This window comes from Plectropomus leopardus, chromosome 15 (genome assembly GCF_008729295.1).
Source record: "Plectropomus leopardus isolate mb chromosome 15, YSFRI_Pleo_2.0, whole genome shotgun sequence".
Classification (NCBI taxonomy): Eukaryota; Metazoa; Chordata; class Actinopteri; order Perciformes; family Serranidae; genus Plectropomus; species Plectropomus leopardus.
In genome coordinates this window covers 29,306,547-29,368,935 of record NC_056477.1, presented here as the reverse complement: position 1 = coordinate 29,368,935, position 62,389 = coordinate 29,306,547, and the positions used below count along the sequence as shown (strand labels likewise).

Genomic DNA, 62,389 nt, shown 5'->3' with positions numbered 1-62,389 from the left:
CTGAAACATGCATATGTTCTATGGTCTCTGACACTTGACAATAGGCATTTTGCAGCAATGTTTTTTTTTCACATCCAGATGGATGTGGAAAAAAAAACAAACACTGATGAACAGAGAAAAAACGTGATATGAAATGTTTGTCATTCTTTGTGAACAAAATAAGTCACAAGTAATGTGCATTTTTCTTCACCTTTCCTACATTATTTTATTTAAATAATTTATTCTCTCTTTATTTAGGATATAACTGATCAAAATGGGAATTTGATAATGGAAATGGACTTGAACCATGATGTTTCTCCTCTTTTCTTCTTCATGTTTATTACTTAATGTATTTTATTAATATAGTTTTTAAAAATGTATCTATCCTTGAGTGCCTTCACCTTTTTACATGCTTGCTAGTCTTTTGGCTTGTACTTTTATTTATTCTATCCTTATTATATATAACCGTTATTTACCTTGAAGCACTTGATTTTGTTGTGATTTATCATCGCTAAAACAGGCTTGAAGTAAGTAAATTTTCTGACTGCCAAATTATAAATAAAATAGATAAATGAAAATAATAAAAGAGAGAGAAAGAAACACAGTTAAATGAATGTGGTTTATGTGAGCAAATAACCAAACAAGGGTATGAACATATGGTTTATTACACAGACTTGAAAGGGCGACCAAATGACCAAATCTAACCTAAAGAAATAAAAGAAACCAAAATACATTCACTGACCTCCTTTACTAAAGCAAACAGCAGAAAAAACAATTTTACAGAATCAGCAGTGCTTCCCTACGAGCTCCAGCACCAAAAAGGAGGACACAGTCAACTGGATGGAGGCGTTAGAGGGGCTGGATGGGGTCGTGGTCTGGACTCTGTGCAGCTCAGTCTGGTTCTGCTACAGAAAACTGGGTTAACATTTCTATATGTAGCTGGCTGTGTGCACATGAAACAAGGACTGAACACAAACTGTTGTCACTGAGATGGAAGTAAAACTGCTGTCTATAAAATCACTGTGCTCCCTTCATTTGAACTGACCGGCCTCAACTAAACCATAAGAAACAGGCCATCATCTCTCCTCCATCACAATTTTTAACGGACACTGTGCATTCAGAGAAGCTCTCAGGGGATCCATTAAATTCAGATTCACCCATCAAGTGAAGAGAGATTCATCATTCTGGAAAACGATGCTTCCTCCTCACCAGCAGAGATCTTAAAGCATCTTCAAACTTGATTTCAAATATTCACCCTTTGAAACTTGAGCAAGTTGAATTCATTTCTTTTTAAAAACATGGGGAGAAGGCAACGAGCAACTTCACAAGACACAGCCCAAAAATTTGCACCAAAAAAAGGAGTAAAAAAGTTCCCTGACACACACACAACAAGAAAATCACCAAAAATGGGTTGAAAATAATATTATTACATATATTTTTGTTATATTTTTTGTAGCATTTTAACATAGTTTTCTGGACATTTTGGGGGAAGGGGCTGTCATTTTTCTAATGAAACTCATTTTTAAGTAATTTTCTTGTCACCCTTTTGGTCTTTCTTTCAATTTTTTGGGACATTTCTTGCCAAGTTCGTCATTACCTTTTCCACCATGTTTTTGAAAAAGAAATCATACCAATTTGTTGAGGTTTCAAAGGGTCAGACAGAAGGCAGAAGGTAGATTTACTAGTCATTTTTTAAACAAAGTTTAAACAAAGTTTAAAACAACAAAATAACATTTGTCCTTGATCCTGCTATGTCTTTAAAGTTAAAGAAAGAAGGAGTTGATTAAAATCAGCAGCTGCTTTGAAATTCAGATAGCTTATGAAAGGCATCTGAACGCAGCAAAATAAAACTGGTTTCAGAGGGTTAAGTATTTCTTTATAACATTAAATGTTCACGATTAAAAAAACAATTCAACATTCAAAGTTAAATGTAAAAACATACTTCATTTTATAACACTCAAACCTTCACTCACTTCACCTGCATTTGGCCTGTTAGTCATTACTAGTTACTGTGCAGCCGAGCAGCTGAAGAAATCCCTGAGAATAAGTTAGAGCAGACTTCAAGCTGAGTGTGTGTTGAAGTCTTGGTCTGCTCTTTTAACCCTTTGAAACCTGAGGAATTTGGTTTGATTTCTCCCAACAACACGGGAAGAAGGTGATGAGCTACAAAAGAAGAAATGACTGAAAAATTAGCAAGAAATTGGTAAACGGCAAGATAAAATAAAATAAAACAAAAAACAAAGAAAAGAAAGATGCTGGATTTTAGCCTACTCTTTGGGGAAAGTTAAGAAACAGACAAGCAAAGAAAAAATAAATAAAATTATAATCACAAAAAAAAGAAAAAAAAAATGACGTGGGAAAAGTGATTAAAAAAATATAATCATTTTGTAACATAATTTTAAATATATAATTCTGATGATTGTAAATATAGTTTTTCCCTGGCTCATTTTTTTCTTTTCTCAAGAAAAAAATCTTTTTTAAAATTATTTTCTAAATGTGCTCATTTCTTGCAATTTGTGAAACATTTTTTTACCAAGTTGCTCATTTTCGTTTTTCCATGTTTTCTAAGAAAAGTGGCGTCTCTCCAGGTTTCAAAGGGTTAAATCTTCACCTGTTAAATCTTGCTGCTTGTATTGGTTTGGGCTTGCTCAGTGGTTTTGTCATATACTTTACAAACATGTGAATTGAACCTTGACAGCGTGTTATTTCCTGTGATGCTCCACTATAACAAAGCTGTTTGCCAGCTGCTCCTCCTGTCCTCTGCCTGTCTCTGCTGTCACAGTGTCCTCTCCGTCCTGCTGCTGCGTGCTGCCTCCTCCCTCACAGCTCGAGCAGTCTGCTGCACTGACGCTCAGCGCCGAGTGCGGACACACAGACGGCTGCCTCTGCTCTCTCATCCCCCCAGCATCAGAGTGAGAGGGTCTGGAGCGTCTGCTGGCGGCACGGCTCGGTGCTGGAGCCCACTCCATCAACGGCCTCCTGAGGCTCTGCTCCTCTGCCTCCCCCTCTGTGCTCGTCTTTCTCCCTTTCTTCCTCCTCTCTCTGCTTTCCTCTCCTTTCTTGTTTTCTTCTTGTCTCTTTGCTTCTTCTCTGGTGTCCTGCACATTGAGCTGGCCCATCCTCTCTGCCAGCTCCCTCAGGTCCTGCGCCTCCTCCATGGAGCTCAGAGAAGGAAGCTTTGGGATGACTTGTCTCTTATTTTGTAGGTCTGTAAAAATTTAAGTTTCACATCCAAACTGCAGGTGAATTTTCAGCTGAGCAACGAGTAACAAAACCTTAGCTTTCAAAAGCAAAGATTATCAGCAAATGTCTCTTTAACAAAGTGCACAGAGAGGATCTTTTTCTAGAAAGTTAAAAAGTCAGATAATTAATATCATTTAAATGAAAATACAGTGTATACTATAGTTGCTATCCTTTGAATATATCTAGTTCTCTCTTTTTTATCCATTAACAGTTTCATTATTTTAAAATGAACATGGTGATAGAAGATTGTAACCCCTTTGAAACCTGGAGCAAATCACATTTCTTGTATTTAAACCTTTGAATATTGAGTAAATTGGGGCAATTTCTTTCAAAACATTTGGAAAAAGGAAATTAGCAACTTGGTGAGAAGTGTTCCATAAACTGCAAGAAATTGGCAAATTAAAAAAAAATATATAATTATTATTATTATGATTACATATTTAAAATTATGTTACAGAAGTATTATAGATTTGTAAAAACTTCCCAAGTAATTTCATGCTGTTGTTTTCTAACTCTCTTTTTTTTCTTTTCTTTATTCTTTTGGGGAGATGGGGGGATTTAAGCCTTTAATTGATTTAATTGAAGGACACTGATGTACATGTTTTGATATACAATTGAAATTTCAATTAAAAAAATATTGTTTAAAAAAAGCAAAATTTTAAACGCAGGTCTTTTACTTGTAACAGGGTATTATACAGTGTGGCATTAGTATTGCCACACACTATTAGTACTTTTATTAAGGTAAAGAAACTGTGTAAGTCTTCCACCATGGGATTTTGGTCCAAACTGAGTGTTATAGTGGTAGCGGCTTGAATGCATAGTGCACTTCATCAGTAGATCAGTGTGTATTCAGCTTTGTTTAACACTATATGTGTGTGTGTGCGCGTGTGTGTGTGCGTGTGTGTGTGCGTGTGCATGTGTTACCTTCTGCAGCCTGGTGGTGTGTGTGGACAGGAGGCTCTGCCTGCTTCAGGCTGGTTTCTCCTTGGGATCCAGCTCTCAGTGTGATGTGCAGAGAGATGGCCTGAGGGCCGCTGAGCTCATCATCCCCTCTGCCTCCATCAGTGGTGCTGATGCTGGTGTCTCCTGGAGTGGACGTCTCACCACTGGTTCTGTCATGACAACCACTGTCTCTGCCATGACAACCACTGTCTCTGCTGTCGTCTCCAAACACTTCGTCAGCTTTGCCGCCATCGTTCTTACAGCGTGCAGCTGTAGCAGCAGCTCTGGCGCCTTTCACAGAATGTCTTTTTGGGAGCTCAGCAGCTTTACTGTCCTCACTGTAGTTATTGTCGCTAGTAGTTTGAACATCAGTGCTGCCTCTGCTCCTGCTGCTGCTCGCTCGCTGAGGTTTGTCCGGCAGCAGAGGACGGCCCCTGAAGGCCAGGTCAGGGTAGGTCATCTGCATCTCCATGATGGACGGGTCTACGCTGAGGACATGGCGGCGGCGAGGCTTGGGCTGAGGTTTCACTGCACTCTCACACCTGCTGTCCAAACACTGAGGTACCTGCAGAAACAAACAGAGCGAGGTCAGTGTGGAGTGCAGCTGGTTAGGTTTGTTTGGTCATAGCAGGACAGTTTCATTGCTGATGTTAAAATGAACCCACACTGATTATTATTTCTCTGCTCTCACTGCTTCACTGTCAGCTCCTTTCTTTCTTTTTCTCCTCCTTCTCCACTAGTTAAGCAGCCCTCGACACTCTTGCTGCTTTCATGTGATCCTTGCAAAAGTTCATACTTACCATATTTACGAGTTATGAGCACATGAACGGCCTTCCAAAATTGTTATTACCAGTAGTAAATTGTGAAATTTCGATGGTGCCCGAGTGACGTTTGCGTGATGTTTCAGGGCAGCAGAAATGTTGGAAAGCATGTAAACAGTGTCAACAGCAGATTTTTGTTGCAATCACCTCTTCAACATCTTAAGCCCTTATTCACTGAGACAACAGGAACATAAAGACAGCTGGCTAAGCAAATATTGGCTAATTATAATGTTGTTTCAGCTGTTTATAGACAGATTAAAACATCAACTTCCTGATGCACAGTCTACGTGCTTTCGTTCTGCTGCTGAAGCACAAAGCAGCTCTGTGCTACTTGCTTTTGGTAAAACATAGGCACGAAAAAAATCCTTTTTACTTCTAGTATCCATGTCTGTTGCTTTTTTTTGACCAGAGCACTTCAGTGCTTGTATATACGACTGCACAACTGGGAAGTATGATATTTCCGAACAGCATCTGTCCTACCTCTTTTCTATCTGCCTCTTCCTTCTTCTCCTCCTCCTCCTCCTCCTCCTCCTCCTCCTCCTCTTCTTTAGGTTCTACTGTTGTCTTCTTCTCTGTGGTCTCGTCCAGTTTTGCAGGCCCCGCTCTCCTCTGGAGCACCTTCAGCCACTCCTGCAGAGTGACATCACAGCTGTCACATGACAGTATTCAACAACACAAGTTACTGTGACCTTTGACCAGGTCCTATGGCTGCCACTGATCAGCATATACTTGTTGGGTGGAGAGCAGGGAGACACTATCAGTATGGCATGTTTGTATATTGTGGTAACTAGTGATCAATCATTTGGCAGGTTTCCATGAGAGATTTGCACAAACTCTAACTTTCAAAATGTTGCTAAAATACAACTGTGAGATGACTGCATTTCCACTGAGCAATTTTCTGTGACTTCTCCTCTGGTGATAACATTCAAGTAACCATGGTGATGGATGTTTAAAACGTCTGCAGCTTTATTTCTATTGCAGCCACCAAACTAGCCGTCATTATTTCCAATCCAAGGGCACGTAGGAATGTCATATGTGCGATTATGGATAGTCCTTCCCCCTACTTCTAGATGATCTGCTCAACTTTTGAAAAGTTATGTGATGCAATAACAGCTCTTTTAGCTCCTGCTGCATCATGAGGGAGCCAGTTCCTACTGACAAGCTCATAGCCATAGCATCATGTGATTTGTAAAAGTGAATGAATCGCCCGAAATACAACCTCAAGCGATCGTAAAAACTTTTTTTGTTTTTTCTGAAATTGACTTGTTTCAATTAGACAAATTTTTTGGCAATTTAAATTTGCGCAGTTTAAGGGTAATTGGAAACCCACCTCCTGTTTGAAGCAAAAAGTCATTCAACATTGCTGGCCACATGTATCATGTTTTTCTTCATTCTTTTCCTTTTCTGAGAGTCAAATTCTGTCAAAGTTGTACTTGGGTTGTGCTCATTAAAACCTGGAGCTATATCTTTGATTTTCTTTGATTGTAAGATTCTGATTTTGTTATTAGCATCATTTCTCATTATACATGTTATGTTCTCTTTAAAAGACACTTCATGTTGGATTCAAAAATGTGTCAGACAGCAATGCAAGGCCCTCAAATCAGACGCCAGAACACAGAAACACGTCAGCGGCGCCAGTTTCCATCAGGATTGTTTCACTTTCCAACAAACAAAAAACATATGCCATCAAAAATCACCTGAAAGCTTCTTTAATCATGGAGAAACTCCCACAGGGGCCACCGTGTTATTTACTGTAGTATAATCAGCTGCAGTTATTATGCTTATGTAAGAATGCTTATTGTGGTTGGATGATTTGTGATCTGACCTGTGCTCCCAGCTGCTCCTTCTCCAGGAGCTCCAGGAGGTGGTAACACTCCACTCTGGCCAGCAGCAGCTCAAAGCCCAGCAGCATGGCTCTGTGCGGGTCAGCCTCCTCACTCAGTCTGTACTCACTGACACACATCAGACGGTTCAGAGGACAGCCGCGGATAACACCACACACACGCACGCACGCACAAACACACACACACCTTACTATTGACATTTCAAAATCATCACAACTTACTGCTTAAGAAAAATAGACATGGTTTTTTTTTTGCTGTGACTTATGATTATGAAGTAAATGTTGATTGCATAATGTAATGGCTATAGAGTAATGACGCCATCAGCTTTTAAATTGGCTCCAAATAAAAATCACAATCAGAAATATTTTATTGATTTCCGGGGGGAAATTGTTTTGTCAGCAGAGAGAATTATAGCAAGTAGAAATAAGTACTAGCATAAGTATATAAAAATATAAAGATGAAAAACAGATAAATTGGAATAGAAAAATAGAAACAGAAATGGTAAACAATTAGCGCTAGTATGTAAATATTTAAATTACAATATGGATAATGAGCTGAGTGTGTTGATATACCTCACTCAGTCTGTACTCACTGACACACATCAGACGGTTCAGAGGACAGCCGCGGATAACACCACACACACGCACGCACGCACAAACACACACACACCTTACTATTGACATTTCAAAATCATCACAACTTACTGCTTAAGAAAAATAGACATGGTTTTTTTTTTGCTGTGACTTATGATTATGAAGTAAATGTTGATTGCATAATGTAATGGCTATAGAGTAATGACGCCATCAGCTTTTAAATTGGCTCCAAATAAAAATCACAATCAGAAATATTTTATTGATTTCCGGGGGGAAATTGTTTTGTCAGCAGAGAGAATTATAGCAAGTAGAAATAAGTACTAGCATAAGTATATAAAAATATAAAGATGAAAAACAGATAAATTGGAATAGAAAAATATAGAAACAGAAATGGTAAACAATTAGCGCTAGTATGTAAATATTTAAATTACAATATGGATAATGAGCTGAGTGTGTTGATATATATTGATATATATATATATATATATATAATATGTCAATAAAGTGTGTGTGTTTGTGTGTCCACTGTATTTTTTGTATGTCAACATTTCCAAATAAAGAAAATTTAAAAAATAAAAAAAAAGGAGTGGAGTCAACGTGAAAGTTGACAGAAATGTGAAAACTCAACTTTTCTCAAACAAATTTAAGAGAACATAGGACACTTGTAAAAGTGACTTATTCTATCTTATGTGCCACTTTATTGACATATTTTGATTAGATGTTTAAAGTCTCACTCACTGGACTAACCTCAGGCCTTTTCTCTGAGTGGATGTACAGACATGGTGACACCTCAGCAGCTGTAAGAACCTTCCTGTCTACAGCATTTATTGTGGCTCTTGTTGTGGTTCTCCTTGTTCCCTACCTGTGAGGAGTGTCAGTGTGGGGCAGGTAGCCGATAGAGGCCAGGACGGACTGGATGGTGGAACTGCTGAGAACTGGCAGGAGACAGTAAACAAACGGACCTGTGAAAGCCTGAAGGAGACACAGAGAAACAGAAATACTTATTGGCAATTTAAGAGCATTTTGCAATAAAGCACACTGAGATCTAAATCTTAAACAATCGATTTCACCCTGGTGCACAGGATAGCACTACTGTAATGAAGAGTGAGCTGTTTGATGTATGAAAAAAGAGGTTTTGATGTAACCCTTGCAGTGTTTTAAGTGGCAAGTTTTCTTTTAATTCTCAGAATGTTCTTTCTAAAGTTAGGGTATTCTCTGTGAACATCATAAAAATGTTTGGTTTTTTTTTGTTAATGCATTAACATATTACAGGAATGTTTCATAAAAAATGTTCTGTAATCTCCCAGCTTAATAACAACCTGAAAACATTATCTGAAAGCTGCTTTGAAAATGTTCCTTTCTTTGTTTTCATGTAACAGTGTGGGAACATTCTATGATCTGTCACAGTTCAACATCACCAAACATTCCAAAAATGTTGCAATTAAAACATTACGTCTTAGTCAGCTTTTAACGTTACAGGGACATTATCTGAAATGATAAACACCCTTAAAACATTCTTTGAACACTTAAATTAAAATGTTTTCTTTAAAACATTATTACAACTTGTAGGTAACGTTAGCCGATGTTGTGGGAATGTTCCCTGCTGAATGTTCTGAATGTTCCCTGGGTGGAGGTTGAGGGGGGGCCTAGCAGCTCATTTCTGCTCTAGGCCCCCTAACGAGTTAATCCGGCCCTGCATGATTCCAGACTACTTTGTGGGGAAAAGAAAGAAAGAAAAAGAGAAAGAAAGAAAGAAAGAAAGAAAGAAAGAAGAGGAGTAACAAAAAAGTCACCTTGAGAGTCTTGATCTCCTTCCTCCAGGGCTGGATGAACAGATTGAGGCAGACGGTCTCCAGCAGCTCGGTGGCTTTGATGAGAGCAGTCAGGCGTTTCCTGCGGTCAGAACTCGGGGCTTCACAGAGGTGAGTAACAGCCTGGTAGAACGGGAACACCGTGAAAGTCCCGGCGGGTTCCGGTTCTCTCAGCAGGTACTGAGCCGCTTTCCTCAGCAGACAGTCATCCCGACACGGCCGGACCTCCGGACACAGCTCCCGGTAACACTTGACATAGTCCTTATACAGGTCCTGCCGGGACACCGGGGCCTGTTGTTCAGTCCTGCTGTCGTCCTTCATGACTGAGACACACACACTGACACACACTGACACACACACACTGCTGTCTGCTCTCTACAATGAGGAAGTACAGCTGTCAAACAACCTGAGGAGGAAGTGAAAGTGAGAACAGCGTTTTTATGCTCGTCCCTCCACAGCCTGTTCCTAAATGTGACAGCTACTTCAGACACTTCTCTTAATTAAACAGCAGATAGTTATTCACTTTTTTAAGTGAACCAGACTTAAAACACAACTTACACGAATAAAATATATGAATAGACTAAAAGAAAAATTTATAAAGTTTTATAAACTTTTTTTTTTAATTTCCAGGCACATCAGAACGAAACTAAAATTGCTCAAGGGCTTATCGTAAATTACATCATGCTGTAAAACTACGATGTCTCATGACATATTGGCATTAATGGCTTGATTGTAGACTAAAGTTTAGCCTACTGATATTTCAGTTTGTTGTATAAAGGCTACAGACTCTTATAGAATGTCAGGAATAGGCTGCTGTATACAAGGTTAAAAACACAAAAGTTTAAAATATGTTTCTATGTTAGAAATCCTGTTGGTAGCTATATTCCCCATCTAAGTGTTCTAGGCTACCTTAGAGTATTGTGAAAGGGTGTGTTTTATTGTGAAAACCCTCAGCCGGATGTGTTGAACTACATGTAATTTAACCGCAGCAGCTTGATTGCTGGTAGTTCAACTACATTTAAAACTGTCAAGATTTTGGAAAATTATGACACTTTTTTACATGCATTGCCTTACTGATCTCACTGTGTATTTGTGTGTGTGTGTACCTGTTTATTTTTCTTGTTATATAGATTGTTTTGTTTGGTTTCTTGCTTTTTATTTATTTACCTATTTATTTTCTCATCTGTATACTGCATTTTCAGTTGAATCTTTCAGATATATTGGGTTTTTTAAAACTGTTATTAAAAGTTATTATCAACTTTAAGTTAGTTATTAAATAACTTTTTGACCAGAATAAATGATTATAATCAGTTACAGTTACTGAGAAAAATATTTAAATAAATTACAGCAAGTAATGAAAATCTTGGTGATTACTAAGGGGTTAAATATTAAAATATATATATTTTCAGTAAAAAAATCTTTAAATGTTGAATCTAATCCAATCTAAATTTATTTATAGAGCACAACAGAGCTGACCAAAGTGCTGTACAGCGATAAATTAAAAAATAGTGATAAAAATAATAAATATAAAATAGCACAAAAGACACAAAAAAAAAACCCCAAGAAAACCCAAGCTATTTAAAAAGGCAATAAACCACAAGGTAAAAAAAACTACAGAAACTGACAACTGTCATACATGTCTAAGAAAGCCAAGGAGAATATATGATTTTTTAAATGAGATTTAAAAACAGCCAAGGTGGGGGCTAGTCTCATCTAGTGGGCAGCTCATTCCAGAGTTTGGGGGCCACAACAGTAAAGGCTCTGTCTCCCCTGTGTTCCAGTCTTGTTTTAGGGATGAATAAAACATTCATTCTGTAGCTGTAGCTGTAGCTGTAGATAAGAATATGCTGAAAATCAACATTAGTATCATAGAATAGACTTTAATATGGCAAAATATAAAAACAAAAGAACATAAAACAAAGGTTCCTTCAGTCAAAGACTTCAGTCAGAGACATATTTTATCCATGCATGGTCTTTATCCAGTCAGTTTATACACATATACTCTGTATGTGTAACAGGTGGAATGATGGTTGGTACTGAAGTTCCCATGGTTAACAACTGTAATCTGCACTGACCACATCCTGCGATCCGACTCACTGAGGTTAAAAATCCAAACACATCACTGTAAGTATCTGTAACAGCATAATTTAAGTTCTGAGGATAAACTTCAAGTGCTTTACATGTTGAAATTAAAATAGAACTAATAAATAACAATAGAAAACAATAGGAAAGTGGACACAATGTAGAATGAATCAGTTCAGTCTCACAGTCTCTAAAAATTAGGGTATATTAATGAAAAGCTGAGGGGTCAGTGGAGAATTTGACTTGATCTGGAGGTTTGTCTCTGAAGCGTTTGCAGCCTGTAGGTGAGGATACTTTTAATTGAATTTGTTTTTTGCTAATGAAGCTTTGTCATTAAAAGCTACTAAATATGAGCATTAGCCCTTGTGAACAAATAATGGCTGAAATGTAGCTGAATGCAAATTTGCCTCTAAGAGAGAAATAAGTTGTTACATTTTCAAAACTTAAAATCTGAATCTCGAGTTCAAGTGTTGGTGTATGTTTGGGTATCAGAGGTTGCTGGCTGCCAGGATCTTGTCACGGTTTTCTTCGTACTGGTGCAGCATCTTCTGGAGGTCATGGTCAGCAGGAATCACCTGCCACACACACACACACACACACACGATAAAGAATTCCAAGTCAGCAGATTGCTCCAGGAGACAAAGTAGAATTTGTTGTACGCCTCCTTCCACCAGTCAAATTGCAGTTACAGTTTGTACATCATGTCACAGTGAAGTTGCCCTTTGACCTTGTGGATATAAATGCCATCACTTTATTATTTTCTCCTCTTAGGCATTTATGTGAAATTCTGTCATTATTAGTGTACGAATTCTTCAGTTATATCTAAAAACATGTTCTGTGAGGTCAAAGTGGCCTTGACCTTTGACTCCAAATTCTAATATGTTCATTGTTGAGTCCAAGTGGATGCTTGTGCCAAACTTGAGACAAATTCCCAATGGCTGCCTTGCAATATTGCATTCAAGAGAATAACATAGCCAAAAGGTAACAGTGGCCTTGACCTTCGACAAACAAATTCTTATCAGTTCGTTGTTGAGCCCAAGGGGGCGTTTGTGCCAAATTTAAAGAAATTCCCTACAGGTGTTCTTAAGATATCCTGTTAATGAGAATGACACAGACAAGGCCACAGTGACCTTTGACCATCAACCACCAAACTCTTAGCAGTTCATAGCTGAGTCCAAGTGGTGGTTTGTGCTGAATTTGAGAATATTCCCTAAAGGCCTCAATGATTCCAAGATCATAGCGACCTTTGACCATCGACCACAAATATCCAAACAGTTCATCTTTGAGTCCAAGTTGACATTTGTGCCAAATTTGGGGAAAAAAAACATCCTTAAGATGTTCTTCAGATATCACATTCACAAGAATGAGACACATGAGGACACAGTGACCTTGACCTTGACCTTTGGCCACCAAAATCTAATCAATTTATCACGAAGTCCAACTGGACATTTTTTCCAAACTTAAAGAAATTCCCTTCAGGAGTTGTTAAGATATGACGTTAATGAGAAAGACACAGACAAGGTCAAAGTGACCTTTGACTACAAAATTCTTGCTAGATCATTGTTAAGTCCAAGTGGTGGCTTGTGCCAAATTTGAGAGTATTACCCAAAGGCCTTCTTGAGATATCATGTTTGAGAGAGAAAGAATATATATATATATATATATGTATATATAATCAGTTCATCTTTGAGTCCAAATAAATGTTTTTGCCAAATTTGATTTAAAAAATTCCTCAAGGTGTTCTTGAGATACCCTGTTCACGAGAATAAAACCGATGAGATCACAGTGACCTCGACCTTTGACCACCAAAATCTAATCATTTTATGACTGAAGTCAAGAGGATGTTTGTGCCAAATTAAAATAAATAAATTGGCTCATGACCTTCTTGAGATATCAAGTTTACAAGAATTGAGCGCACAGACAGATAACCAAAAAAACATAAGGCCTCTGGCCTCAGCTATCACCAACGCAAAGGCATAAAAAATACAAATTTGAAGATCGCTTTGACACCAGGACACACAGTCACATCTCATAACACGAGGGATAAAGTAATAAACCAAAGCAAAGAGTTGCCAGGATATGAATGGTCACGCACCAGAACAGGAGCAGGAAGTTGGAACGAGTTCTGCTTGATGAGCCAGTCCTCATGCAGCTGGTGGATGGACTCCAGGTACTCCTGGTGGACAGATGACACAATGGATACACATTCACAAAATGTCCATCTTCAAAACTCAAGAAAACCTTTCAATTTGGTTGTTTTTCTGTATATGAAATGACATCCTCACCAAGGGAATGACTTTTTCCTCCTCTCTGCACCTCTGCTTTAACCTCTCGTGGCAGGTCTGAGGAGACGTCTGCAGGTAGACTGGAGAACAAACATCAATGAGCTGCTTAAACGAATTTAGATGATACAGAGGAAGTTCATTATGCCTTATGAGTGAATGGTGGGAAAGACTATTTTGTGATACTGATGAGGGGGTGGCTGAAGTTCTTCAAACCTTTTCATGTTTAACAAAATAACATACAAAAAAAAAAGAAAAAACTTACAGGTGACAAGGAAATGACCTGAAAGTTAGCTTTAAAATAGAGAGAGTCATTAGAAAATTCTAACATAATTTTTTCCATTGTTTTTTTTAATAATTTTAATTTTATATTTAAAATTAGGTTACAGGAATTATTATTATAATTATAACTTTTTTCTAGTGATTTCCTAATTTTGTTTTTTTACTTTTCTTTCTTTTTTTGGGTAGTCTTCTTGTAGATTTTGAATTAACTATTTTGGCAAATATTTGGGTAATTGCTTGTTCAGTTACTCACTGCCTATTTTCCATTTTTTTGTGAAAAATCAAGCCAATTTGCTCAGATTTCAAAGGGTTAAATCGGTTTCTATCATTGTCTGTCTGCTATTAGTCTAAGTATGAAGGCAAGATAAAAAAACCCTACACCTGCATTCATAGTTTGATATTATAATGTGAGGTGTGTTTTTAAAGCCGTACTCTCTAACGGAAGACAAGAGTGTGCAATGAGATGTTTCACCTCGGTCACAGAGCACCGTCAACCAGACAGGTGGAACAAGACAAACCCGATCTGCATTTTTTTAGAACAAAGTAGGACAACACCACCACCACACATGATTATCATCAATAAAAAGAATACAGCTTTCAGTTTCAGAGGAGCAGCTGCTGCAGAGGCAAGTAAAAGCAAACTTTTAGAACCAGACTGAACCACTGAGAGTATGGTTTCCATGAGAGCACAGTTGGTTTCATCTAAAGTAGGTTAAAAAAAAAAAGGACAACACTATAATTTAGTCAATTTTATTTATAAAGGCCATTATCACAAAGCACGGTTTGCCTCAGAGGGCTTTGCAGCATACGACATCCCTCATCCATCCAGACCCATTGGCAGATGATGATGAGGGATCCCTCTTCCAGGACGGACAGACGTTCAAAGATGTCATAGTAATAAATCACTGCTTTTCTCAGAAAAGGAGCGTTCTATTACTGTTGAATTAACAAATGGTTAAGTTTCACTTTCACTACGCCTAGCATTCTGCTGCTCCGTCTGTGCCCAGAGTATGCTCTGTGCTCCCAGAGTGTGGTGCTCTGAATAACTAAATGGTCTATATATATTCTAATTTTGCTCCAAATTAACAGTCAAGCCACAAAAATAGAAAATCAGTATGTGGAGGTTAATGCTTTTATTGTGGTAGTCTGCCACAAATAAATGTACGTGTGGGAAACCCTGCTTCATCCTTAAGTCCAAGTGGACATTTGTGCCCAATTTAAAGAAATTCCCTCTATCAGTCCCTGAGATATCTTGTTCATGGGAATGAGATGAATGAGAGGTCACACTGACCTTCGACCATCAAAATCTAATCACTTCCAGTTTGAGTCCAAGTGGATGTTAGAGAAAAATTTGACTGAAATTGTTAAAGTGATTCAAATTTTAGCTGTATTTCCTTGTTTTTTATGAAGTTGTTGCAACTTAAATGACAAGTGGAATTTCCTTGTTCTTTCTAAGTTTTATCAACTTAAGTAAACCAAGTTGTTATTTCTTATTTATATTAACGATTTGTCCAATGTATCAAATCAACTATCCAAAATTTTATTTGCTGATGATACTAGTTTGTTTTTTTTCCCACAGAAGTCTTAATATGATTGTGAAAGTTGTCAATGAAGAATTAGATAAAATCTCTAAATGGTTCAAAATTAACAAATTGTCGCTAAACATTAAGAAAACAAATTTTATTCTGTTTAGTAACAATCACAAGAAACTTGATGAGAATATTACAGTGTTGATTGATAATGTCTCAATAACTAATGTTAATTCGACTCGTTTTCTTGGTGTACTAATTCATAAAAACCTATCTTGGAAACCTCATATTTCACTTATCTCAACTAAAATTGCAAAAAATATTGGGATAATTGGAAAAATTCGTTATCTTTTAAATACAAAAGTTTCCCTCAACCTTTATTATTCTATGATTTATCCCTTTATCAGTTACTGCAACATTGCCTGGGCCAGTACTCACCAAACAAAATTGCAACCTATTTTTAAGTTACAGAAACGAGCAGTGAGGATCATTGCCCTTTCAGCCCCAAGAAGTCATTCATTACTCATATTTCGTAAATTCGGCATTCTCAATATTTATCAGATTAATAGTTTCCAAATAATTCAATTTGTGTATGGTTCTTTAAATAAAACACTTCCCACTTTCTTTCACAATTTCTTTTCTTTAAACAATCAATTTCACAATTATTTAACCCGAAAGGCGTCCCAGCTCCGGCCACCACCATCACGAACTACATCATCCCAATTTAAGATCTCCTACAGAGGATCCAAGTTATGGAATTCACTTCCTCCCCACCTTGTCAAACCTTCTGATGAATCATTTAAAAAATCTGTAAAGAATTTCTTGCTGTATCAATAATACCCACCTGATCTGTGTGTGTGTGTGTGTCAGTGTGTGAACCTCAGAGTGATTTTATATTTTCATGCATATGACAATGTCCAATTTAATGTTGATCTAGGGTGGTCCTCTTGTCAAGCCCCTTGAGGGTTTTTAGGACCTCCTTGCATATTTCCCATTTTTATGATAATTGTAATGTTGACTTTTAACATGTGCTAAATAATAAACAAACAAACAAACAAGTTAGTCTGACTTGACTTGATCATCACAAAGAGGATTTCACCAGTAATGAAGTTAGTACTTCTGTGAGTTCTCTTTTCTTTTTAAGAAAATGCAAATATGATTGACTACTTTGCAACCAATACAATACATTTATAAGGCACCGTAAACTTGGTTTTACTTAAGTTGATAAAACAAAGAAAGACTGATTTAATTAAACTTGTCATTCAACTACATTTTAAATAAAGTTAACAATTAGATAGTAAACATAAATTAAGACTAATAGTTATATCTATATATCTATTTTAAAAGTAAAATCAACTTGTCAGATATTTGTGTTTTTTATTGCGTTCACCAGAATGGGACAGATGGACCTAAGTATGGATGGGCAACCTGAAAAAAAAAAAAAAAAAAGCTGCCAGCCATGGCTATTGCCAGTGCGGAGGCATAAAAATCTTTCAGTGTAATAAATCTTTATTAACTGTATTTCTACTTTGTGTATTCTCACCTATGAGATCAACAGGAAGCGAAATGTTAGTTGTGATCCAATCAAACCACTCGCTGAGAACAGTGTAGTCCACCTCCGGCATTTTCCCACTGGAAAAAAAAGAAATCAACCAGCAGGACATTTTCCGTGTCAGTGTGGGCAATATAAACCATCTTAGTTTGCCAACCTTCACAGAATTGTACATACTGTTTGTGATTCGTTTAATATTTCTGCTGTATTAGGTCATTTTGGGAAATGCTAGTACCTTTATTTGTCAGGTAATACTTTCACTGTACAGCTAAGAAAACAGACGTACATTCAAGTTACGTTCTCTATAAACAATGTCTGAGGTTCAAGAAAATGTAACATATAAAATTACATATTATTAATTCAAATATATAAATTAGTAATCAACGATAGAAGATTTTATCCAGATTGGTCTATTCCAGGTGAAGACTCTAAAAACACAGGTACCTTCTAAAGAGATTCTCCACAAAGATGTACTTGGAGCTGAAGATGGACCTCTCCATCATGGCGACAGGAGCTGACTGAAACCAACAAGAGACCGTGAGCACATACATCTAAAGTACATATTTTCTGATTAAATCATATGTTTGCATCACCAGTCCCCCTATAAGCTCATCTCCAGTAAGTCAGGTGAGTATCTAGCCAGCCGCACACTTACTGTGGCTGACAGGTGTCTATCCAGCATGGTGAGCTGAACGTAGGTCTGCAGCGTGATGCCCCAGCGCTCAGGATCCTGGTACATCAGAGCCTGCAGAGACAAAACATTCAAAAAGTGAAAATGCTAAAAGAAAATGTTGGTGTGTGAACCTTCTATAAAAGAAATGCCTGTGGTTTAAAAGAAATTCTTTTATGTACAGTTTTTTCTTGAGGGCATAAAATTTGAATGAAATTAAACAATCAAACGACTAAATGATAACAACACTGTCATGTCCAGTCCTGTACAGTACCAGAGGGTTGTGTCCACGGACATTTCTCCATTTAGAGACTGGTTCTGTGAGGACCTGGAACAAAAAAAAAGAGAGAATACTTTTATTGACATGTCCAGTCTTGTCCAATCATGACTCAACAGTAACACTGCTGTCAACGTGCCTCGCTGGAAAAATGGAATGCAGAATTGATTTTTTTATCTGAATGTGAAACTGAGTGCACACTGGGCCTCTCCGTTATCTGACTGCAGTGATTCAAAAGGATGGAGTGGGACTTCAAGTGTTTAGGCAGAGCAGAGATGCACACAGGGTGTAATAGGATAAAATAAAAACGTTCCTATCTTTTATTCTAAAGCTTTTGATCCAAAGTCCAACCCTCATCCTAATGCCCCTGTCTAATGGCAGTTATGTTACAACTCAAGCCACTTTGTGTAACAACTAGAGAGGTATTTTCTAGTGGAAGAACCTACACTCAAATAAGCACCTTGTACAGTTTTGTTATATAAGGACTTTGTTTCCTGGTACCTCTATATTGCTAGTTTTGGCAAAATACTCCAAACATGTCGTCTTCCCGCTGGCGATGTTCCCCTCAACGCAGATCTGAAAACAGCCACAGAGAGACATTAATAATATGAGAGAAGAAGCTTGTGTTTTAGTATGTGAAAAAGCATGATGATTAGCATTTAATTCATGTAAATGAGGTAATAATAGAAAAGCACACTGCAGAGAGACTGCAGCCAGCATTATGAGTGTAGCTTATCTCCACGTATGTACTGAACTGTGCACAGATCAGACGGTGCAGACTCACCACTGCTTTCTTGTCCCCTCCATTCTGCCCAAGCCTCCCTTGGAAGGAAGATAACATGGTGAGACAAGACTACATTTCCCACAAATCCCAGTGCTGGTCGGGATGCTTTTGGGAGATATTTGCCTTGAGGACTTTCTGCCAGAAAGGAATTTCTGGATTATGGTTAGAAAAATATATTAGTTTGGGTTCAGATGAATAGATTTCTGCCAGAAAGGGGCCTTTGAGGCAAAGTTCTCCCGTGTGCAGCTGGGATGCCAATTTTTTTTTTTCTTGGATGGCAAATGTATGACCCGCCTCACTCTCCCTCTGATTGGCCAGTCCTCTTCTCTACCATTGTTGGATTGGTTAGGTTTAGGCAAATTGGGTGAGATTAGTTAGGGTAAGAGTATCATGGTAAGCCAGTCAGAGGCACAGTAATGCAGAGAAGGAGGGGGTCATGCCTTCTCCATCCTCATGTGTTTGGCATAATGCATTTAACATACTATGTATTGGGACATGCTAAATCTTTTTCTAGCACACTGAATCGTATGGTTGTTATTAGGCTCGGGTGGTGGTATCAAAGTATTACAGTATACCAGGGTTTTTAGAAATCCCAAGAGTATGATTTTCAATAGAATCGCAAAGACAGACACTCCTTTCTCTATGAAACTATTTGTATGTAGTGCACAGCACGCACCACCAGAGCTCAGTCTCCAGTCTCTATTGGTAGAACAGGCAGCTGGTGGCAGTGGTGGGAATTTATTTATTCAGAGGGTATACGATTATATTTCTCAGTTTAACAGGGAAAATATGTGATAGAATTTGAACCTTTTTGGTTTTGGTTCCTTTATCTGTGTTTATAAGCCTTATGGATATGCTACACCTACTGGTAGGTTCAGACGGCCATTATCAGTACATTCAATGGACATTATCAGCAAATTAGGTTTCACCTTCCCTTTCCCTAAGTTTAGGTGCCAAAATGAAATGGTTAATTTTAGAGAAAGATTGTGGTTTGGTGTTAGTGTTGGTTTCATGTGGGACTTGAATCCTCTTTTCCTGTAAGTCCTATGTTTTGACTATGACTCTGAGGTTAAAATACTTTAATATGACTGAGTGTCCGCATACAATCTCATGAACCACCCAGAGGGTATGACCCATTTACTTGACAAGATATGGATGTAAAAAATAATAATAAAAAAAAGCCTAAACTTTAATGCTGAAGTCACTGTCATTACACCCCAAAAGGCTGGAACAGCCTGCCTCAGGATCTTTAAAGACCCATTTTTTAGGATACATTTTCTCTTACTTCATGTTTGTTTCTTCAAACTGCAAAGCACTTTAAATTACATTCGATTTGTTTGAATCTACGTGCTATATCAATAAAATTTGACTGATCGCTTGATTTCACGCCTCCTTTGCTGACGCAACTTTACAGAAAACACAATGACAAGAAAATCCTAGCTACAAGAATGAACTGACAAGAGCTCAGAACAAAGACTATTTATAGGGCGAAAAACTGATTTAACGACCTTAAAATAAAACCCTCAGGCTGAATGTCGTGATCATTTCAACAGCAACAGGATGCTCGCGTGAGATCATCTGATGTCATCGCTGACTGACCTGTGGTGCGGTGCCGCGCGCTGCTGCGTGCTCTGCTCTGGATCAGCCTGACGCTCCCAGCTGCTGACTGTGTCCCTCTGTTAGATCCAACACCGCGAGAAAAACACGGCGAGACGGCATCCTGAGCACACACGAGTCTCACACACTTGAACAAAAACGTCCAACGACTACCTGATAGCGTTACCATCTTACAACAACATGCACAACACATACACTTCCGCCGCTGTTCTTCTTCTTCGATGTTTAAAGGCAAACCGCGATTTGGTGAATGACCGCCACCAGCTGGTATGGAAGATCAGGAGGGCCAAGTATTGAAATCTCTCAATGCTGAGCAAAGCCGTCTGATTTCTTTCGAAAAATGGGAAAGGCAAAGAGCAAGTTGTCAAAAAAAGTCTTGCGATTTGAAAGAAAACGATAATTTAGAGATTTATATTTTAAAAGGCCAGGGAAACATTTCTAAAACCAAACATAGCCTATTTTTCAGATCACCTCCTTGTTTGTTTGTTGCTAATTTTCTGGTTACTGTCTTGTACTTTTTCCAATTTCTTGCTAGTTTTTCAGTCATCTCTTGGTAAGTTGCCCATTGCCCTTTTTCCAGGTCTTTCAGAGAAATCATGCCTATGTGCCCAGGTTTCAAGGGGTTCTTTTTCTGATAATGTCAAATCCACTCTGCCATCAAGAAAAATCCAAGTGGGATTTTGCTGGAAGTTGTACTGTTGCAGTAAAGTTTAATTTTGCTCCTTCACATCCTGTGACTTTGTGTTCCTGATCATTCAAAGCTTTTTGTTTCCCTCCTATTCACAACAAAAAATTTCCCCAAAAGGCTGTCTTTGAAATCTTTAAAAATCTTTTTATTTCCACAACAACTGGAGTCCCAAAACCAAATCCCGCAGAGGGCACCCAGAAGTTTAGGTGGCCCTGTAGCTGAAGTGATGCAAGTGCATGAAGATCTGGACGTGCAGTAGATGCTTCACAGAAAGCAGGTGACGGATCCTCAGGTTGTGGCTCATGAAGTTATGTAACAGCGTGACTTTTCTTGTCTCTTGTCTGTCTGTACCCGTGCCCATGTTTGCTCTAACCAAACACTGAACAGTGTTAGTGCAGTGTTATCCGTTTGCTGTGGCCTGCTGCCTGGAGGTCAGGGCTGGCTACAGTCAGTTATGGCCTCAGGACTTGATTCATCATCATTGACTAAACCTGAATTACATCTCAAATAGGTTTAAGATGCATGTTAAATTTAGCATTGTTTGAGTGTAAATAAGAAACAACCAACCAACATAACTGTTAGAGTTAGCATTATATTCAAAGAAAGGAGAGGAGGTGATGTGGATAAAGTACCTGAAAGCCATATTTGAGTAGTAGTAAAGATATGTTACCAGAAAATGACTTTGGTAGAAGGTAAAGTCACCTATTAGAATATTATCTCAGTAAAAGTATCTGTTTACTGTACTTAAATATTAAATGTAATTTTATGATATGAAATGTATTCCAGTATTAAAAGTAAAAGTAAAAGTGAATGCTGGTTATGAAAAAGCAATGTGGTCAGAATTTTGAGAATGATGACGTTTATGTCTTCGTAAATGACACCACCTTTAAAGTGAAGCCAATGATACACTACAAAAATGAATTGTTTTTTTTTTAACAACTTGAAGGATTAAAAGAATAAAATCAAGTTTTTCTTCCTCCCCCTTTCTTTCTCTCCTTATTTTGTTGTAAGTTACTAAGATGCTTTAGGGGAGATGCAGTGGAGTAAATGTGGAAGTAAACCCTAAAACCTGCTTAACCCTAAAACCTAAAATCGTCTTGATTCCCACTGAAAACATGAGAGAAAGGCAATGTCCAACTAAAAAAGGAATGAACCCAAAATTAGTAAGAAATTAGTAAAAACAAACCCTAAAGATTAGCTAGAAACAGGTTAAAGAACAAAAATAAACTAGGAAATGACTTGAATAAGTACCCCATTTTGTGAAGATTCTTTTTTCTCTTTCTTTTGCTCTCTATTTTTTTTTTTAATTAATTTTCACGTTGTTTTCTTGTTGCTTTTTTATTTATTTACCAATTTCTTACAGTTAGCTAATCGCCTTTATCAACCTACATTTCTGCATGTAGAGAATTTAACCTAATTGCTCGGGTATCAAAAGGTAAAATACTTGTAAAAGGCGTCTGAAAGCAGCACAAGAAAAAAATGATGTCGCTTCAGGTTTCAAAGGGTTAAAAGACAAAAAACCCTAAAGTACCGATACTCCACAAACTCAAGTAGTATTATGTAAAGAAGTATGAATAGTTGTGTTTTTATTTTCTCTGTTGTCTGATAAAAAAATATTCGTTCGAATAAATGAAAAATACATTTTTCTTCCTCATATTTCACTTTGATGCTTAAGTCCCGGGGCTGTCTAACTCCGCCCAACAGCTGGAGCATGCGCACTGCGGACCACACGAGTGCGGTATATGGGGCGGTAGCCTCGTGCGTCTTAATCTCGTGTGAGTGGGTGGAGGAAGGTGGCTGAGCAGAGGAACAGACAGAGCCGCGAGGACTGACTCGGACACACACACACACACACACACAGTTAGAATGGCAGCAGGCCAAGAGACTAAACTCCAGCTGGTTCAGAGACACATCCGAGCTTTCCCGGACTTCCCCAAGAAAGGCATCCTGTTCAGGTAAGACAGCCGGCTGAGTTCTGTTTGAAGCTTTTCCACAAGCTCCCTGACCTCCAGTTATTATCGCTGTAAATTTAAGGCTTCACACACAGCAGGTGAGAGAAGGAGCCTCGAGCTTTGGACCTGGCACTCGTCTGAGCACACGTGCAAGTCACCTATCGCCATGGAAACGGACAACTGATATTAGTGCGCGAGCATAAGGGCTTTGATCAGATCTCTTTAAATTGGTGGATTATGTAAAGTCATGTCAAATTAGCCTCCAAATCTCAGAGAGCACAGATATGTGGAGCATATTCTGATTGTGCGCAAAGTTTTCAACATGAGTGGAAGTCTCGCTGAAACACATAAACATGTAAAATAGATTCATGAGTCATTTTTATTGTTTTGACGGTAATGGCGGGGTTTTCCCTCAGACAGAAGACACAAATTAGGACAGGAAAGTAAATCATGCCCGGAGGTGTTGACTTAGCAGAGAAAACATTAAAAAAGAACGTGATGTACAGGAGAATAAATATTTGAAGTTATTCTATAGAATACCTGAGAGCGTTTCAGGGTTATATTTTTCGTATTTAAAAAAATCTGAAAAGAACTCAAATATGCAAAGATTCATTACATTTCATTGATTCATTAATAATGCGTCTTAATCTGTAATCTGTAAAATCTGTAAAATTATGCAATATTTGGTTTTGTTTTTATCTTTTTTATGTAGGCTATTATTATTGTTATTAAATAGGGCAGGTATCTGCATTAGCCATTTTCGGTTTCTAAGGGACTGTTCTTTATTTATCAGAGGAGGGGTGTGGCTGGGGTGTGACTTTTATTTTAATATTTTTTTGTTTGTTATGAGCTAAAAATATTTTTCCTCAGTTTTATTTTCCTCAAGTCTTTCTGAGTAACTTAGGATAATGCATGGTCCTCCCTCCGCCATAAATTAGATAGATTAGATAGATTCTAAAAATGTACCCTTTGATGTGTGAAAGTGAAAATAAAAAAATAAATAAAAAAGGGCCTATTAATTCTTTTACTCTTCTTGTGCTTGCTGGTTAGTTAGGGATAACTTTACTTTAACTTTATTTTTGACCAAATTCTAAATGAGAAAGAAAAGTGAAAGTGATTTTGATGTAATATCATTATTTTAAGTTCAGATTTAAAAAAAAAAAATTCTGACAGAAGTGTTTGGCCCACATATTGAGTACAGGGACAAGTGGACATTTGAAAATCCAATGATTATTTTCATTTTTATCTTTATTTCAATTTATATCGATTATAAATGGAGTAATTTTGTTAATTTTTAAATAAAACGTGCCTTCTGCAGGATTGGAAGGCATGTTTTCTAAAAAAAAAACATGAACAACAAAAACAAAACAACAAAAAACAGCTTTAAAATACATACAAAATATAGTATTAAATTTGCATGCCCCTCTCTTCAGCCAAAATAAAAAAACACAACTCTCACACCAGTTTTTAAAAAGCTACATGACATGTCTCCTCCTTTTTAGCACCACCCCCCTCCCCTCTCATTAATAACAAACAGTCCCTAACCTCTCCTGTACAGTGTTCAAACTTTTAAATTCATACTGTATTGTCTCTACACATGAATGTGCAAATAAACTAAACTGAACTGTAGTTTGAATCTTCACCTGCCGCATTAATTTTATTAAGGACATTACCACCATAAATCGGAGTATTGAAATTCACATAATGCAGGGAGTGAAGTGTTAACGCTCAAATTGTCCTGGGGGAAAACCCCCTGACCCCCCACTGAGTAGCCTAAGGGCCCCCAGTGTTAAAAGGGAAACTATGCTCCTGTGTACATGCTTGTTCTTGCCAAATAGAGGACAGTCTTTGTTTACCTGTTTGCTGCGCTGCCTGTAAGCCATTGCTGGCTTCAGTCAGTTACAGCCTGAGGGGAGATACAGTAATAAACTACAGCTTCGCTCTCATATAAACCATCGAAAAGTCACTGCAGCAGGTTAATAGCAAGACATTTTAAAACTTTTTTTTTAAACCAAAAAAGATTAATTCAGGACTAACTGAAAGAAATATTTTTGGATAAATCCATAATTAAACCAGTTACAGCTCCACCTCAGTTTAACATTGTGAATTATTACATAAAATTTTAGTCACTAGCCTAATCGGGTGTGCTGACTGAATTATACGTCAATGCATTAATATATCCAACAGAAGTTCATGACTCGTCTTGTAAATGCACCATATAAATACAAATACAAGCATATATAAAGGTGTTTATCTCTTTTAACTGCATGCTGATGTAATGTGTGTGTGCTGCAGGGATATCTGTCCCATCCTGAAGGATCCAGCTGCTCTGACAGCAGTCATCGACCTGTTTGAGGAGCATGTGAGGAAGAATCACCCGCAGGTTGATCTGATCGTGGGTAAGAAACCACTGCAAAGCACCTTTTCATAAAAAAACAATATTCTTTACCCGATGAGCCTCAAAGCAACAGATAATATATATAAATAAGTATTTTCTTATGGTTTTATCTTTTTTTTGTTTTGTCATGATAGTTTGTTATTACGATATATTTCTATTTAGCCTGCCTTTTTCATCATCTGGGTCACGTCATGGTTTCCTATTGGCCGTAATGAAAGCCCTGATGAAGACTGGCAGTGGTTGAAACATTTTGGTTTTTTAATGATTTAGCCACTATAATAAAGGCTTTTTTTATGGAATTCCTGCTTGTTTTTCACATTTTTGGAGTGCCTGGATTTCCTCATAGTAGCTGTTCTGAGTATCTTGGCAGGTATTTATATGTCTGTCTAATGCTAATATAATTATATTACATATACAGTATAAGGTAATAAATAATATATTATTAATTACTATACTAATTCTAATAATGTAATGGCAGTTTTTGTTTATTAAATGCACTATTTTTCAAACTGAAATGGTTTCACAGCATTCATATGGCATTCATTATACAAGCCCTACAGACTGACACATGATGTTTTCATATTCTGTCCACTGTGTGTCCTTCCTTAATGTGTCCTTCTGTATTTTGCTGGTAATCCATATTTTCTGTGTGTGTGCAGGTTTAGATGCTCGTGGTTTCCTGTTCGGGCCTCTGCTCGCCCAGCGGCTGGGTGTTGGCTTCGTCCTGGTCAGAAAGAAAGGCAAACTGCCTGGAACCACGGTGTCTGTAGCATATGATTTGGAGTATGGCAAGGTAACGCACACACATAAACTAAGGATTTAGTTTAAAGCAGTGTTTTGCTCTGTGTTTGTCGGTCTTTACAGTGCTGATAGGATGGTAGTTGGGGAACACTTATTAATGAATAGATTAATTATTAATTGATAGAAGCATAATCTGTTCACACTTTCATTTAACAGCATTAAAAAAAATACAGTTTAATGCGTACATAAAACTTTTTTCAGTTGTAGGACAGCAGTTTAACATGCAGACTCAAGCTGAGTAGAGCTCTGATTAAAGCATGTGTGCTCCTCAGCTGTTTTCCAGCAGGGTGTGGGAGTAGCTCACCCTGGTCAGTAGGCACGTTTTCATTAACCCTCTCATTGTGCAAAATGAAATTGTGAATATAAAATATGCAGAATGGAAATAGTTCAATTTTGAAAAAACTCATTTATCACAAAAATTAATTGCACTCGCATGAGGTGGTATTTCAGGAGATTTGAAAAAGCCATCTTTTGCAAAACAATGGAAAGCCTTTTTAGTCTTTTTTAGGTCACATAATGCTATGACTATGTGCTTGTCAGTAGGAACTTGTTCCCTCATGATGCAGCAGGAGCTACAAGAGCTTTTATTGCACCACATAACTCTTAAAATCATCTGGAAGTTTTAAATCCATAATTCCTCTGTGAAATCGTGGACTAGAACCTCCCAGAAATCCCTCATAAATGGCCGCTCCCATGTAGAAGGGGCGTGCCTTTTCTTTATGGCTCCATAACACACCTTCATGACCTTGGACTGGAAATACTGACGGCTAGTGTGGTGGCTGCAATAGAAATAAAGCTGCCACCATGGTTACTGGAATGTTATCACCAGAGGAGAAGTATACTCGGTAGAAATGCAGTCATCTCGAAATTGTGCTTTATCAATATTTTGATTAATATTTTGCTCAAATCTGTAATTAAAACCTGCCTACTGTTTATCAGAGCTTTCTGCAAGTATGACATAACACCAGATGCAACATGTGTCCATGGTAACAGTTCTGCCGTCCCCACACTGGGCCCATTCATGACAGCTCACATTATCACTATCACAGCTGGTTCCAGCCTGCTGGGCTTTAGATGACCTCATAAAAGTTAGAGCTACAGACAGCTGTTCCATCTGTAACATACATTACACTGACTGAATATTGTTATTGTTGTGTGGCCGGTTATTCTGATAAAGTAGCTTGTGATAAATTCTACTTTGGAATACCACCTTGTAGGACCCAGTGACTGTATATAAAGATGTACAACACATCTCCACTGTACAAAAATGAAGCCAAAATATTCCAGATATGGCTGCTGCTATCTTGCGCTGATCAGTCATTTGGAGCCAGTCTGCACAGTAACAATCTTCACAATGTTGAGTCCCACCCCCCCAATACACCAGCCCGACCCAGTCGTGAGCAGTGCCATTGATTGTGAGCACACTGATTGGCACACACAGTTGTCATTTACGTTGTATAACGTGTATTACGTTGTATTTGGCACTTTTGAGTTTCATTTTTTATCCCCAGAGGTTGCAACTTGTTCTGGCTGTTAGCTTCAGGCTGTCGTCATCCTGGAATTTGAATCTTTGCTCCAGTTGACAACCATGTGCATTTTTGGGCACATTTTTCTCCAGAATCTCTCTGCATTTCTCTTACTTTTTATTGTTACCTGAATCCTGAGCAGTTTCAGTTTCGTGTCTAATCAACAGTAGTTTTTTAAGAGTTTTCCTTGTGTCCTTGCAGGCAGAGGCAGAGATCCAGGAGGACGCTGTGTCTCCAGGACAGAAAGTTCTACTCATCGATGACCTTCTGGCTACTGGAGGTAATATCTGCTCTAGAGTCATCATGTTCACTGGAGTCAGTCTGACGAGGGATTATTTACACAAAAAAGAAACAAATATTAGACAAAATGTCAGATATATTTCCTTCCTGACACTTAGCATTCTGCTTTAACCCTTTGAAACCTGGATTGACATCAGTTTTCTTGTGCTGTGTTGAGACGCCTTTTACAAGCTAAATGACCCTTTGAAATCTGAGCATATTGGTTTGACACAAAAAACATAAGGAAAAAAGGCAATGACCTACTTGGCAAGAAATGTCCCACAAATTGCAAGAAATTTGTACCATTTTTTTTAAGAGGGGAGGAGTATTAAGAAAATCCAGAAAAAATAGGGAAAAAAATATACTTAGAATTATAATAATTTTATATTTAAAATGTTGTTACAGCAAAAATAAAAATATCTAAAATATATACATTTATATATTTAGGCATTTTTTCTTGGCCATTTTCTTGTTTGTTTGTCTTTTTTTCTGTATATTTTCAGTTAATTTTGCTCTAACTCTAACATGCTCTAACTATTTTTTTGTTAATTTCTGGGCCATGTCTTGTGTAGTAGCGTGTTGTTTTCACCCCATGTTTTTGAAAAAAAAAAAAAAAAAAAAATTCTCAGGTTTCAAAGGGTTAATTAATGAGAGGTTACTGCTAACAGAATGGATTTACATTGGCTCTCTGCTAACAAGACAGCATCTACTGCCAGCCTGTTGCCTCTGCTGGCCATGTAAGAATCATGTTGTGTTTTGAAGTGATATTCAGATTTGTGTGTGTGTGTGTGTTTTGCAGGGACACTGTATGCAGCCTGTGAGCTGATGAAAAAGCAGCAGGCTGAGATTCTGGGCTGCATGGTGGTCATCGAGCTCAGTGAGCTTAACGGCATCGACAAACTGAAACCCCTCAGCGTGTTCTCTCTGGTTCAGTACTGAGCAGCGCTGCAGCCGCTTCGCTGCAAACAAGTCACGCACTGATTTCACAAACACTCAGGTGCATCCCGTCTCTCATTTTAATCATCAACTGACATGCAGTTTCAGTCAGAACTAAAATACAGTGTTTTTAATTTATTCATAAATCTGTTAATGCAGTGTTGCAAGGGCTAGAGCCTTACCCAGCATGCTTTGGGCTAATGACAGAGAGACAGCTGTGTTTCTGCGAATCTCAGAATGTCTCAAAATGTTTATAATATTCTCTTCTTCTCACCTAATGCATGCTGGGATCAGTCCCTGCATCAGTGTAAGCCTAAACTGGATGGTTGGATGGATGGATGTTCAAAAGGCAAAACATTTTGTCTGTTGCAGACTGAATGATTAAGTGTCTACTTTTTCCGTTTTTTTTTCATGTAGTTTTACATCTTTCAATTGCCGTTTTTAGCTTCATCTGTATGTTAACCCTTTGAAACTGTGGCAAATCAGCCTGATTGCTTTCAAAAACATGCGAAGAAGGCAATGAGCAAGTTAAGAAAAATGACAGAGAAAATAGCAAGAAACTTGTTTTTTAAATGAAAGTACAAGAAAATAACCTGAAATTATTAAAATAATAACAACAACAAAACAAAGCAAAACAAACACGGAAAGTAAAAAACGGAACAAAGATGATAATTATTGTGTAAAAAAAATAAAACTAAATATATAATTCGGAAATAATCAGAAATAAAATTATCTGGATTTTTTTCCCACTTGCTTTTTAAAAAATAAATTTCTGAATCTACTGAATTTTTTGGGAGATTCATTACCTTTTTCCCCACAATTTTTGAAAGCAAGTAAAGCAACTTGCTCAGGGTTGAAAGGGTTAAATACTTGTGAAATGCATCTAAATGCAGCAAGAGGAAAATGATGTCAGTGCAGGTTTCAGATGTGGCAAGGTGGTGTTCTGCAACTTGAAGGGTGCTAACTGGCAGCCAGCCTGGTATGTTAAGCTTGTGGCTGCAGAACAACCAAATAACATGAATATTTAACCATGAGCTGTTTTCTGTAGCTTAACCATTGGTACTCTTTTTGTGTATTCAAATGGTTTTAAAGTCTTTATGTGTGCTCAAAGTGTGACTGATGGGCTGTAAGAGGTATCCAATCATGGCTGCCTTTTTTAGGGAAAACTCTTGATATGACTCCACTATCTGCTGTTTCAAACATAATATTTATCCCACCACCCGTGACACATTTTAATGCAGAGGAAAGCCACTAAAACAAGTGACAAATAAACAGTTTTTTCTAATCACTAACATCAATTTGTTCTATCAGTGAGCATAGTGTCTGTCTGTTGTGGACCAGACCATTAACATAATTTATGTATTATGAATGTGCAGTATGTGTATGCAGTCAGTGAACACTTTACTTACCTGATAGCAACATCATGGATCTATCTCCTTATTTACAAGTGCTTGAAAACAACATGCCAGAAATGCAAACTTTAAAGTTAAAATCTGGAATTTGTGATATAAAAATCTGTGCCAACAGCAGCTGAAAATCCGTAATGAAACATCTGATTTTTGATGCTTTTTGGAATGGACACATGAATGAAATATTGTGAAATAGCTGATTTGTTTAATTTAATTTTTATTTGTTTAAAATAAACCAACCATGAAACATAGCCAGGTGCTTAAGTTCTCTTTCAGCTACATCGACATCTACAGCAACAATCGGACTTTTCAGATTTTGTTCCATGTGGATGCAGAACATCACACAGGAGCAGAAAGAGGAAAAACTCCTGTTTGGATGAGGCAGAGGAGGAGCTGGACTAGAGGACTTGTGTATTTTTCCTTCTGTGCCTTTTTTTTAAAAAACTGTTTTTATGTATTTTATTTTTAAACATTTGGAACCAAAGGCCATGGATGTTGGTTTCTTTTTGGATCATTGTCTACAATTTCATGTTACTAGTAAAACTTTTATTGCAGCATAATTTCACTGTGTTCATTTTTTTATACAAAACATTGTATAAAATGAAGATGACTCATTCACTTTTACAGTATGTCATTAATGCTCACACTCACCACATACCGAAGGTGGTTTAGAGTAAAATGAAACTGTTTGAAAACAATGGATTTCACATTGTCTATTATGCAGGTAGAACTATAACCTGAGAAGTTATGCAGTTTTTGTGATGATGCCCACTGTTTTGGAGGTTGTGTGATGAGTGACAATGGTGTTTGAATCAAAATATTTTAGTCTGGTGAGATTAAACAAATGTTGTGTAGTTGTAGATCTCACCATTATATATATATAAAAAAAAAACTATATATATATATATATATATACACATATATATATATACAGTATATGCCAAGTGAGAAACCAGAGATGGCTTCGCACTATGACCAAGCTGACCACCATGGGGTAGGATATCAGCTGTCTGTGCATTGAAAGGCAGATTTCAAACTGCTGTGAAAAATTCAGTCATCAAAAATTCTGAGAGTTTGCACTTTATCTAGACAGCAATGAGATGTTGATAATTTGTTATTACAAAGATTGATTTGCTCAAATAAAACACGCACCCCAGAAGTGCACTTAAACTGTCTTGAAATGGACTGGTTTCACTGATACGGCTTTAAGACACACCAGTGTTAAAGTTTATTCATTATATGTAAATGCTTATCCTCTTGAGGTTTGGGGGGGGGGGGGGGGGGGGGGGGGGGGGGGGGGGCCTAGAGCCCGTCCCAGCCCACATTGGGTGAAAGGCAAGGTACCACCAGCTGACTGATAATTAATGCAGCCATGTCTTTGCTTTACAGAGTGTTATATTTACTAAGTAGCATTCACAGAAAACCATTGGAGACAGTGTGACTGACAAATGATTGTATTTCTCAAACATCATACTGTGACTTTTAAAATTGTAAACATTCATCAGTTCTACACTGTAGAAAACTGATCGGTAAAAAGACTGGAAGCACAAACCAACATTACACTCTCATGGAGCAAATAAAAACAAAGCAAATCATCAGTCACTCTTAACCAAAATGTGGTTAAAACGACCTGCTCACAGCACGGGGACAGTTGAAATATCAGGACTGGGTCTGATCTGTCCCATGTGTCCTTGGGGTTCTGGGACATACTGGTGTCCAGGAGCTGCGCATAGATCAGTCTGTCACCATTTCACACCACAAAACCCACAGTTCCCAAAAATGTCACGTCTACTGCCCACAGACCAGTGAGATTAACTGAAAAACATCACACCTTTAACACACTTGCCTCCAGCGTGCTGCAGCTCACGCAGCACGGGCCGCAAAAAGGTGACCGCACCAACTGTGAGAGGACGCCGCGTCATCATTTCACTCAGTCATCACGGAAATGTCTCAGAGTCTCTCCTCCTCTCGCAGTCGGCTGCTCAGTTTGTCCACAATGACACTGAGCTCCATGTTCTTGTTCAACTTCAGGTAGAAGTCCTTCCTGATTGGATGAATCGTGAGCCAATCAGGAGCCACTTCGGCCAGCAGACGGATGTGTTTCTCCATTTCGCCTGTTCATTAGACAAGAGATACAGCCGATCAAAAAACTATCCTTTTCTGAATAATACAAGACAGCAAACATTTTCCCGACTTGGGCTGGGAGATTTAGTTTAAAAATATTATTGTGACTATAGTGTGATTCATTATATAAATCTCGATATTTTGAAATGTCCTCTAAATACTGAGGACAAAAGTATTAAATGAACCACAGTTAAAAAGAACTTTTGTTATTGTTAGAATTAAACAAATTAAAGTGGAACCACTGGTGCTTTTATTTTGAAACACCCAACTGTTGTTGATGTTTTTGCTGTACACTTTACGCTTCCTGTCAACAGTTGTTGGCAGAAAGTTAGACTTGACTAAGTTGATTGCTTTCAAAAACATAACAAAAGCATAGAACTAGGCAAAAAATGCAAGAAATTAGTAGATTTAGAAAATTGTTATCTTTTAAAAGAAAGGGGAAAATTGTCCAGAGAACTATACATGTATAATGATCATAATTATGTATTCTAAATGTTTTTACATATTTAAAAAACAATTTTTAAGCATTTTTTCAGGCACTTCCAGTTTTTTACCCTTACATTTTTGTTGTTTGTATTTTTCTGTTTGTTTTGTTTATGCCAATTTTAAAGTAATTTTGCCTTCCTCTGTGTTTTTGAAAGCCAATTCTCTCAGGTTTCGAGTTTAAACATGAGGATTTATTTTATTCACTGTGAGCTGAACACAAACTAACAGCTGTCCAGTTCATATATTAACAGTATCTGAGATGGTGCTCCATGGATGCATAATGCAACCAAATAGTTACAACCTTGAAGATGCAAACACACACATGGCTCACATGCTCACACACTTTCAGGAGTTGTCTGCATGGGCGGAGGAGTGTGTGTGTGTGTGTGTGTGTGTGTTGTGTGTGTGTGTGTGTGTGTGTGTGTATCATGTTTGTGGGTCTCTTTCTTTTGTGTGTGGCTTTGAAAAAGAGAAAGCCAGAGAACCAGAACTCTGCCTCATGCTGCTTTTATACTTGATGTTTGCAATAAAGTAATTTTATACGTCCCACATGGTACAAGCCACGATACATCGAGAATTTGATATATTCTAAATCTGATAGAATTATTGATACATTGCCGGTATCTATTTCCTTCTACAAAATAATGGTGAAAGCCATAATAACATGTTTTTTTTTGGTTCTCAGGCCGACCTGAACTGACCTGTGCTGAGAGCAGATCTGTAGCTGGCCACCGTCCTGTTACAGGCCACCTCCATTATTAACGCCGGCTTCTTCTCTGCTACGAAAACGGTCCGGAGAATCCTGGCCAGCTCGGGGAGCCGTGACATCATTAGCAAGCGCTCCTCCTGGGCGGGCTTTCGGGTCATGGCTGCCTGGAGCTTCTGGGCCTCCTTTGCCCGAATCTGAACAAACCATCCAAAACAACACAAGGATTAATCTACATGGATATCAGAGGGTCAACGCCTAAACGAACCCTGACCCTCATAATACCCATAAAGCACAGTTAAGTCCACCTACCCTGTCCAGCAGGGACTGGGACACTCCTTTCAGGGCAGTTGGGACCTGAGCTGCAGCTGATGGATCCGATGTTTGGGAGGGTGTTGTTTTCGGTGGGGATGTTGGCTCTTTAGTCTCTGCAGTTTTATCTTCTGTCTTCAGAGCTAGAGACATGAGAGCCCTCTCCATCTGGACGCAGGACAAGACAACAAGTTCCATCTGAATTAGCACAGAACAACGCTGAAAAAATACTATTAATGTGGACACTGTAAATCTAAACAAGGCTTTTCAACATTTCTATGTCACTGCTGATGATACGGGACTCATGATTTCAGAGCGGGACCACTTCAAACACACACAGTACCTTGGGTGTGATGAGAGAACGAGCCTTGTCCAGCACCTCCTGAGCCGTGGCCAGTCTCTCCGTGTGAGGAGGCTGAGGCAGCGAGCTGCTGGAGACGGCTGGCACCGTGTCCACGTTAAAGCGAGGGTGCCAGCGGGTCAGTTTGTCCTCTGGAATGGACACTGGAGGGACCAACGAGGACAGGAAGACCTGCAGACAGAGGGGCACTTTAAAGACTTGTTGGCAGAAATTAATTTTGGATGCCATAATGTAAAGAGACGATAATCTCAGTTCATAACACACGTTTACATGGGATGTGCGATACGGCTAAAATCAGTGATCACTGTTTGGGTCATTTTTATCATGGTAACATTATATATCACAATACACTAACTATTGTGTATATTCAAGTCAGTTAGAATCACAGCCTTTATCAAGTTGCACTGACAGTTCACATCCATGTCTGTAAAGACACGGGTGCTTGACACGCATGTGTCCCGCCTGTGCCGTGTTAGAGATTCTGTCTTTCTGCCTGGTTCTAACGCAGACTACATGAAATCAATCTGAAGCGACACTGGAGCAGCTGCTGACCTTGTGGTGCTGTTTGACAATTGAGACCAGGTTCAGGTGGAAGATGCGTCTTCTCTCCAGGAGACAAGAGGCTGACAGGACAGGACGACCGTCTTTCTGGTCTGAGGAGGACAACAGCACACGGATGAGGACATGAAGACATGTGATCAGGAGCGACTGGAAAACTGGATCTCCAGTTAGGTCCACAGTTTACATGCATCCCATTTAAAGACAACTTCTTTATTGATTCAAACTGTAAAGGCTATTTAAGTAAATACATTTAGAATATTTGATGCAGGGGAGGAGGTGACTTCAGGCTGTGAAAAGGCTGCTCACCGGAGGGAGTGACGGGCTCCACCGTGAGCTGGTAGCTGCCCTTCTTGATGCTGCTGTTGAAGGTCGGGATGTTCTTCTCCTGTCTGAACACGTAGGCCTCAGGAAACACCGTCTTTATCTGACCCACTTGGCTCTCCTCAAACCGCCTGCAGGGCGAGAAAGACACGATGCAAACATTAGCTCTGCAGCCTGACAGCCAGTCCTGACCTCCACGATACCATCACATCCAGAAACTCATCTACACATTTCTGAGGAACCAATACACTACTGAAGTCTGATTCCTTATGCCTCACATATATATGAGGCACATCGAATCACTCTTCCTCATTTCAATGTGAACAGTGCAATCAAACCATGTCTCCGTCTGTCCACCTACTTGTGCATCATGTCCTGAACTCCTTGTTTGATCTTGCTGAAGGTGGCCGTCTCGCAGCGGTTGTACAGCATGGCCACCACAGTGTCCATACTCCTGAACATCTCCGCCAGCACCTTGTACTGGAAGGGCAGGGAGAGGCCTGGGGGGGCTGCCTGGGCGAGGGTGTGGTACCGCTGATATGCTGGCAGCTCAGTGCTGAGGGACAAAAGAGAGCAGGAAACACTTTAGCTTCTGATCTGGTGCAGCAGGAGTTGCTGTCAGTGCTCCACAGACTGGTTTGAAATGTTTGGCTGGATGACAGTGTTGATATTTTTAAAAGCGAACTCAAGACCTGCCTTTCAAGTTAAGCTTTTAATTGAATTTATAGACTATTTTTTAAATACATTTTAATCTGTTTTACTACATACTATATTATTATCATTATATTACATTGCTTACATTATATTATTTTTAAACATTTAAATCTATTATTATACTTTTACTACCTTTTATGTACTATGTTGAGTGATTCATTTATTATTATTGTTATAATATATTTTTTTTTCATTTTATTTATACATTTTCTTCTATTTATACATTTCTTTTTTTTATGATTTCTTTTTCTTTTTTTTTATTTTACTTTTATCTATAAGTTTAATCCTTCTGCTGGTGTTTCCTCAGTTCCCAATTTTAAGTACTTTTATTTTAGTGCTTGAATTAATTAATTACAATAATCAATGACAAAGTCTTGCTTTGCTATCCGTGTATGTGTGTCTGTGTGTGTGTGTGTGTGTCAGAGCGGATTCCTGGTTTTATTGTATGAAGCACTTTGTGTTTTGCTTGTATCAAAAGTGCTACACAAATAAAGTCTGAGTGATAGTTTGGCGTGTAGCTGCTCACCTGTCCAGCGTTTGTGTGTCGCTCAGCTGGCTCTCTTTGGCCTCGCTCTCCTCCCGCCTCTGCTGAGCTTTAGCTGCGAGCTCTCTGGCCCGTGCTATGTTGCTCTTGAGGGCCTTAGCATCAGTGGTGGTGGCTGTGGTGGTTTTGGGGACAGCTGGGATGGTTTTGTCGGGAGCTGAACCAGCCGGCGAGGATGAGGTAGAAGAGGGGGAAGCAGAGACGGTGATTTCCTCTGCGTGTTTCTTGATCCTCTGAAGGCGAGCCTTGAGGGCGGCGATGTCCTCTCTACGCACAGCCTGGTGGAGAAGGGGACAGCTATGATGATGACTTGAGAACTTTTATCTTGTTGTCAACTAAACTAATGTACAAAGTCAAACCAACAATGTTTTTATCTATTGACAAGTACTGTGTGTTTGTGTGTGTGTCTGTAAAAATCAGATGAGGGAATGAGTAACACGTCAACATTTTTTCAGTCAGCATATGTCTAAAGCAGCTATTCACGTGAAATTTGCAGCAGGTATCGACATTAACTCAAACATCTACGTCCTTGGAAAGAGTTTGAAGAAGTTTAAGCAACAAAGTGAAATAACACAAGAAAAAAGTACTGAATATGAAAAAAACTGAAATGCATTTCAGCGGAAGATCAAGATTAACCAGAGAGCTCTCGTCGATCTTCTAGATTTAAGGACGGTCTGTGTGAAAGAATAGACCAAAATCCCACCTGAGCACTGTGACAAATTGATTTCTCCATAGAGGAAATATTGCAAACAATGGCTTCTACATCAAATTCATTATCATGAACACACACACACACACACACACACACACACACACTTTTTGAGCCATTTGGATGAATGTGTTGTAGGTTCATGTTCTTTCTAGAACAACACATCCATCATCTGAATTTAGTACTTGCAACAGCCACATCAGACAGTGATCTCACTGACACTTCTCATGTACACACAGCGCTGGATTTTATTTTAACACCAATGAAGCCTGACTCTGTCCCAACACTGTGTCTTACCTTGCTGGCCTGTCCTTCAGTGTTCTTGCTAGAGACTTGGCTCCTCTGTGGAGAGCTGCTGGTTTGGGGGCTGAGCTGGTTGTCAGCATTCTGCGCAGACACAGGGGCCACAGGGGACAAATGCTGCTGGGTCACCTCACCGGGCAGGAGCTGGACTGCAGCCTGGACACACACACAGACAGACACACACAACAGATTCAGCTCAGTTATTGTTGTCAAACTGCCTACAAGCCTACAACGTGACTGTATATAGAATTACATTTTGACGCAGGTTGGAAAGCAATTACAAGCTATACGTTGTGGTTGCCATCTTTGGGTCAAAGTCTGAAGACGAGTCTTTAAACGTAAACATTAAGTGTGTCTGGTGCTTACACGCGTTTCTCTCAAACATGGAGGAGTCAGAGCAACATTAAAGTTACCTGTGGGGAGTCTTGGGGGAGGACCAGCTTCTTCCTGGCTTTCCTCCTGGTAGTTTTCTCCGGACCATTAGCTTTAGCCTCTGTGCCGTGCTCCGCCTGCCGTCTCTTCTTGGCGGTGCTGTGGTCGGTGGTGACCGAGAACACGGCTGCCCCGAGGTCAAACTCCGTTTCCGCCGCGGCCCGCTTCGGTGTTCGGGGGCTGGAGGGAGCAGCTTTAACGGTACACGCTTCGTCGTTGAGCCCCGCAGCTTCGTCGATAACCCGGACAAACTCTTCATGGACGGAGGACGAACAAAGGGAGCCACCTTTGCTTCTCGAGGATCTTGTCAGTGTGCTGGCGACATTAGCGCTGACCCCGGAGGAGCTCCGGTCGAGCACCGCGCTGCTCTGCGGCTTGGTTGCTTTCACCGGACCCGAGATGCCTTTCTTCCTCTGGGAGAAAAAATCAGTAACTCTCGCCTGAGACATGCTGCTGCTGCTGCTGCTGGTGAACGCGGTTAAAGAAACTGCTATGATCTACTGTAAACTCGACTCGGCAAAGATATAAATACTGTCCATCGACAATAGGTCTCCGGTAATGTTCACACGTACCGGAAGAAGAAAAGAAAATTCGCGCGAAATCAACAAAGCCACGCCCCATCCGGTCCACGTCGTAGCACACTGAAAGAAGGACGGGCCGTGTTGATGAAAGGAGCAGTTCTTAAAGCAGCACTCGTTTTAAATTTAATCGTTATCTTTGTTGTTTTCAATTGTGCTGCATTACAGAAAATATTGTAAACATTTCTGCTGTTGTTATTGTTTTTAAATGTTTATATTAAACACCTATTTAAATAACGATAATGACTCGCCCTTCTCATATTATTACAGTGTAACACAGGCAAAAAAAAATATATATCAGAATCACCTTTAATGGGCCATTTTTTTTTTATAAAGTAAACTTTTTAAGCAAACAAACAAAAAGCAGAGAAGGCACACGTTCAATGTAAAACAGCAAAAAAAAAGTAATAAAAGACCAACCATACAAACCTGCAATACTAGGCAAAGCTAACAATTACAAACTAAAAATGTACCAGTAAGATTAAAAAGAAATAACAACAATGAAATAACATAAAATGAATATATTAAAATTAAATGAATACATTAAATTTGGAGGACAAACTTCTGGTCTTCACAGCTTTTCTACTGCATGAAGTAGACAGTGATCTAATGTAGGACTCCGCTTCCTTTTTGAAGGGATGAAAAGAGGGTTTCATTTTCAGCACCTTACATTTGTGGACGTGAAACTTGGCCAATAATATGAGATGGTTGCATTAAAAAAAAAAAAACATCTTTCAATTCTCTCTTATAATTAGTAAACCCCAAAATCACATCTTTGAAGCAAAGCAAAAAATCATCATCAATATAATCTAAAATGGAACAACAGATGTCTTTCCATAGACCTCAAGTGTGTTAACAAGTTCAAAATAAATATGTTACCGGACGAAGTATGTGTACACATATGTGAAAGAATAAGCCTAGTTGTTCATATATATGTCCACAAATGTAGGACTCCGCTTCCTTTTTGAAGAGATGAAAAGAGGGTTTCATTTTCAGCACCTTACATTTGTGGACGACATCAGACTATAAGTGGCTACCTAATTCATTTCTGGGGACCTAACAGAGAGAGTTGATCAAAGGTAAGGACAAAATATGGATGACATCCAGATGATTGGCCCCTGATTGCTCATTAGAGCCTTTCCACTTTATCAAACACTTGAGCCTTTGTAGTTGAGATTGTTGTTGATGCTGATATATTTTAATTTACATTTTTTGCTCATCTTCTTCAACAGTATAGCCTACAATTTCAGATAAGCCCAGTTCACTTTCTCTAGAATGATTATTGCTACAAATATATCTTTGTGTCTTTAAAGTGAATTCTGTTCTGATGTAATACCTCCAGGCTGAAACTGAATGTCTCAATAGGACACGATTAATCATTTTTGACAATCATCACCTTCCCTCACATATCATGATCAATGGATCAGACACAGAGCTGCAGTCATTGTCACTGACGACAAGCTGTCAGCAAGCTTTTGTCTTTTTACTATTAGTATTTTATTATAGGCCTAATCATTTTTTCTACTATTGTGTTCTTTGAGTGCTGTCTGCAAAGCCAAAAAATCCTCACAGGCAAAAGAAAGTATCAAAGAAAGTTGATTTATTTTACATCGGCTAGAGTTTTACTTTAAAGTCAGTGATAGATAATAGATAAGTGAAGATAAAAGAGTATGATGACACTTTGATACAGACCTCCAACCTTAACATTGATCTCGTAGATTAATTAACCCTTTCAAAACTGGATCGTCTTTCACAAGCATTTAAACCTCTGAAACGTGAGTACATTAGTTTGATTTCTTTCAAAAACATGGGAAAAGGCTAGAAATGTGCCTCAAAATGAAAGAAATTTGTAAAAGGGGTAAAATTATAAAAAGGGAGAGAGAATTACTAAAATAAAACAATAGATAGTTATAATTATTATTAATATACATTTAAAATTGAAAAGAAAAAAAACTTTTTTTTTCCAATTGTTTGCTCATTTTGGGGTCATTTCTTGTTAAGTTGCTCATTGCCAGTTTTCTCAGGTTTCAGCAGGTTAACACAGCAATATCCTCATTCTAATATGTCTCTTTATCCATATGCACATGCCTCTTGGCATAAACTCAGATCCCTTAGTCACATATTTCATGCTTAATTTTTCTCTTGCTTCAAGTTTACGGGAAATGCACCTGAAATGGAAACATGACTCAAATTAAGATTTCCAATATGTTATTAACAAAGTCTAAGCTCAGCCAGTATTAGTTAACATGAACGACTCTTTCTCACTGGCAGCAACCAGAGAAGTGATTCTCCAACTTGTGATGTCTTCAAGTATAAGTAAGTCTGGAGCTGTGCCATAGACAATGTATGGAAGACATATTTTTAGAACCCTCAGAATGTTTTTTTTTGTATATATACATAACCAAAATGGGGGGAAAATGAATATGTAATTATCTAATGCATGGATGTTGACCTCTATGACTAAGGAGAAACCTGCCCCCGCAGGCCGGACGAGTTGGGAACCACTGCCTTACTACAGGAATGACATTTATACACACAGAATGCATTTTTCAAAAAAGTAACATTAAAAAATATTAAACACTACCACTATGTTTTAATATGACCCCCCATTTACTGTGATTGTGACAGTGCAGCGTGTGACAATAGCATGTATTTTCGCCAAAAAGGATATGATATGATCATCAGGTGGTTACAAAGCCCAGAATGACACCCAGAAATAATACCTTGCATTTTTTAAATGCTTTACTGGCTGTAGGATCCAAAATTGCAGCTTGACTGGGTTTCAGTGGCGCATTTCTTGCACTTAACAGTCTGAATGTAACAATTTTGTTTATACAGTGTATTTTAGATTTATTGTAAACTAGACAAAAATACACAATTTGTCAAAATGTATGCCTATGCCATATGTATAAACGCAGCCAAAATTATCAAAAAAAGAAGAATGAACAAAAGCCCATAAAACAACTAGTCCCAAAGGATTAAAGCGATGAGAATGAGAAAGTTTCAGCACAGTTACAGATATTTTATTTATTTATTTTTAGCCTCAACTTGCCTCTAATTTTTGCTCACAGCCCATGTCCACATTACGCCTTTACCACAAGCCAGAGACTCCTGCTTCTGCTGGGCCTGATGTTCTCTCACACAACCGCTGCTGCAGTGTTGCCTTCACTGACTCCATGTTTTCACGGCGTTTTCGTGTGCGCTAGGGGGCGCCACTTACACATACAATATCATTTATTTTAGTGTCACGCATGGCAGACAGTATCTTGTGGCTTTAAGGAAGACTATTTCCAGCGTCAGTATTGACTGACGAGATCATGTCAGAAATACCAAATTAAAAGCATGAAAAATGTTTTAAAAAGCATGCCAACACTTAACCAATCGGCCTCATAACCCGTGTAATTCAGTTTCTTCTGTGTTGAGCTTACACTTTATAACAAAACTTTGCGTTTAAGCACACATCGTGAAGCAGATTGGCAGTCCCAGGCAGTGCAGTGCAGTGTGAGCACTGACTGGCAGCAGGGAGGTGACCAGCTGCAGCAGCAGCGGCGGCAGCAGCTCGGTGGAGAATAGATCCTCTATGAACGCCCTTCAGACTGACTTGCCTGTGAATCACATTTTCCACCTACAACACTGTTACTTCAGACTGGGCCCCTCCGAAGGAACACATGCAACAAAAGCTTTCCTCCTTCACCGATCACTTCACTGAAACTCTGCTCAGCTGGCAACTTTTAAACAAGTCAGAAAGTTACAAAGAAGAGCACAATCGACTAATCGGAAACTTGAAGACTTACCACTCAAGTTTTTTTTTCTCTTTGATGGAAGATCATGAGCGAGTGTCGGAATAATGCCCTCTTCATTCCTCTGTCACATTTAATCAATCAGCCCCGATGGAGTCGAATAAGTTAGCGAACAAGTGTTTCTGCCCTGATCGATGGTAGTTATTGATACATCGTTGTTGATCATCGGGAGTATTGATCTGTGCTGACATGGATCTCCAGGTGATCGTCTGGCTCTTTTACTGCTTTCTGATGCCCACCGTGCTCTTGACAGGTACGTTGAATTTACAAAAAATAAAGCGATCTGCGTTGATGAACATGTGTCACTCACACGATCACGTAACTTTAAGTCGAAACCTACAGCTTACTGGGTGGTAACTGCTAAAACAGCTGGGGGGAAAGCAGTAAAAACTTTCCGACAACTTTTACAATTTTCCAGCGTTTCTCTGGCGTCTGATTGCTGGAGTGATACAAGTCGGGACAACGTGACTACACACAGGATTTCATGACCTCACGCCAACGGCTTATTTATGCTACACAAAGTATAACCTAAGTAAAACAAAATCTCAGTTGAGTGTTTGGGATATTACTGTAGCCTCATGTGGTGTCACGTTGTTGTGAAATGCGATAGTGAGAGTGGATGACGCTGTGGAAAAAGTGAAATAATTCTTCAAGTGATCACTGCTTTGGATATTAGTATTAGCCGAATTAAATAACATTAAAATTACATTAAACAGATTATATGTTATTATCTAAAAAAATAGTGCGTTAGCTAATACGAGCACATAAATCCTTAAGTGGCTGATATTTCAGTTAGGTTTGGCGGGGGTAACTTTGTGCTCAGTCAAGCCAAAAGCGAACGTGAACTGTAATGTGTATGAAACTTTACAAGATAGCCTGTCAGGTAATTTATGAGTAATGCAAGATCCTCTCAGTCTTGCTACGAAGGGTTTTTTGGGCGATGAGTGTGTCTGGTGCACAGAATGGACTATTGTTTTGCGTAAATCCTGGTATTCAGATTACTCAGAGCATTTGCCCTGTCATGCTGTCAGTGTTTCTTTGATGCTCAAGTCTTCTTTTGTGTAAATGTCAGCCTGTTCTTTAAGTGGAATCAACTTGAACAATAACAATTTTAATCAAAGTAATAACAGAATCAAATCCTTGACGTGTTTGTTTTGCCCTCTTTGACAACTGTCTTTTTTCATGCATTTCTAGATGAATTTGGTCATACTAGTCTATGTTACCATATAAACATGCATTAACAATGCAGACTTAAAGGTGCAGTCACACTTAAATTCACTCCTTGTTCTTCTGAATGTGCAGCCTGTTCTTATTCCCAAGTCATCAGATACTGCTGCTTTTGCAGTGCCTTCGGTGTGAGGTCCCAACAGCAAAATACACCTTTTGTATCCACATGATATGCCACTGGATGCCATCAACTGAGAACTCAACTGTTTGCAGTGTTATTCTATGCCCCAAAATGGCTGGAGGGATATGCGGACATGCAGTGTCAGTTGAGAACAGTCAGACAGAACCTGTTGTGTCTGCAGGATATGTTGCTGGACGGCGCAGGTTAATGTAATATAAGAAGCATGAAGGTCCCTGTATGATGGGAGGGGTGGTGGATGGATCCAACAAATCCCAGAGTGTCATGTGGGAGTCTGGTGTTCACTTCCTGTCTGAATGTGATGTTTTTTTACACCTTACCATGTACCATGTTGGTTGCCATGTGTTTTTGTTGCCAAAACATAACCACGTGCAGCATAAACCCACCATGTGTTTGTGCTGACATCACATTAGGACCATCCTGGGAGGTCAATAACAGATGCACAAGGATACCTAAAGTGTATGATGTAGACGCAGAAGTCCACTGCAGACCGGCAGTATGTGATGATTTGGGATGAGAGTGTGTTGCAGCATGTAGGGCCAACGGCATGTCAGAAAGGTCCCCAACTGCCCTTGTGTCATGTTTGAGGTGTCTTTTATAAACTCTGTGGTGATCTAAGAGCCTGTTTACACATGGCACTAACATGGGGGATCCAAACCCAAGTGGATGTATGTGTGTGTGTGTGTGTGTGTGTGTGCATGCGTGCTAGTAAACAGCAATGTTATGGGATTAAAGCTGCCTTCAAGTGCTCCTTGGAAATAATATATTTACGAGTTAGGAGCACATGAAGGGCCCTTCAAGTCCTAATTACAAGTGGGAATGTCATGCTTGGGACTGAGGGCCCAAAAGCAGACGGACAAAACAGATTTAAAAAAAAAAAAGAGTTTTATTATAGAAGTGGAATGTGCAGAATAAGATCGATGGATTGACTAAAGGTGAGGAGTGATCCGAGTCTTGTGATGTTTTTGCTAGAGGAGTGGACAGTGACAGGCTGCAATCCTGACGTTTTAGGTCAGCAGAAATGGCGGAAAGCATGGAAACAGTGTCAACAATTGACAGATAAAAAACCAAACAAACAAATAAATTACTATATATATATATATATATATATATATATATATATAGTTCCTATCAGCTGTTATGTACTTCAAGTGGTTATACATTTCAGTATCTTCATCTATTAGCTGCAGCAAGCGAGCAAACTTTTAACTGTAAAGCATGCCAGGCGAGTATACTAACACTGATAACAATGTTACTTTGAGTTGCTGACTTGACGTCATAAATGCATAAACATGGTCAGGCAAAAGTCAGTGTTTGGTCATTGGTAAGAAACTTTTTTTAAAAAATGAATAAAAAAATTAATGTATTAAATATCAATTTTAGACCACATATAAAGTGTAACATGGCATTAATATTAACTGCTGTCCATCAAGAATGACCTAGATGATATATTAAAAATATATTATATAGAAAATGATATAATATATCAAAATATAAAAAAATTGGAAGCAGCTATCATCCTCTTGTTTAAATGTTCTTAGCATTAAAATGCAACTCATCTTCTTTGTGGCAACTCCAAGCACGTGAACACAACAAAGTTGGAAGAATGAATTCCAACTCAGAAACACAGACTTTCCGACATCACCTGAATGCAGCATAAGGACAATGTACTTGTCTTGCACCCCAAACTACAGCAGCAACAGGGAAATTGTAGCTACTCTGTTTTAGTAATGTTAGACCAAATGAAGGGGCATGCAGGCTGAAATTCAACCATGCTGTTCTGTCAGGAGATAAGGTGTCTTATACTAGCAGTGAGTGATAAAAAGTTAAGAATAATACATAGACATTTTTAAGCTAAACTCCTTTAGCTGTTTATGTTTGTTAGTGGAGTCAATTTGAAGCGAACTACTGCACTAAATAAATAATCATTTATGTGATTTTTAAAAATATTTTTATGGACAAAAATGAAAATGGAAGTGTTGGCAGCTTCATTGCAGTGGTGTGTCCTGCACCGTCGGCCCACAGCTATCCTTGTCAGCGTTTTTTTTGGCCAATTCAGGATGTTGAATCAGCGGTGGCGGCTGTGGAGCCCGTTGATGAATGAAATCACTCTCATTGGCCAGTTTTGAATGACTAGTACACACAACCACCATCTGCTGGTATGGAGCAGAACATACATGCTGGTTCGCTATAAGTTTGATGTGTTTCTTTGCAACTTTTTGGCAGAGAAACAGCAACGTGAGGCGACGCAGCAGGTGGCTTTTGTCGCCGATAGTCCTTAGATGTGAGCTTGTTGTGTCACAGCCCTTATATGTCATATTTAGACATGTATGTCCACTGACTAAGCGGTGGTATTTGATGAGTTGGGACTTACCTTGTTGGTTATTATGTCCATACTCTCGCTAGCTGCTTGCTGGTCATGTTAGCAGTTTTTTTGGCACAACTGCAGATATCACTGTCAACAAGATGCAACACATTTCCTTCAATATGGCAAAAAGGTGGACGTCATGGATGCAACTCTTTGTCCAACTAGTCAGTTATAGAGCGTCAGCACTCTCTGTCACCTAACAACCACCACATCCTGTGTGGATATGTAGTCTTTGTTAGGGACACCTCAGGACACATTAGCCTTTAAATTACAAAAGATTTGTGGTCCACATCATCTCAGCAAGTGGTTTAAGTGATCAGATTATAAAGTGCCTTAGGGGTTGCTCACACTTGTATTTAGCGCTGTCCACGTGTGATTGGATCACCAAAAATATATGTAAATACCAGGTGTGAACTGGTCTTGTAAATCTCTAGGAAAACACTTTAAGGATGCAGAAATTTCTTTGTTACAGAAACACAGTCAGCCACTAAGAGAGAATTGGCAGAAAGGGTGATTCTGCCACAACTTTATAGCCTGGTTTTCAAGTCCACAACGATTTTGTGCATGCAGCCATGTGGCAACTGAGCAGCGTTTATATGGACGTTTTCAGCATTTAGAAGTGTTGTGACTTTTAGTATTGTTATTTACAACATGGTGTGCATTCCTTTACAACTGATGGCTGGAGTCAGTTTATATGACACATTGAATTCCACTGAGAAATGACAGCTAGTCACAGTAATAATGCTAATCCCAGATACAGCAATAAGGTGTGACTATTTCCTGTCCTTCCTGCTCTTTGCCACACATATGGTGAAATCCTGCCTGTTACAGTCTTCAAGCTCATTTAAAATCACTGGCTGGGATGCGTTGCTTGAGTGAATCTTTTCCAAGGCATTGTGGGAGAGCAGGCAGCGTGGAACTGTGATGTGGAAAAAAAAGGAGAGGCTGAAAGTTGAGTTATTTCCAGTTAAGGATGAACTATGTGTTTGGTTGTGATTTATTAAAAACCCAACAAAGAAAGAGGGATGTTGTGGTGGCCAAGGAAATTAAGCAGGCTTGGAAACATTTCTGTGGAAGAAAAGATGATGATTTAGTTTTTAGGATTTCTTTTGTGTAGTACCTTTCATTTCAACATTACGAAGACAAACAAACATGGAGTGGTGGGTTGTTAAGGTACACATTTTCTGCTAAACTGCAATGCTTGCTACGGCTATGTGTAGACACAGCCAAGAGTGACTGGCTAGAAGTGGTGGAAATGGTGTTCAGTGATAATTTTTATTTTAAGTGAATGTGACAGCATGTCATATTCATTGCAAGTGTAAAGTCATTCTCAATACGGCAAGTATTTCATTAGCATTGGGTCTTTTCTGTTTTTCCATGTATGGACTTTGGATTAACCGCTGTGTATACTGTATAAATCACTTTGAGCACTAAAAGTAATTCAGCACATTTATATAATATGCAGCAGTAAGTATTATTCATTATAAACGTGGCCAACTTTTTTCAGATGTTAGAAGAAATGTTGCTACAAACGCTTCTCATTTCTGTCTGTAATTTAATAAAACTACAGGATTTTAAAGAAATTCCGACTATTTTCCTCTGATCTGTCCGGTTTGGAGCCAAGCTGTTAAAATTCTTTCATCCAATCATCTGAGTTGCTAGAGAGTATGTTAGCAGTGTCGCAATTTGCTATACAGTCTCTCCACAGGATTTTTTTTCACAAGGTAGATTTCATTTTTTAAACAAAATTTATATAATTTGTTTAAAAAATGAAATTACAATTTGTCCTCGATCCTGCTATTGCGATTGTGATTTTGGAGTCGCAGCAATTAACAGTCCTTCAGCCAGCCTCCATAAATTCTGCACGTCCTTGAAATGATTTTCAATCACCCTAACTTTACTACAAAGTTTACTATTTAAAACAGGTAAAATCTTATTGAATCATCAAATTTTCATTGTAGAGCTGCACACAGTATATTGATTTACTCAGCCTCTCCCCCTCTCTAGCTGCTTTTACATTGTCTGTTCAAGGCGGCAATAATGTGGCGTTATTCTGCCTTGTTTTGACTGTAATGTTCAGTTGCGGAAAGGGGAGACAGTGGTCTCAGCCCCAAAACAAGTTCTGTGTAAAAGCCAGAAAGATGGGTGAGCTGGGTGTGATGTTTTGACAGCATGTTTAGCGTGTGACCCACTATGAGAGATTTGGAAAGTAATGTTAGCTGTTAGTGGCTAATTGTAAGAAGAAGAACAGCGGCCGTCATATCTGCAAATAGTGAGAGCAATAAGGTCCAGGAGCTCCTTACCCACTGAGCAGAGGACGAGATCAGCTGCCATATAACAGAGATGGTAAATGATTGTTATTGACATGTTATGCCATTGTTGTTGCTTAGAAAATGCTGCCGACACATGTTATATATCACATGGAAGGCCAATGCTATTGTGTTAAATGTCATGCCTGTCATGCCTCTTTTGGTTGCCGCCATCATTTGGTTCTGTTTAAAAATTCAAAGTAGGCATAAAGAAGGGACTTTGCTGTGGCTCTATAGTGCAATCTCTGTATAAAATGGGCTTCTGTTTCTCACGAGACTGCAGCTCTCTGAGTCATACACACAGTGACAGGGCTAACTGTAAGCATTACATGACTAACGGTACTCAGCAGTTATTAATAGGTTTAATAAAACGAAACACTGTGATGTGGTAGATCTCTGAGAAGTTGTTAAAGTAGAATGGATGAACACTAGACAAATATCTTCATACCTCAGCTGTAGTTTTATTCTGGCCAGATGTTGTTATAATACAGGTCAGGTTTCAGCGTCCAAAAAGGGGTTTATAAGTGTGATGTCACATTGTTGACACCCAAGTGACGATCATTACAACACTAGAAAAAACACAGAATCCTCCTAATAATACGCTCAGGATCTGTGATAGCAACACAACTATGTTTGCATTTTCATGTGCCCCCGCACTTTTTTATTGCAAAAATGCCTATAAACACTGCACCTTGCATCTTTTTTTTTTTTTTTTTTTTTTGAGAAAGGCTGCCATGAAATCAGACATTTTGGGCCACAACAATCACAAACACAGCCTGTGAAATCCTGGAGGGACTGGCTATGGATTACAGTAGGTAAAAGTAACCCTGCTTTGTGGTGCCGGAAAACCTGTTTTAAGACCAGATATAAAGATAGCTGGTTAACAATGCTAATCTTCCTCTCTGATACAGCACTCAAATCTAATAAATCACACAGTCAGATTTACACACACGCACACACACACACATGCACGCACGCACGCACGCACACACACACACACACACACACACACACACACACACACACACACACACACAGACAGAAAGAGCAAACATGAGCATAGTTTCCATTTAAAACACAGGCAGTTAAAGCTGTTTTGGCTCTGGAATGATCTCTATTTCCACACCGGTTCATGAGAAATCTGTTTCAATGTGACACAATCATTGCATAGGAAGCATATTGGTGGTGGTTTTTGTTCCAACAAGTTCCGTATTTTGTGTGTATGGTTTGGTGATTGAGAGACAGAATGACTGTGTGTTTATGTGTGTGTGTCCTGACAGGATGTTACCAATGAGAACTTCAGTGTTTCTGTTGACGGTTCACATGAGCTTCTGAGTCAAAGGAAGTGAATGATGCCACACACACAAACACGCATGCATGCACACACACTCGCACGCACACACACACACACACACACACACACACACACACACACACACACACACACACTGATTTGTGTTTGCCATTTGGATGCAGCAACACTACATAAGATTGACTAGCGTGGCTAAATGGGCTCGGACAACTGTAGCAGGCTATAGCTGAGAGACAATAGCTGGTATGTTTCCAGGACTTTCCAGGTAAAGCTGGTGCTGTAGAATTTCTGTTCCACAAACATAACCAACCAAATAGGCCCCTATAAAAAACATTTAGTTTCATAAGTAAATTTGACATTTAATAATTGTTATTTTTGTGTTTTTACTCCAAAGAGTACTCTCCTTTAGTGCCTTACAGTGTGACTCAATGTTGTGTTGTCGTTTTATGAGGATTTCATAATCGCCCTTTTAGACTGAGGGATCTTTTCCCCCAAAACATAAAGAGGAGGCTGCCCTATTTTTCAGCCCTGCATTGGTTGTTTTTTTCAGATGGTTGATTGGATGGTTATGGCATGCCGTTCAGTATGTAGCCTGGCAGGCAAAAGAAAAAAAAAGTCCAAAAATCACTCACTGCAGCAGCAAGAATGTAACTGACACCAATGGCTGCCTAGCAGGTTGGAAAAACTGTCAATGATCAAACACACACACACACACACACACACACACACACACACACACACACGTAACGTTTTCACCAGTATGGCTGAGCTTCTCTATATTTTGTCAGAAAAGAGGGAGAGGAAACCCTCACGTGATTCTCTTTACGTTGTACCATGCGTCATGTATGTGCTAAGTTGGTAACAGATCTCACATCCAGAATGCTCATCTTTGATAATTCCAGTTTCAGTTCCAGACAAATGGTTTAGACAAATTGGTAAACTTTTGGATTTATATGACATGTCTGGCTGAGTGACCTCTGATGTTGCTTTATTATATTTAGTGACGGGTGACCAACGGGACTGAAACAATTTGGAGTGAACATCTTTTGGAAGAATGCTGTTCATCCCTAAAATAGAGTTCCACACATTTTGATAATCTATGATGAGGAGCATGGATGCCGTTCGAGGCAATGGTGGCAGAGCCAGGCCTTACCAAGACTCTCTCTGTTGGGTTCGCTTTCATTTGGTTGATGTATGAGTTTTGCTTTGTAAAACTATTCATCAGAGGAAATGTTGCCATTGTACGTTCCTGAAAACCATGGATGTGTTACATTTTTATAGTTATGTAGTAGAGTCATTGAAGCTAGATGTCTCTTTATATTTAACAACGCTTTGGTTAACATGTGGTTTGGTGAAGCACAAAAACTACTTGGTTAAGGTTAGGAAAAGCTCATAATTGGGCTTAAAATAGTTTTTGGGGCGCCAGGTAGCTCATTTGGTGGAGCTTGTCACAGCGGCCCAAAGTTTGAGTCCGATCAGCAGTCCTTTGCTTGAATGTCATCCCCATTTCCTGTCCTGTCCTGTCCATATCTCTAGCTGTCCTAACAAATAAAGGCCAAAAAAGGCCAAAAAACTGTTTCAGTGGCACAATCACCGCTGGAAATGCTGCAAAAAAACAATAACTTTATTGCACTATTCTCAGTGCAAACACAGCATAGAGTTGCCCACATTTGGGCATTTTGTTGTCTGTTAGTCTCGAACAATGGTCTGTAGCTTGGCAGGCATCTGGTCATGCCATCCACTATCCCCTCCTCCTGATGACAGTCAGCTCATATACTATATTACTTTAGAAATGTTGATATGATAGCTATGAAACATACTTATGTCAAATTTCATGGTTTGGAGAAATGCATGGTGCCAGCATTTACTTCTGGTGATTTGACTGGCTGTGTAGTGTGGTGGCTGAGTGGATCTGAACAGATGTGACAGTGACAGTGAAAGCAGAGATGTTTAGATTGTTGTGACGGATTAAACCTGTGAAATAGCCTGCTCAGCATGTAGCAGTCTGTGGTCCTTTGTAGGTGTGAGAGTGCAAGTGTGGTTTTAGATGTACTGTACTACAAAAAGTCATTTGTAGTTAACAGCCTTATTTGAGCTTAACATCATAATACGTTCTACAAAGTGAGGTGCGCAGACTTAAAACTGAAAGAGACAAAAATAGCTCTGGTATAAACATATTATGGAGCTAGAGCCGTGACAGTTACATTTTGGCATTGAAAAAGGAAACATTAACACTAAAAAAAATTCCCCTTAAAAATAAAACAGGCATTGACAATTATTTTGATATTTTTTTGCACTCTGCTGGGTTTTTTAATCATGATTTCCTGATTTGTTTTCTGCATTTTACTCTTTTATAGTGCGAGTTTTTTTAGCTGACAGTTCTCTCTCAATCTTTTTGTGTTTTCAGTTTCAACTTTCTGACATTGTTATAGTGTGGAGAAAAGATGTTTAGGGGAGGGGCAGTGAAAGTGTGATGCAATCTGTATACTGAGGAGAGAATGTCGCTTTTCAAGACCCATCCATAGTGTGCTATGAGCTCTGAAGCCTAGCAGCACCAAAACCTTAGCATATGGTAATGTCTGTCGTGACTCACCTAGGACTCCCGAATAGCAAGTTTGATAAGTTAAGTCTCGAGTGACTGGGCATGCCTTAGCCCCCCTCCCAGCCCTACTCATGTTTTAAAACCTTTTTCACATTTCAGGGAGGAGGCACTTAGGCCAAAAGTGTTAAGATACTCTTTAAGCCTAAATAAAATGTTAACAGGTGAGTCATAGAAAAATTCACCCTCCTTACAGATGTCATGAATGTTAAAATTTGTTGTGTACCAGGCTGTAAACATGTTTATTTCTGCTGTTAAATTGGGCATTTTAACATGGGAGTCTATGGGGACTAACTTTTTTGAGTTTACCTCAAGTGGCCGTTGGAGGAACTACAGAGTTTGGCACTTTAGGACTGTTCATTTTTCAGCCCTGAAGGTTGCCGCTTGGCCAGATCTTACTGTTACAATTCTAGCTCCATAGCATATGGCCTGAATTTAGGTTTCAGAATAGAGAAAACTGGGATCTGCGTGCCTTATATCAAATATCAATGTAAAAACACTTCTCCATTTGAGAGAGTGTTGTGCGTATTGTGTATGAGTGTTGCTAAGCCAGTGAGTCAGAGCCATTTCACATCAGAGCCGTTTACAAGACTTCATGGCTCAGTGAGAAATACTCAGAGTGTGTGTGAGCTGCGGGGTGTGTGGGAGTGAGTCAGGGAAAGCAGTGCAGATGATTTAGAAGTTGTTCCTCAGTATATAGTGGGGAAAGCAGTGATTTGATAATCAGTGGCAGAATTTGGGCCTGTATCTCGATAGCATCAGAAGACTGAGCGGCAGCTCCTCTGATTGTTGTTCCCAAAGATGTTAAACTCCACAACCTTTTCTTGACTCTGCGTTGCTAAGTCAGATTTTCCTAATCGCTGGATTTTTTTTTCCTCCTCAGTTTTAATGCTAAAGACATGCTGTTGCATGTTTGAGCCAGCATGCGTGGCACGTTTGGAGGGTTTGGAGGGTTCAGAGTCAGGACAGTATCTGCTCCAAGGCTGTGACTGGCCTGTCAGTAATGGAGCATTAACTCATGGAATATCTGACCACAAAAGTGGCCTTCTGGGAAATTCAGATGTCATGTAAACATGTGCAAATCAGGACAAAAGTTGTTTAATCAGACTGTGCATTGGTTAGCAGATTTATCTCATGGGTCAGTTAGTATTTTGTCACATCAGATGTGAACATCTGTAGTTAACATATGCATCCTTAGGTAAAGAATTTCATCTATTGTGCTGCACTCCACTTCCATATTGGAAACATTTTTGAGACACTGGCTGTTTGGACGAGTCTCACAGCTGACAGTTTCCACAGAGTGTAAGTGGACAGGTGTCCATTTTCAACTATTAGAGAGAATTTCTCGAACATGTGACATGCTTGAAGGTCAGCTTAACCACGGGAAATCTTGATGGACCAAATGCTTGGCAATGTTATCAGCTTACTGCTAGGCCTGGAGGGTATATCATATTTTATACCTTCATACTTTCCTGAAATTTCACCGGGGCATACAGTAAAAGTGTGCTAAGAGTTTTCATTCAAACTCGACAGGAACAAAATAAAACTCACCCAAACCCTCTTGGTTACTCTTGCTAATAATCTAGTCAGTAAGTCCACTGTTCCAACAATCACCAGCTCTGGTTTGATCGGAATAAATCCTTAATTCACCAAGTTAAATGTAAAAAAAACACACTGTTATTCCCCACAGTTTCTCTCTGCCGTTGTAACTTTTGCCACATGGCGTTTAATTGAGTAATAAAAAATCCAAAGTAATTAAATTAATAATGGTCAGACAAAGTGGGATTCTCAGGAAAGACTATTAAGCCATACGCCAGAGCAAGATGAAGGGTGTGGTTAAAACAGTGAGTGGGTTTATGTCCACTGACATAATAAATGAAGCCATTTGAGTCTAATCATGAGATAAAAGCAGTTCTGTGGCTATTATTATTAATGTCCACATGAATATTATACCCACCCGCAATAATAGATTTGGACAGGTTAATTAGGCTTGAGCATATGTACTATTTCATGCCTTCCCGAAATTTTACAGTGGTATATGGTATATGATGGTATAAGTGTGTGGTGCACTAAACTGTGGTGATTCGTGCTGTGCACTACTTACAATAAGTTTAATTGAAAGAGGAGTGCCTGTATTTAGGATGGTATTGAGAAACATAAGTTTGGCATTCCTAAATACACTGGTACACTGTGATACACCGCCCAAACCTAGCAGTAATAATATTCTTTCTTTTAACACCGTTATTAGGACAAGTTTCAGTTTGGATGCTGGGCAGGAAGGTTTCCATGAAAATCCATATATTTGACAGTTTATTTAGACATTTCCCCTCAACATTTGGATTTTTTAGTGTCTCCTGCAGCTGCTGTAAGATTTCTGTCTGATGATCATTGCATGTAATCTGAGGCTCCTGTAATCATCATACATTTGTGGTGTGTTTGTTTTTACTGTAATTAAAGCCGTGGATGTGAACACAGGGACCATGGTGGGAACACTGCAACTAGCTCAGACTTAACAGGTACACACAGGGGACCAATGATTTTAACATCAGCTACCCATAAATTACCTCCAGCACCACCATCGCAACACACTGTATAATTAGACAGTGCGAGCGTGCGTGAGAGAGCGAAAGAATGAGAGAATGAGCGTAAATTATAAATGTCTGTTTGGCCATTTTCTTTCCACAAAAACAGGAAAACTGGTCAGCATGGACTCAACTATGCATGCACACACGCACACACGCACAGTTGCACATGTAGCTTCACCACTCTCAGTTTTGATGAGTTCCGCAGCAGTGAGTTTTTCCTCTCTATGTGAGGTGTGGAATAAAACAAAAAAGCTGACTGCAATATAAATGAATGTAAAATTACTGCATTCAGCAGTGGTTGGATATGAGAATCTCTGACAGGGTTGCTGTAATTTTTGCCAGCTATGGTAAATTGGTTCGGAGTAGATTTCAGTATGCCTGTGCACCGCTCTGTATATCTTCATTATAAAAGGAAGGGACAAGAGGAATGTGAAATCCATATTTTCCAGCCATTTCACAGCCGTGTGTTATGGTTTCATCCCTACAAGCCTAATCTTCTCTTCAGGATTCAGGAAGTCGATTTTAAGACTTTTAAGAGTCGTTTTTAGTAGCTGGGCTGTCACCTTGGTGCAGACTTCAGTAAGGTGACAGCTGAGGGGAAGAAGCTGAGCCTGCTGGTCCTGGAATGGGGAGTCCTGTAGTGCCTTTCAGGGGAGAGGAGAACAAAAAATGTCTGTGTCTGGGGCAAGAATAGGTGAAGAGGGAATAGAGCAGAGGACCCAAAACATAGCCCTGTCGGATGCCAATTTTCATCTTAAGGGTTTGAAAAAGTGTGTTTTTTGTGAAGGTGATGATAAAAAGCATGCAAAAGACATGCTCTTTGGATGTCAAGACAACCTTTGTCGATGTCCTTTTTATATTTGTTATAAGGACTGCCCTGTGACTCCTGGATCATCTAGATCTGATTCCTATGAAGTTGTTCCCATTTAAATATGTGTCAGTAACTTGTGTTTATTGGTACATGTGCTGCTGAGGATAGTTAAGTGTCTAGGCTTGTATTTTTGCATTTTGTACTATCATAAAAGTGTTTTAAAGCAGAGATTTTTATGTCCAAAATTACACAGATTTTAGGGAAAGGGAAAGGGACAATTTGTGGTCCAGCAACCGGTAATGTGTTAATTACCTGGTTCTTTTCTGAAACTGGTTGAGTGGCCCTGGAACAGTAAAAGCACCACCTAACATTTAGACAGGCTGGAAGAGAGGGCTGTGACTGAAGCTTTCTCACCAAACACTACTGACTGCATTTACATGCACACTAAAATTCCAGTGTTATTCTGGGTGTGACCATATCTTGATTATTCCATTTGGATGTCCTGAATTATTATTCTAAACATTTTTAAATAAGGAAACATATGATCTGCTGGTAGCGTTCTTGTTTTAGGGGCATTCTTTGGACGTAAATAAAACTGGTTTGGATATGCATCTGATGTCGGCTCATTTCTGCAGTTTGCAAGACATGGCCTCTTGCCTGTCTACAGTTGACAGTTGACGGTTGTCATGGATACGTTGTACACAAACCAACTAACCAACAGTTTGTAAGGCTGGTTTGGAGATGCGTGCCCAAAGGAAAAGCCCAAATTTAAGGTCAGACGAAGAAACACACCTACTTTTAGACATTATTAAAGGCTTGGATATCAACAGTTTTTTGGATATGACTTTTCCAAGAAGGTAGTTGAAAGAATGAAAGAGGGAGGCTGTGTTCGCACTATTAAACATGTCAACTTTGTCAACCTGTTCTCACTAGCAACTTGTCAAATACCGATGCTTGGTCAGTAGTCCTCAACATTGAATACTGACACTCAAGGAACCCTTTAGCAGCGGTTTGAGAAGCAACGGGCAATGGCAACTTTTTGCACTTCAAGTAACTTCTGCAGTGTAATGAGCATAAAGTCCTTTGTTGCTGGAAGATAAGGTGGATGGGTCAAACAAACTCTGGACTTACACCTGGGAGATCACTGTTTTTTTCCTGTGTGAAACCAAGCTAGCTGGCCCCAAGGATGTTTGGTTGAATTTAGGTTGTGACACCAAATGACCAAAATCAGGATATCTATTGCGTCTATTGCGTTTTACGTAGAATAATGACAACAGTTGATATTTTACGAAGAAACACACCTACTTTAGACATTATTAAAGGCTTGGATATCAACAGGTTTTTGGATGTGACTTTTCCAAGAAGGTGGTTGAAAGAATGAAAGAGGGAGGCTGTGTTCACACTATTAAACACGTCAACTTTGAAATACTCCTATTTTGATGGAAAGAAACAAAGTGACACAAGTGGCTTTAGCTGTTCCGCTTTTCCACATTTTGATGACACATCAATCCGATGTTCGGGATCCAGGTAATAGAGGAGTATGCAGGGCTGCATGTAAACTGGAATATGAAGTAGAATATTTATTTGCATTAATGTTCTCTGCTTAGTAGGATACTCTTTTTTTAAACAAGGGCAAAAACCGGAATGTTTTGTTTGTCTAAACGTAGTCACCCTGACAATCTCTCACTTCTGTCTCTGTCTCTACTTACATCTCACACACACACACACACACACACACACACACACACCACAGAGCTGCCAGTCTCTCCAAAGCCTAAATATACAGTAGCTGTTTGCCATGTGAGCGTTTCAGTGAGGTAAACAAGGAAAGTAAATCGTTTGTGGAGTAAATGTTTCACTGGCAGCGATATATTAAACATTCTGTCAGCTGGTCACAAAATAATCTAATCATTACTAGACTGTACTGAAGGAAACAACAAGCTAAAATTGAATCAAAAATATTTATTGACTACATGTATGTATATGACATACAGTATATTATATATAGGGGGCATCATATCTTTATTTGTACAATTTTCTCAAAAGGGTGAAACTCAATAAAGCTCAAGAGCTTTTTTACCATTGTGGTCCTGAGGGTGTAGGTGTGTGTTTATCTAGTTAAAAGATATGGTAAAGCAGGTTTGACATCACATGGCTCAAATAACTTCTGTGAGTGCCTAAAATCAAGACCATAGACTTGTACACACACCTTTCAGATCTGACCCAACTGAACCTGCCTAGTACTGCATAATTTGAGACCCCAGCCCAACCTGAGACCTTGGCTGGTTTATTGTTTCCTCATGAAAAATAGGGCTGGGTTAGCCTTTAATGGATAGCATGGCTCAAGTGTTAAAGGGGAAGGGAGAGGGGATGAAATGCAGCATAGGGCCTAGGCTGGAATTAAACCTGCGGCTGCTGCAGCAAGGACATAGCCTCTGTACATGGTGTGCCCACTCTAAGAATTGAACTACTGGGCACTCCTGAAAAATATAGTAATACGCTTGCTTTGGAAAGAGTTTTTTACTGAGAGCAGCAATAGACCAGCAATAGACCAGAAAAGAACATGGCCTGGCGACCCACCAACACATAACTTCTACTAACAGATAAGCTATAGGTTTAGCAGTATTACACACATTGTAACCTGTTCTCACTCAACAGGGTCTTAAAATACTAAATGACCTGCCTTTATGGTTGGTCTGATAAACTTTGTTTTTTCCCCAATATTTGCCACATACCGCAAGCTGGCAGACTCAAGATGTATTTCCAGATGAACTGGACAACAGTCCAAACAGGTGAAGCTAGAATTTTGGAAGCTTTAGTCCTCATTGGTAACAATTATACAGTGATGAAATGTAACTCGGGGAGGATTACAATCCATGTTTACCTGGAGATCATAGTTTTTTAATTTCCTGAAAATAAATTTAGAGTGTGGATTAGAAGAAATTGAAATAAGTGAAGAAATTTACGTTCATCTTTATATAATTCACCCATACAATCATTGGTAAAGACAACTGCATCTACCTGTCTAAATAATTTTTCAACAATCGGATACTTATTCAAAATCCAGGCTAGTAATGTGGTGGCTTTCCTAATGAAAAGGAAACAGCATCTGTCAAACGACATATTGTCTTTGTTTGATTTGAAGGACTTGTGTATGTTTGTTTGAAGTGTTACATGTATCATTTGTCTTGTTCAAGAGCTGGCCAACTGATTGTGAGGAGTGTTGTTCCAGCTGTGCTTTCATACCGGTGTGAAAGGGAAATTTGGCTTCCTATTAATAGATAACTAAATGTAAACACATACAGTGATAATGTGTCTACTGCTGAGTGTGGAGTGGACATCTCTTACAGTTCCATGCTCTGCACAGACCTCCTATCTGTATTCAGACACACACACATGCTAAGGTCAGATGAGGTCAGTGATAAAGTGAAAATGCTTTTGAACTGGAAAAATATCATCTCTTTAATGATGATCTTTAATGATGTGACCCCTGAGGTTTATCTTGGGACCCACAGGGGATCCAAACCCCATGCAGGGAATCTGTATGCACCTCCAAATATTACTGAAATACCTCCCTCTTTAAAAGAATAGACAAGCAACGACAAATGTGTAAGCAAAGTCAACAAAAGAGTGTAACTCCTCAGTGGTTTGGGAGTGGTCCAGAGCAGGCCAAGGCACCTGCAGCAAGTCAGCAGCCTCCTCAGGCGGCTCAGGTCAAGTTTACCCAGAAAAGTCAAATTGTAAACTTTAATATTACACACACTCGCATCCCTCTGCACTCAAAATGTGCTTTTAAAAATCAAGCTTTAAAAAACACAATACATTAATATTGTTTTCCACTTTCATTGACGTAATTCTTTAACCAACATCAGACCTAATCATCGATATTAAATTTTCATTATTTTTTAGAATTTTAAACCTTTAAATGCCAGGTTTTTGTCATGATGCCACTATATTTTTAAATAAAAAAAAAACACACACACAAAAAAAAGATTAATTTGAATATACTACATGCTAAGTTGATTTTCTTTAATGATGGCAGTCTGGGATATGTCAGTGATTAGCAGCAACAATGACTGTAACAGTGCACTTAGTGGAAATAGCGTGTATTTCCTCCATATGCCAAATATGGTAAAAATGACAATATCAGGAGGGAAATAGTAAAAATGACAAATTCCAAGACAAAGGGCCAGGATGACTCCCAGAAATAATACAATGCATGTTTTTATATGTTTTTAGCATTTTTTGCACTTAACAGTGTGAATGTAACAATTTAATTTCCACGGAGTATTTTAGACTTATTGTAGGAGCTGAACTGGAAATTCACTGATTAATCAAATATAAAACAATCTTAAGTAGCTTAAAACTTATCAGTTGAGGTCGAGTTTGTGCTTGACTTTATATACTTGACAAGGCGTCTTTTCTTACCCAGAAGTTATTGTAAAACATTGTGATCAGGTCTATATTTGATGTCAGTTTAACATTAACACTAACCAACCTCTCTAGAATCAGTAACCATGGACACACACCGCTGCCTCACATACAAACAACCATATTTGCACACACACACACACACACACACACACACACACACACACACACACACACACACACACACTACTTAATCTAATCTAATCTCGACTCCTGGACTCCTGTCATACCATGTGCATCATCATAACTGCATCTATAAGTCTGTTTATTACGTTTCAATGACATCTGTGAAAGTTACTGAATGTCTGAACATATGTTTTTAGGACAAAGAAAAAAAACACTAGTAAGAGATAATAATGCCTAATACGCAGTAGATGAAGCTCAAAGCTACAAATAAAGGCAGATTTACATCTCAAAATGTTTATCATAGTTTAATCAAGGATGTTTTAGTTAGTCTAGATATAGTAGTTTTATCTTGAAACAAAGAACACAGAAATACAAATATCTTGACAAACATGCGCCCAAGTATCGTATAATAATAAGTCATGTAGAGAAAGGTCACTGAGATAAAGACAAACTCACATCACACACTGTTATCAGCTTAAAAAATGATAAATCATTAAAATGATCTAAAGAAAATACATGTGAACTGACTGCGTATATGCAGTAATTTAATTAAACCAAAATCAGTTCATTATCTGTCACAACATATTTATTTATATTCATATTTACATTTTATATTTAGCATTTCATCAACAAAATCTCTTTGATCATTAAGGTGATTTCCACAGAAGGCTGAAGGCAACAATATTAAGACATTACAGTGGAAGTAATGAAAATAATGAATTGTAAAACACTACAGAAACACACACACATGATATTGCAACATTTTTTAAACAATATCTTTATTGGAATTTTCAATTATAACAGATAAATAAAATAATCTTGGCAGCAAATATGGTATACCATGAAACGAAAAGGCAAACCAAAAACAAAAAAAAAACAAAAAAAAAAATCAGAGGTGAAAAACGGATGTTATTACAGCAGTGACAATATACAGAAATACAAGTTATGGGCTACAATACTTAATATTCCTATTTCAGATTGCTCCAACCACTCTGCCATCTTTGGTTTTAGAAGCTCTCCCTTATATTTTCAAAAAATTAGTTTTTCCAAAGCAACATATGTTGATACATTTTAATATATTGCAGTTATATTTAATATATACTTTAACATATACTTCACATCTTTCCATCCTATAGCTATTGCTCTCTTAATATTGCAATATTTTTTACTCTCCATTTACTATGTGAGTCCCTATGTCATGTTGTCACTAGTTATTTGTGACACTGAGTCACAAATAGAGTCTTGTCAAAATCACATTAGAGGCTCCTTTCTTGGTAGAGATAGTTTGGATTTAGATAAATCCAGGCCCTGTGTGGCCCTGCAGACAAAAGCAGCTGATGACTTTGCATTTGATGGCTGATGACTACTTACATTCCTCAGTTTTCTGTCAAGACAAGTCTTCTCCTTTAACTGTTAAATCTGTCTAGAAACCAGACAGATGCAAACACATCATGTGACATCACTTTGTATGACTCAGCTGTCTGTGCGTTAGGACGGAGAGAACACCTGTTTCATGTAAAGCACGGCGAGAGCAGGCGACTCATGACACGTCATAAACATTGCAATCTGCGCATAATGAGCTCATTCACTCATTTAAATTCTATCAGACTGACAGATGCACTGTAAAATCTGACAAATTGATTTTACTTAAAAAGATCTAGGAAACCGATCACCTAACTAAGTATATTAATTAGTCTTAATTTATGCTTACTTATTATCTAGTTCTTAAGTTTACTTAAAAATGTGTTATATTTACTTGATTTTGTGAAGTTGTGAAGTTCAGCACTTTTATTATCCCTCAAAACATTGTCTTACAAAACAATTTCAAAGACAATAAACAGGCATATGGGACATCATAGCAGCACACAACCAAACTTGATTAAAATCAAGCCCAACAAAACAGCAAAAGTATCAATGAAAGTCATCTAAAAGTTTTAATAAAAGGAGTGAGCTCGGTCAACCATTGAAAAACTCATTCAAATATAGAAATGTTAATAAAAGAAGGTAATCTTTTAAGTGTTAGAAACTTCAGCAAGCCAAATTTACTGTGGCTTATATCTGTAATCTCACAGATCTCATGACTTCATTATTGGTGAAATCCTCTTCGTCATGATCAAGTTAAGTTAGACTTACTTGGTTTACTGAAGTATTTTTATAATGCAACATTGCAAAATTAAGTAAATACAACTCCATTTTGTGTAAACTTAACTAATTATTATATTTACTGTCCTTCT

The 62,389-nt window shown here is 38.7% G+C and overlaps 5 protein-coding genes across 6 annotated transcripts in view; 2 read left to right on the top strand and 3 right to left on the bottom strand.

Annotated features, from left to right (window-relative positions):
• Positions 1–2,510: 2,510 nt before the first annotated feature.
• On the bottom strand, positions 2,511–9,603 carry LOC121954658 (spermatogenesis-associated protein 2). Of its 2 annotated transcripts, none has more exons than XM_042502306.1 (6): positions 9,216–9,603; positions 8,285–8,394; positions 6,811–6,937; positions 5,466–5,615; positions 4,147–4,729; positions 2,511–3,187 (listed from the first exon to the last, which is right to left on the bottom strand). In XM_042502306.1, the coding sequence occupies exons 1-6, from the start codon at positions 9,552–9,554 to the stop codon at positions 2,682–2,684; spliced, it is 1,815 nt and encodes a 604-aa protein (XP_042358240.1). In that variant the 5' UTR covers positions 9,555–9,603; the 3' UTR covers positions 2,511–2,681. The 2 variants fall into 2 exon arrangements, with proteins under 2 accessions (XP_042358240.1, XP_042358241.1); XM_042502307.1 differs by lacking the exon at positions 2,511–3,187 and adding an exon at positions 3,198–3,322.
• Positions 9,604–11,093: 1,490 nt separating this feature from the next.
• On the bottom strand, positions 11,094–20,525 carry tk2 (thymidine kinase 2). Its single transcript, XM_042502785.1, has 10 exons — positions 20,291–20,525; positions 18,692–18,729; positions 18,409–18,483; positions 17,905–17,958; positions 17,616–17,705; positions 17,405–17,478; positions 16,952–17,040; positions 13,601–13,680; positions 13,411–13,491; positions 11,094–11,890 (listed from the first exon to the last, which is right to left on the bottom strand). Exons 1-10 carry the CDS (start codon positions 20,499–20,501, stop codon positions 11,804–11,806), a joined length of 879 nt encoding a protein of 292 aa, XP_042358719.1. The 5' UTR covers positions 20,502–20,525; the 3' UTR covers positions 11,094–11,803.
• A 2,234-nt stretch (positions 20,526–22,759) lies between these two features.
• On the top strand, positions 22,760–29,417 carry aprt (adenine phosphoribosyltransferase). The gene is made up of 5 exons (XM_042502623.1): positions 22,760–22,951; positions 25,244–25,347; positions 26,006–26,139; positions 27,875–27,953; positions 28,752–29,417. The coding sequence occupies exons 1-5, from the start codon at positions 22,863–22,865 to the stop codon at positions 28,889–28,891; spliced, it is 546 nt and encodes a 181-aa protein (XP_042358557.1). The 5' UTR covers positions 22,760–22,862; the 3' UTR covers positions 28,892–29,417.
• Positions 29,418–31,735: 2,318 nt separating this feature from the next.
• Positions 31,736–38,629, bottom strand: LOC121954592 (DNA replication factor Cdt1-like). Its single transcript, XM_042502190.1, has 10 exons — positions 37,852–38,629; positions 37,433–37,594; positions 36,409–36,704; positions 35,530–35,724; positions 35,154–35,299; positions 34,839–34,939; positions 34,269–34,457; positions 33,926–34,093; positions 33,609–33,810; positions 31,736–32,411 (listed from the first exon to the last, which is right to left on the bottom strand). Exons 1-10 carry the CDS (start codon positions 38,317–38,319, stop codon positions 32,248–32,250), a joined length of 2,091 nt encoding a protein of 696 aa, XP_042358124.1. The 5' UTR covers positions 38,320–38,629; the 3' UTR covers positions 31,736–32,247.
• Positions 38,630–41,976: 3,347 nt separating this feature from the next.
• Positions 41,977–62,389, top strand: part of piezo1 (piezo-type mechanosensitive ion channel component 1) — a 101,449-nt gene continuing 81,036 nt past the window's right edge. Inside the window, 1 exon segment of the mRNA XM_042501901.1 lies at positions 41,977–42,501. Within this exon segment, the coding sequence (XP_042357835.1) occupies positions 42,438–42,501 (64 nt within the window). The 5' untranslated portion in view covers positions 41,977–42,437.

What these genes read in the sequence shown, in the direction of transcription:
- aprt (XM_042502623.1), top strand. Translation starts at nt 22,863, where the DNA reads ATGGCAGCAGGCCAAGAGACTAAACTCCAGCTGGTTCAGAGACACATC. An exon ending in ATGATTTGGAGTATGGCAAG is followed by an intron (nt 26,140 to 27,874) that starts GTAACGCACACA and finishes GTGTCCTTGCAG; the next exon opens with GCAGAGGCAGAGATCCAGGA. An exon ending in TGACCTTCTGGCTACTGGAG is followed by an intron (nt 27,954 to 28,751) that starts GTAATATCTGCT and finishes TGTGTTTTGCAG; the next exon opens with GGACACTGTATGCAGCCTGT.
- tk2 (XM_042502785.1), bottom strand. Translation starts at nt 20,501, where the DNA reads ATGTGTTGTGCATGTTGTTGTAAGATGGTAACGCTATCAGGTAGTCGT. An exon ending in CCAAAACTAGCAATATAGAG is followed by an intron (nt 17,959 to 18,408) that starts GTACCAGGAAAC and finishes TTTTTGTTCCAG; the next exon opens with GTCCTCACAGAACCAGTCTC. An exon ending in GTGGAGAATCTCTTTAGAAG is followed by an intron (nt 17,041 to 17,404) that starts GTACCTGTGTTT and finishes TTTTTTTTCCAG; the next exon opens with TGGGAAAATGCCGGAGGTGG.
- LOC121954658 (XM_042502306.1), bottom strand. Translation starts at nt 9,554, where the DNA reads ATGAAGGACGACAGCAGGACTGAACAACAGGCCCCGGTGTCCCGGCAG. An exon ending in CACACTGACACTCCTCACAG is followed by an intron (nt 6,938 to 8,284) that starts GTAGGGAACAAG and finishes GATGTGTGTCAG; the next exon opens with TGAGTACAGACTGAGTGAGG. An exon ending in AAGAGGCAGATAGAAAAGAG is followed by an intron (nt 4,730 to 5,465) that starts GTAGGACAGATG and finishes TTGTTTCTGCAG; the next exon opens with GTACCTCAGTGTTTGGACAG.
- LOC121954592 (XM_042502190.1), bottom strand. Translation starts at nt 38,319, where the DNA reads ATGTCTCAGGCGAGAGTTACTGATTTTTTCTCCCAGAGGAAGAAAGGC. An exon ending in GTTCTCTCATCACACCCAAG is followed by an intron (nt 34,094 to 34,268) that starts GTACTGTGTGTG and finishes TCCTGCGTCCAG; the next exon opens with ATGGAGAGGGCTCTCATGTC. An exon ending in CCCAGTCCCTGCTGGACAGG is followed by an intron (nt 33,811 to 33,925) that starts GTAGGTGGACTT and finishes TGGTTTGTTCAG; the next exon opens with ATTCGGGCAAAGGAGGCCCA.